We start from the raw sequence: 61752 nt of genomic DNA on the forward strand, positions 1-61752 counted from the left end.
CTCCCAGGGGCCTGCCAGATTTACGCTGTCAAGAACAAGACTCCCACCCTGGGCCTCATATAAGCTCTGCACAGCCTGCTTCCACTATTGGAAGAAAACTTGTGGGTTAAGGCAGATGGCTCCTGCAGGCGCTGTAGTAGCAAGTAGCCTGTTTGAGCCAAATGGTCAGGGGGAGACTCCGATCTTTCAAATTTTAGTGACACCCTGTGCGAGGCCAGAATTCGGTGCCCCCGTCTCTCCCCCATTCTTCTCAATTCACTATGCCATGGTTGTGGTGTCCTGTGGCGCCCCCTAGGCTCAGAGCCCAGTGTGGCAGAACTGGCCACAATGCCCTAAATCTGCTTCTGCAAATGGTGAAATGCCAACTTGCAATGTGAAGCTGAGTCACATTGGCCACATGCACACTGTTACTTTAAAGCACACTTTGAACAGTCTCCCTCGGGAGGTTGTGGACTCTCCTTTCATGGAGGTTTTTAAGCAGATGTTGGATGGCCATCTGTCATGGATGTTTTAGCTGAGATTCCTGCATCGCAAGGGGTTGGACTAGAGGACCCTTGGGGTCCCTTCCATCTCTATGGTTCTATGAAGCACATTCTTTCCCTCAGAGAATTCTGGGTGCGGCAGTTTGTTAATAGTACTAATAATACTAATAATAATTTATTATTTATACCCCGCCCATCTGGCTGGGTTTCCCCAGCCACTCTAGACGGCTTCCAACAGAATATTAAAATACAACAATCTATTAAACATTAAAAGCTTCCCTGAACAGGGCTGTCTTCTATAAGTCTGGTAGTTGTTTTTCTCTTTGACATCTGGTGGGAGGGTGTTCCACAGGGCGGGTGCCACTACTGAAAAGGCCCTCTGCCTAGTTCCCTGTAACTTGACTTCTCACAGCGAGGGAACCGCCAGAAGGCCCTAAGCACTGGACCTCAGTGTCCGGGCAGAACGATGGAGGTGGAGACACTCCTTCAGGTAGGGTTACTGGGAATCGCAACTCTCTAAGGTATAAACTACAGCGCCCAGAATTCTTTGAGCTAGAAAATGTGCTTTGTAGTGTGTGCGTAGCCATAATCTATCTGGAAGAAGGAGCTGCTGCTGGTCTGGCACGTGAGCTAGAAACACCTTATGCAAAACCTCAAATTCTGTTGGTCACAATGCTGCAACTATCCAGCCCCCTGCACCTATTTGCCTGCTTGAGAGGTGATAGGATAAGCCCAAGTTCAAATCCCTACAAGGAAGCTCCCTGGAGAGCCTCGGGCCAGGTACAATCTCTCAGCATAAACCTACTTCGCAGGATTGTTGTGCAGATAAAATGAAGGAGGACCACATCTATCACCTTTTGGGAGGAAAGGTAAGCATTGTCGGCAAGAGGTTGAAATGCTCCTCCTTATTTTTTAGGGCCATTGCGAAATCCACCCAAAAAGCCAGTGAAGCCATCAATTCCTAAGGCCTGTGATCCAAAAATGACATTTGATGCCGTCACTACGATGCGAAGAGAAATCCTTTTCCTACGGGGCAGGTAAGAGCAAGCACCCTTAGTATCTGTTTAAAAACTGAAGTTTGCATTTTCCCCTGCAGCCTGAATATGCAGACAAGGGTATGGATGGACAGCTGTAGAGATTCTTCTAATTAATTAAAATCATCATTATAGAAATGCATGTAATTACGTTAAGTGGAGTGTGTGTGTGTGTATGAAGAAAAAGCACTTATAAATGACACACATACACCCCAGAATATGCAACCCTGCAGGAACCTTGTCAGTGAGGGATGAGCTGGTAGTCTCACTGCAACTATGTCCCCAAGTACTTTACTTTTCCTTTTAGGAGTAAATTGTATCAATTCATTCATAAGAGCTGAGTGCGGACTAGACCTCCTCCCTGCCCTTGATGAGCCCAATCCTGTCTTGGTCACACTAAAGCGTGGACTTGGGATAGGAACTTGGCAGCTAATCTTGACAGCTACTTAGCATTCAAAGAATGCATTTTGGGTGTCTCAAAGGCTTCATGTGGTAGCTGGACTTGCTGAAATAGTTGATAATTCCATGTCCCCCCACCCAACCTCAAAGGACCAGATTCAAAGCGCTGGCACACATTCTAGAATGGACTGCAGGAAAAGGTGCAATGATGAGACACTCCGTTGCTAAGAGGGATCCTTGAAAAGCCAAAAAGCCAATCTAGGAGCCAGCCAGTTGTCCTCCTCATTAAGAAAATTATTATTATTATTATTATTATTATTATTATTATTATTATTTACAAGACAAACACAAAATAATCCTATTCATTTCAGGCACCTCTGGAGAGTGTATCCCAGTCATTCAGAAGTTGATTTTGAATCGATTTCTACCTTTTGGCCTTCTTTACCCTCTAACATCCAAGCTGCTTATGAAAATACGAAAGATCAGCTCCTCTTTTTTAAAGGTAAGCCACCCTCAAATTATCCTTATCTGTCTTGTTGAAAATATTTCCAGCAACTGGTATTCAGAAGTCTCCATGGTGTTGGTAACTGTTTCCCACAATGGCCAACTGTTTCCCACAATGGCCAACAGGGCATGTGGGCAATAGCCCGTTCATTACTTGTGATGCCCATTTGGACATGTGATGCCCTGAACTTGGGAGTGGTATATAGCCATTGTTTGGGAGAACTATTCTACTCTGGAGCACTGGTGGGACTGTAGCTAAGCGGCAAAGCTTCTGTTTTGTATGCAGAAGATTCTAGGTTCAATCTCCAGGTTGAGTTGGGAAAGGATTTTCTGCCTGAAACCTAGAGAGTTATGCCCGTCCCTCTTATTATCACAGTAGCAGGACCAGCAAATCAAGGAGGAAAGCGAGAGATGGAGGTTTTTTTCCTCCTATGCCCCCTCCATCCAGCTTATTAACAATGTGATTGGTGGCGCTCTGGGGGAGAGAGTTCTCCTGAGGTCTCCTGCTCATTTTTGGAGGTGACAGGCAGGAACTTTGCTAGGTAGGTGAAAAAAAGGATTGTGAGCTTTGCATATGCTCATTTTAATGCATCTGAAATATACTCGGAGTCGAGAGTGAATTTCATGCTCTTTATTCAGCTCGTAGTCATCAAGGAGAAGAAGAATGCCCTTTCCCCCAAACCATCTGCTTATATACATTATTTACACAATGGGCTACTTCAGGGCTACACCTGTGGGCCAATCAGTTTGTGGATTGACTTCTGCCAGCAGCCTGATTGGCTGCTCCTGCAGGCCAATCAGGTTGCGGATTCACTTCCACCTGGAGTTGGATTGGGTGGCTCCTGCGGACCAATCAGACTGCTGATTCTGGATCCTATTGTTCTATGATTCAGCTCAGTACATAACAGCATCATTGGCAAATTGAGATGGCAAGTGGCTGAGGTCTCCCTAATGTGTGCCCAACACTCAATATATAAAGACCCAGACCCAGCACAAAACATCTGAGGTTGGGAGAGGAAGTACCCAGCTGGCGAGTTGGGAAGGAGAAGCTGGGAATCTCTCTACAGGCTGGATTTTGATTCAAATTGGAGAAGAATTCTGGGCCTTGTAAATCTCAATTTTCATTTTGAGATGGGCTTTCCCAGCTCCCATGAATGTTCTCCAGGCCGTGCTCAGGAGAACTTTGCTTTTTCCTCAGCAGACCAGCTGGTGTGGAGAACACCCCCAGGAAAAAGAGATAGAATAAGCCTTGCTCTCTAGAAGCTTGAAGCTTCTAGAAGCTCCTACTGGTTTCTCTAGAAACCAGTAGGAGAACACTTCAATCTCCCAGGACATTCTATACAAGATCTCAAAGCAGCTGTTTTATTACAGAAAAAATTCAGGAACAGACTGGAAAGAGAAGTTGCTGAATTGGAACTCATTACCAAGCTTAAAACCATGGAGCCACCTGGGATGAATAAAGACATTGGATTCTTATCTCATTATGCATGATCAAGCTTTCTTTAGCGCCTCAGCCCTTGCTTCCCCCCCCCAGGACCAATTGCAGTCATCAGCAGTCGTTAACAGCCATCAACAAGTTTATCACTCCCATCAGCCCATCACCAACCCTCTGAATATACGTAAGGGTCTGGTGGATTCTGTTTCAGTGTATCTGACGAAGTGTGCATGCACACGAAAGCTCATACCAAAATAAAAATTTAGTTGGTCCTTAAGGTGCTACTGAAGGAATTTTTTTAATTTTGCTTCAACTCAGACCAACACGGCTACCTACCTGTAACTATCTCTAGAAGCTGTTAACCTTCTGGAACTGGTTTACTGTACACTGTTTTGCTATGGAGACATCTACATCTATGTGAGCTTTGTTAAATGAAACCAGAAACTCTTTCACATGACATTTTCCGCCTGTTTGAACAGATAATCACTTCTGGGTCTTTAGCGGATTACAGATGCAGCCTGGCTACCCCCAAACCATTGACCATTTGGGCTTCCCACATCGCGTTAAGAAAATTGATGCAGCTGCTTTGGATAAAAATACAGGGAAAACCTATTTCTTCGTTGGGAGCAAGTACTGGAGGTAAGATCTCTGGGGAATGTATTTTTGCAAAAGTGCACGGACAGATGTTGCATTGGGCTATCAAGGGGAATGTTCTCTGAAGTCCTAATAGAGGATAGTTCAGAATATACCAGTGATCTCACCATGTTTTCTGTGCTTGTGCTAAGAAGGATTTTAGGAAAGGGGAGTGGGGGGGGGATAGCGGCCAAAACAGAAATGATAAAAACGCTATATCTTTACATACTATATGCCTTTCGTTCGAATTTTTTAGGGTGGTGTGCTGAACTCACCTTAGTCAGGTTCCCTGCCTGATGTGAACGAACTCATTTTATCAAATTGTCTTCTTCAGATATGATGAAAACAATCGATCCATGGACAAGGGCTACCCGAGAAAAATAAGAGAAGATTTTCCTGCAATTGGCCAGAAGGTTGATGCTGCCTTTCAGCACAATGGTAAGGGGACTTTTCTGCATAACTTAACACAGGTCCGTGCATATAATCATGGAGCTGGTTGATAATTTCATAGGGAGGGAGAGACGTCATAGGAGCCTGGCTGCTTCTCTGTAGTGACATTCACGTCATCAGTAAAAAGCTAATGACGCCAGGTTTGCTGATTCTGACAATTCGGTGGCATCAAAGCCCATCAGCCTTGAACATTTTCAGATACCTTCATGGGATAATTGCATCGCAAACATCACCACGCAGTGGAGAGGAAACCTGATTTGCTAAATCCATCCACCTTCTCCAGTACTGGGAAATTCTGAAGACAAACAAAGGCTGGATCTAGACACATCAAGAAAGCGTTTCAGGAAAATGCATTGTAAACTTTATTATGGGAAATCGCGTTGGCAAAAGATGGGACTCCACAGCGCCATCTGGTGTCCAGTGATATAAGGCGTATAAAGTGCTTTTTCTTTACTAATGTAGCTGAGTCCACAGTTACAGCCACAGGAGCAATTTGCAAGGAGTTCAAAATTCTGTTTTCTTACATTTGAAATCCTACCTTTCTTCTGCCTTGGTCCCCCAAAGTGTTTTGGAACATGTGTCTGCTCTTTTGACACCAACCCTCCTTAATATAAATCTGCTATAATAATACAATCTCCTTTATCTTCTAGGATCCCTCTATTTGTTCCGTGGGTTGAAGCAGTGGCAGTTCGATCTGAATGCGAAAAGAGTGATTTGTGTCATGAACAGCAACAGCTGGTTTAGCTGTTAGCATTTTTAAAATCCATTTCCTATAAGGGAAGAAGAAAACATTAACATTTCTGCCATCCAGAATTATGCAATCTCGAAGTCTGGCTTCAAAACGAAAATGCCTTTTTCAACAGTCTGTATTTAATCACTATACATATAAAACAGTGTCAAGACTTTAACTGCCTTTTTATAACAGTGCTAATGTATCTTCCTGAGATTTGCTGCGCAATCCTTTACATATCTGCACAGAAGTAAACCCCATTGATTTCAATGAGACTTCCTTTAAGATCAGTGTGTTTAGGCTTGCAACTTTAATGTGTTTACATTCTGAATGGGTTTGCAATAAAACCGGTTCACCCTTACAGTCTACGTTTAATGTTTTTTGAAGAAGGGGAAATCTAAAGTACTAAATTCTGAGGGCTGTTTTTTTTTAAAAAAAAAAAAGATTAGCAATTTACGAAACTGCTCTGACATATTACACAACTTTTCAGATAAAGCACAGAATCCTTGCATTGCATAATGAGAAATGCAATGGTTCAAAGGGAAGAAAGGGAAGGTTATAGGAAATTAGAGCTTGGGGCAGCTTTCGGTCATAAGCGATTCAGTTTGTACTAGGAAAGTTTAGCAGAGAAGACACACAAGGGAAAGATGAAATGACAGTTCAGAACAAACACTGCGTATGTATCCGAAATGTGCATGGTGTAGAACGATCTCTAATCGCTTTCATATGCTTCAAGGGACAATTTTCAGGGGCTTATGGCTGGATCAGATGAACAAGGGTGCGAGCACCTATTCACACTTATTGACTGTGGATCAGTGGCTGCCACAAGCAAAAGCCATTCTAAGTGGCAAATATTGCAAAGCAGTGAGGTGCTTGCATACGTTAGGAAACTTTCATCACCTGAAAATGGGTTGCTATAGTGAAAATTACCTTATCCCCATGGTGAACCAAACATCGTGTGGTTAACAGCTGTGCATTGTGCAACAGTTTGGAACAAGGTCCCAATCCAGCTAAACTTGCAACAACTCATAGGAACATAGGAATGCTGCCTTATCCCTAGTTAGACCATTGCTCCCTCTATCTCTGTCTACTTGGAGATGCCTGGGATTGAACCTGGGACCTCGTGCATCCAAAACAGGGACTCTGCCACTGAGCTATGGCCCTTCTCTTCCTCAGTCCTGCCCACGTCTGGCCAGAACCAATCCCCATTGAGTTCAGTTGGGTATGGGATTAGAGCCTTATTCCCCCTGGAACCAATGGAACAAAACTTAGCTTTCATGCATTGTTCCTATGTTAGAATGGCCCCGAGAGGTTCTCAAAGCAGCTTACAAAAGACTCCCAGACTAAAACTGCACTCAAATCCGGCACAGGAGCAGAAACTGCATGGTGTCCATATGGAACTGGGATTCTTCAGGCGCCTACCAAAATCTTTTGAGTCAGCTGGATCTCGCTCAGCCTGCGATGGAACTGCCTTGCTGGCAATTGATGGTTGCCAATCAACACATCCCTCTGGGGTCCTCTGAGGCAAGGGAATAAGGCTAAGCAGCTGGATCCTGCTCAGCCCATGATGGAAGCAGCTTCTGTTGCTGACAGCTGGCAGGTAATGATTCATCTGGGGTAAGGGAATGTGCCTGAGCAGCTGGATCAAACCCACCCTCCTCCCTCTTTACTTCTCCATCTATTGTTTTCATCATTGTCTGTTTGAGTCTGTAAGCTCCTCAAGGGAAGGACCTCTGCCCTTATGCCTGTGTATTTCTGAAAATGTGCTGAGTAATAATAAATCATAAAATAAGTTTCAAGGGCACTTTGTCGTAACCGATTGTAGCTGGGTTGGGACTGGTAGTTATATGGAAGTTACAATTTTGAGGAATGGTTGGAGGAGCTGGGTAGGATTAGCTTGGAAGAGAGGAGACTGGGAGGAGATACGATAGCCATCTTCAAATATCTCAATAGAAGATGGAGCAAGCTTGTTTTCTTCTGCTTCAGAGACATTAGAGCTCAAACTAATGGCTTCAAGTTACAAGAAAGGTGATTCTGACTTAACTTCAGGAAGAACTTTCTGATGGTAAGAGCTGTTCCACGGTGGAATGGTCTCCCTCAGGAGGTTGTGGACTCACCTTCCTTGGAGGTTTTTAAGCAAGGGTTGGATGGCTATTTGTCATGGGTGCTTTAGCCGAGATTCCTGCATTGCAGGGGGTTGGACTAGAGGACCCCTGAGATCCCTTCCAAGTCTACAATTCTATGATACTGGAGGGTGCTGTGTTTCTTGTCACCTTCACTGAATTATCTTAACAGCATCTGCAGGGCAGAGCTTAGAGAGCTGGGCTAATCTTTAGCCCTCTTCAGTTGTTAGCCTCCCACACCCCCTGCTAGGAATGCCCCACCATTGTAATCTTCCATAAAGTTAAGGTGTAGTTCTACCCACTCCCAGATGAAACATCGTGTTTGATTAGCCAGATGAATCCTCTAAAAAAGAACAATTACCTATACAATTACAGCTCAGTCATGGCCATAGCTGCCAAGTTATCCCTTTTTTTAAGGGATTTTCCCTTATGCTGAATAGGCTTCCTCACGAGAAAGGGGAAAACTTGGCAGCTATGGTCATGGCTTTTTATGAGTCACTGCTGTTGCTATTTTCTAAAGGGAAAAAATGTGTTTAGGAGCAACTTGGAGTGGAATAGTAAATAGCATTGTAAGCAATTGCTATTTTAAACAACCCTCTCACTCTGCACATGGCTCACTCCTATTCATGTAGGTTGATGTCAAAAGAGTGAAGCAACCAGCAAGATGCAGGAGTCAGTCATCGCTTTGACTGCTCCGGGCTAGGAAATATGTGCTTCATGTGCATGTTGAAGCAAACTTTGCGCTCAAGTGGATGAGGAACTTGCACGACAAACTCCGATCCATCTGTTGGGGCCCAACGAAACTGCAAGTGCATGCAGTTCAGCTATGGAACTGCCTTCCACAAGGAGGCAGGGATGGTCACCAGCCTAGATGGCTTTCAAAGAGGAATAGACCTGCCGTAAGAGAAATCAGCATCAGAGAGGGGAATCAAAACTGTATCTTGCCTTATATCCACATTCCCAACATTCTCCATGTGTGTGCCACTGAAGGCTGCTGCTCCGAGAAAGACTTGTGCCTTTGAAATAAAATGCATAAAGAATGTATTTTTTTTTGGTACCCCTTTTTTTGGGTATCTTTGAAATTGTATCTTTCTGCTCGTGCCCCAAAATGTATCTGAATGTATCTCTCTACTCCTTTCTCCAAGAAGAAGAGACGAGTTTGGATTTGATATCCCGCTTTATCACTCAGGTGATTAAACCACTGAGCCTAGGGCTTGCTGATCAGAAGGCTGGTGGTTCGAATCCCTGTGACGGGGTGAGCTCCCGTTGCTCGGTCCCAGCTCCTGCCAACCTAGCAGTTCGAAAGCACGTCAAAATGCAAGTAGATAAATAGGAACCGCTACAGCGGGAAGGTAAACGGCGTTTCCATGTGCTGCTCTGGTTTGCCAGAAGCGGTTTTGTCATGCTGGCCACATGACCTGGAAGCTATATGCCGGCTCCCTCGGCCAATAATGCGAGATGAGCGCGCAACCCCAGAGTCGGTCACGACTGGACCTAATGGTCAGGGGTCCCTTTACCTTTACCTTTAAGGAGTCTCAAAGCGGCTAGCAATCTCCTTTTACTTGTATCAATGTGTGTGTGTATAAAAATGTAACAGATAACTTTGTATTACTTTCTATTGCCTTTAGCTTAAATTCTTTAAATCTTTTTTTATTTGCTGCACCACAATTGTGAATATCATTGCCTTTCCTCCTCATGAACTATCAATTGTCAAAATGCCGCCACCACAGCGCCACCTACTGAGTCTAGAAATAACTCTGTAAATACACACAAAATTACAACATAAAGGCAATTTTGACAATCATGCAAAACAGGCTTTACACCGTACACTGATAACAAGACGGGGCGGCGATACCCCGTCATGTAACGACGCATGTGCAGCATCGCGCTGCGCATGCATCGTTACGTGACGGGGTATCGCCGCCTCCCAGCGACTCCAAAGCCGCGTGTCTCCAACTCCAAACTCCCAAAGCCTGCTTGGCACGGCAGGGGGGTATGCCACTTGGTGCCCCCACCCCCACAACTCCCAAGCTGAGCCTCCAGCCTCCCAGTAAAAAGTCTGCTTGGCATGGTGCGCCGAGCAGACTTTTTACCGGGAGGCTGGAGGCTCGGCTTGGGAGTTGAAATATACTCGGAGTCGAGAGTGAATTTCATGCTCTTTATTCAGCTCATATTCATCAAGGAGAAGAAGAGAAGACGAATGGCTCTTTTCCCAAAACCATCTGCTTATATACATTATTTACACAATGGGCCTTGCGTGATTGGCTACTTCAGGGCTACACCTGTGGGCCAATTATATTGTGGATTGACTTCTGCCTGCAGCCTGATTGGCTGCTCCTACAGGCCAATCAGGTAGCAGATTCACTTCTGCCAGCCGCCTGATTGGCTGCTCCAGCAGGCCAATCAGGTTGCGGATTCACTTCCACCTGGAGTTGGATTGGGTAGCTCCCGCTGATTCTGAATCCTATTGTTCTAGGATTCAGCTCAGTACATAACACCCCTCCCCTCTAAGTTCCAGTCCTGCCCGGGAAGTTGCATTCGTAGTCCCCAAGGTCTGCTGGCCGCCTCCGTGTGCGTTGTGGCCTGGGGTGTTCCTTGGTCAGGGGTTCTGGTTCTGGCTCGTGTTCCGAGGCTGCTGGCTGTGCCGGGGCTGTCTGGTCTGGCGCCACTGAACCACTAGGTTGTGACTCTGGTTCCGGTGTCCTTCCAGCCTCGGGGCGCCCCTCTGTGCCTACTGCTTCTGCTTCCCCTGCCCACCCCTCTCGCTCTACAGGCCTCACTGCCCTGCTGTCCCCTTGGGATCCCTCTGTCCCGCTCTCCTCCCGGGTTCCTCCTGGGAATCGTCGCCGTAGCTGGTCGCAGTGGCGGCGCCAACATTGCCCCCCTTCCGTTAGTACCTCGTACGACACGGGACCGGTCACCTTGGTGACTGTGGCGGGTACCCATGCTGGGCCTGCCCCAAAATTCTTTGCATACACTGCGTCCTGGGCCACAAATGTCCGGGGGTTCCTGCCTTTCCCCACCACTACCTCATCCTGAGCTCTGTCGGGGTGAAGTCGGTCCAGTCTAGTTGCAAGGCGCCGGCCCATGAGTAGTTCAGCTGGGCTCCGGCCCGTCGTTGTGCTTGGGGTGCTGTGCTGTGCTAGAAGAAATGCGGCAAGGCGGTATTCCCAGCCCCCTTGTGTTATGCGGCAGAGGCTGTCCTTGGTGGTCCGCACCATGCGCTCCGCTTGGCCATTGGTGGCAGGGTGGAATGGTGCTGAGCGGATGTGGCGGATGGCGTTCTGCGCTGTGAAGGTCTGGAACTCCTCTGACGTGAATGCGGTTCCATTGTCTGAGACGAGGGTGTCAGGGAGCCCGTGGGTTGCAAACAGCTTACGTAGTACCCGGATGGCTGCCGCCGTAGAAGTGGACGGTACCAGTGCGACCTCCAGCCATTTGGTGTAGGAATCCACCACTATGAAGAATGTTTTTCCCTGGAAGGGGCCAGCGAAGTCCACGTGCAAGCGTGACCATGGATGTCGGGCGGACTCCCAGGGCTGGACTGGGGCCCTTGGGGGATCTGGGCGGGATTCTTGGCAGGTCTGGCAGTGTTGGACCCAGGCCTCTATCTCTCTGTCAATCCCCGGCCACCACACATAACTCCTGGCAAGGGCCTTCATCCTCACTACCCCTGGGTGTGTCTCGTGTAGGGCTGTGAGGACCCTTTTGCGGAGGGGCTGGGGAACAACAACCCTGCTTCCCCATAACAGGCACCCCTTGTGGGCCGACAGTTCATGTTTGCGGTTTGTGTAGCCAGCGAATTCTGGCCCGGGGCTGCTGCTGGGCCATCCTCGCCACACCCAGTCCAGGACCCGGGAGATGACCCTATCTTTTGTGGAATGGTGCGCAACTTCTTGTGCCTGAATGGGTCGGTCGGGAAGCAGCTCCAGGGTCATAACCTCTTGCGCAGGCGCTGGGTCGGGGCCTGTTTCTGGTAGTGGTAGCCTGCTGAGTGCGTCTGCGTGGCCCATCGCCTTCCCAGGGCGGTGGATTAGTGCATACTGGTAGCCGGCAAGGAAAATTGACCACCTGAGGACACGTGGAGACAACACTTGGGGGGTCTGCTTCTCGGGGGCAAACAGGCCAAGCAACGGCTTGTGGTCAGTCACTATGGTAAAGGGCCGCCCGTACAAGAAATCATGGAATTTTTTTACGCCCTTCACGATTGCCAGACCCTCCTTGTCAATCTGTGAGTAGTTTCGTTCGGCTGCAGCAAGCGTCTGGGAGAAGTATGCCACCGGCACCTCTCTTCCATCCGGGAGTTGGTGTCCCAGGACAGCGCCGATGCCATAGGGAGAGGCGTCGCATGCCAGCACCACTGGCAGCCTCTCGTCGAAGTGTGCCAAGACCGAGTTCGAGACGAGCAAGTCCTTGACTGCCTGGAATGCGGCCCTTTGTCGCTGGCCCCACACCCAAGGGGCCCTTTTATCTAGGAGTCTGTGTAAGGGCTCCGCTACCGCTGCCTTATGGGGAAGGAAGGCATGGTAAAAGTTCAATAGTCCCAAGAATGACTGAAGTTCGGGCTTGCTCTTGGGCGCTGGGGCCTCACAAATGGCCCGTACCTTGTCACCGGTTGGATGGACCCCTTCTGCGTCCACCTTAAATCCCAGAAAGTCCACCTGCGGCACTCCCAGTAAACACTTTTCCCGCTTCACCTTGAGGCCCGCCGTCTGGAAACGGTGCAGGACGGAGCGGAGGCGGTCCTCAAATTCCTCTGGTGTGGGCCCGGCGATCAGTACATCATCGAAGAAGGGGGTGACGCCAGGAATCCCTTTAAGGAGGGAGTCCATTAGATTCTGGAATATGCCTGGTGCCACGCTAACGCCAAATTGCAGCCGCTTTACTCTGAATGCCCCTCTGTGCGTCACAATCGTCTGAGCCTCTGCTGTGGCTTCGTCCACAGGCAACTGTTGATACGCTTGGGCCAAGTCCAGTTTGCCAAAGATTTTTGACCCAGCCAGGGTGGCGAGGACATGGCTGACCACTGGCACTGGGTATGCATGGGCCATGAGAGCCTTGTTTATGGTGCATTTGTAGTCTGCACAGATGCGGACCGAACCGTTAGGCTTGACGGGTGTGACAATTGGAGTTTCCCAGGGGGCGTTGGGCACCGGCTCCAGCACTCCTTGCTCCACGAGCCGGTCCAATTCCTCGTCTATGCGGGGTTTCAGGGCGAACGGGACCCGGCGGGCCTTGTGCCTGATGGGTCGTACAGCGGGGTCTAGCTGTAGGGCAATGGGGGGTCCTGTACATCGTCCCAATGCCCCATCAAAAACCCCTGGAAACTCTTCGCATATGGCGTCCACGTCCACTTGTAAGCTAGTGCGGTTCACCCCGGTAACGGCTAGCCCCAGAGGTCCAAACCATGCCAGTCCCAGTAAGCTAACGTAGGGGCCCTTAACTACCAGCAAGTCCAATTGTTGCTTTCGCCCTCGATATTGCACCCAGAAGGTCCCCACCCCCATTGTAGGGACCTTACGTTTCTGGAAGTCCCGGAGGGTGAATGGGGCCGGCCTTAGTTTGGGACCCCCATTAGGGCACAGTTCCCTTAATGTTCGGGCCGAGATTATGGATAGAGTTGAACCCGTGTCCAGCTCCATGCGGCATGGGGCTCCCTCTATCTGTACCTCTATATAAATTTTCTCTGTGCTGGGATGGGGCAACTGGAATACCTGGTAGTCCGTGATCTCCGTCGAGTTGCCTTGGTGCATGGTGCCATGTGACCTGGGGCTCCTGGGTCGGTCACCTGATGCTTGTCGACGGGTGAGTCGAGCCCGACACACCCGGGCGATGTGTCCCAATTTTCTGCACTGCCTGCACTCTGCGTTGCGGAAACGACAGGTCCTCCTCTCGTGGTTCTCCCCGCAGCTTGCACAGTTCCCTCCTTCTCGTCGAGGCTGCTGTGGTGTGTGTGCTGCTTGAGTGCGCCGCTGTACTCGGTGTACTTCCTCCCTGTCAGATTCGGATTCGTCGGTGAGGTCTTCGTGGTAGACCCTCGGTTGGGATGGCGGGGCCGGTCGTGCCTCTTGCGTTGACCTCTCGGCGGCTTCGGTTGCCTGGGCTTCCTCCAGAGCAATCTGGAACGTGAGGTCTTTTTTGGCGTAGAGGCGTCGTTGCAACATCTCGTCCCTCAGGCCACCGACGAGGCGGTCACGAAGCATGTTCTCCAACTCTGAGAAGTTGCATAACCGGGCGGCTTGGCGGAGGGAGGTCACAAACCCAGTTATGGTTTTCCCCGGGGCTTGCCGCTTTGCGTAGAAGGCATTTCGGCAAGCTACCACCGAGGGCTGTGGTGAAAAGTGCTCCTTCAGCCGTTCCATTATTGTTTTGTAAGAGACGGTAGCGACATCTCTAGGTGCAAGGAGAGCCCGGGCGATTTCAAACGTCTCCTCTCCACAGACGCTGAAGAATGTCGCCCTCTTCATGGCATCGTTGGTGACTTCTTTCGCTTGCAGGAGGAAGTTGAAACGGGCGGCGTACCCTTCCCAGTCTCCTGATGCTGGTTTGAATGGCGAGAAGCTGCTGTCGGTTGCCATTCTGGGTTCCTTGGGTCCTGGAGCTGAAGCCTGGATGCACGGTGCGATGCAGCGGTGCAGCAGGTGGCGGTGCTGCGGTGCAGTGCGTGGTGGCAGTCAGCTCAGCAGGATCCCATCCTCGTCGCCAGTGAAATATACTCGGAGTCGAGAGTGAATTTCATGCTCTTTATTCAGCTCATATTCATCAAGGAGAAGAAGAGAAGACGAATGGCTCTTTTCCCAAAACCATCTGCTTATATACATTATTTACACAATGGGCCTTGCGTGATTGGCTACTTCAGGGCTACACCTGTGGGCCAATTACATTGTGGATTGACTTCTGCCTGCAGCCTGATTGGCTGCTCCTACAGGCCAATCAGGTAGCAGATTCACTTCTGCCAGCCGCCTGATTGGCTGCTCCAGCAGGCCAATCAGGTTGCGGATTCACTTCCACCTGGAGTTGGATTGGGTAGCTCCCGCTGATTCTGAATCCTATTGTTCTAGGATTCAGCTCAGTACATAACAGGAGTCATGGGGGGTGCCAAGTGCAAACCCCCCCCCCCCCGAGTGGAACCCGGGGAGGACCACCCCCATCGCCATTGTGACGCCCCTGCCTTTAGCCCTCCATTTGTTGGGGAAAGGCATGTGTTGTGTTGTGTTGTGTTGTGTTTGCAGAAACAGGCAACCCAGCTACTTTGAAGCTTGGGAATTCCATGATCCACCTTGTCACACCTTGTTAATGGTGCAATACAACTCAAGCACAGGAGAGCCAACCCTGATTCACCACACTATTCAAGATAACATGCCAAGCTGATGCATACCCTCCAACATTTCTCCGATGAAAATAGGGGTGTCCCCTTCCATAAAGATAATTTTACTATTTATACCCCACACATCTTGAGGGTTGGATAACTCCATAGCCTCCAACATTTATCCAGTGAAAATAGGGACATCCTAAGGAAAAGTGGGACACTTGGAGGGTCTGCTGATGCACACTCCAAATTCTCGCTGAATGGCCCTGTCCAATGAACTTCATAACGGAGATAAAAGGTGCTTCCATACAGGGCCGGCCCTATGGCCAGGCTGGGTGGCGCAGGGCGCCATGGCGCCTGCCCGCCCGCCCGCCATGCTGGGAAACCGGGCAGGGCGGGGGCGCCGGAGGTTTCTGTCGCACCATGGCGCCAGGGCGCCAAATATACTTAATATGGCCCTGCTTCCATAACAGTGAAGGGGTGCAGCAAGTGGAATTTCAGAATGTGCAAATGGCCATATCACAACACTAGCTAGCATTCCCAGTAGCCAGGAATTGTTGGAAACTAACAGCTTCTGGAAGGTACCAGATTCCCTATCGACCATCTACATGACTAGGGAAAATCTTTAACAACTGCTGCATCAGTTATATGTGGTGTGTTGTTTTCAGTGATGGTGATCACTAGATCAATGATATATGTATCATTGATACACACACACAAGTAGATAAAATAAAGTTTTAAAAGTACAGGAAACCTGTGCAACAAATGTCTTTCTTGATGGAAAGCCATGTTCTTTTTTGGACATAAATGACTGACTAGACATTCCCTGCAAAAATATAGTATGCAAAAATATTAGACGGGGATGGTGTCATCACTGAGCATTTTAGCATGCAAAAGAATAAAAAGATTGATTTTCACAAAGCACTGTGGATGTCCTCAGTGCCAACAAGAATTTCCTCTGCCTCTGTGTGTTATATGAAGATCTTCCTCTGCCACCTAGTGGGCTTGTTTGTTCCAAAATTCCTTCATCATTTGGCCAGTCTAAGCCACTGAAATGTGTTCCCTGCAGAGGCAGGAAGTCTATACTGTACTACTTCTGAATCTCCCCTTTCTCAACCTTTGATTCTTAAAGCCTGCACTCTGTGATCAGAAAAAAGAATGCAGTCTGGGTGTATTTGCAAATATATAATTTTGCTAATGCATTCTGATTGCAAACTTTGAAGTAAGGTTGATCAGACATGTTGTTGCATAGGAATAGAAACAAAGAAATGAAAAATCATAGAACCGTAGAACTGTCCAACCCCCTGCAATTGTATAATGACATTGTTCTCTTCAGATTTCTTGCCCATCCTTTACCATAAGGTCCCAGGGTGAATATCAATCATTTACCTTTATTTATTTTTTATTTGTTTTTGTTTTTAAAAGACTTGCCCACTGCAATTTCATTAAAAAGGGTCAAATTGGTTTACAACTGTTATATCTGTACAATAAAAAACCACATAACAATTTAAGATTACATGTTATCAAACAACTATTACAGATGTTTTCTTATGTGGAAAAAGTCCATATCAAGGGGAATGAAGGTACATGGATCAGCATTCTTTCTAAGTAAACATGCTAACAGGGGAAAAAAGAGAAGAGATAGCAAAAATCCAACACTGTAATTAAGTTTTGGGAATGAGGTTCTCTGCTGTTTTCATGTCAAGTGCTTTTAAGGGAACATAGGCAAGCATTTTCTTTATTTTGCACTTTATTTTACAAACTAAATGACTTTTTGCACATTCAAGAGCAAGTGGCCAGAGAGATGGCATATTGTCGTTGTCGTCGTCTCCATCTTTGCCCCTCTATGCTAAGAATGGGCATCATTTAAATTTCTTGTCCCTGCTCTACATATAGTTTCATGGAGGACAACTATGTAACCCTTGGGTCAGCCCCCAGGTCTGGGGACAGTGTCTTGAACAGGCTTTCTCAACCTTGGGTCCCCGGATGTTGTTGGACTTGTTGTTGTTTTGTTGTTTAGTCGTGTCCGACTCTTCATGACCCCATGGACCAGAGCACTCCAGGCACTCCTGTCTTCCACTGCCTCCCGAGTGTGGTCAAACTCGTGTTGGTAGACCAACCTTTCTCAGCCTTGGGTTCCCAGGTGTTGGACTACAACTCCCACAATCCCTAGCTAGTAGGACCATTGGTCAGGGATGATGGGAGTTGTTGTCCAACACCTGGGAACCCAAGGCTGAGAAAGGTTGGTCTAGAGCAGTGTTTCCCAACCTTGTGCCTCCAGCTGTTTTTGGACTACAATTCCCATCATTCCTGACCACTGGTCTTGCTAGCTAGGGATGATGGGAGTTGTAGCCCCAAAACATCTGGAGGCACAAGGTTGGGAAACACTGGTCTAGAGCAGGCATCCCCAAACTGCGGCCCTCCAGATGTTTTGGCCTACAACTCCCATGATCCCTAGCTAACAGGACCAGTGGTCAGGGATGAGGGGAATTGTAGTCCAAAACATCTGGAGGGCCGAAGTTTGGGGGTGCCTGGTCTAGAGGGCATTCTTATTATATTAATTTCTGGCTCAAGCCCCACCCAGGAAACTTCAGACTCCAATATGGATGTCGGAGGAGCAGCCTTCCCTCAGAGCACACACATTCCTTAAGCTATGTGCAAGCAATGACTTTATTCAGCTAACAAGCAACAGGGGCTCAACAAGAGATTGGCTAAATAGGGAACAGTACAAAAACATATTTTAGTCCCCCAAGGCCCAGCTGTGTCAAAGCAAATCTGTGTTCTTAGGGGGAACTGTCAGTTTGGTGATGCAACCCAGGAGTGGGTGCAAAATTCGAGAGCATTGGAATTTGAGAGGCTGCTGCAGCCACCGGAGTGTGTTGCAATAAGGAACTCCAGGCAGCAGGTGGCAGCAGTGAAGTTTCTGCAGCTCCAAGCCAGGTCCAAGGTCCTAGGGTCCAAAGGACTAGCAAGGCCTGGGAAAGGCCCACGGCAGCTGAAGCAAGGCTTAGTGAGGCCCGTCCCTTCAAGGATGGGGGGGGGGGGCTCAGCCCTGTCCCATTTGGTGGGGGGGGGTTGAGGGTTGGTGCCTATGATGGCTGTGCATCGAATTTCATTTCAATATTTTGTTTTTCTTGTCCATGGGATGAAAACCCGGATTCAAGCATTCAAAGTAAATAAATAAATAATGGCCTTGTGCCAGTGTCGTTTATTCTCTCTAATATAAAGGTATCTTATCCAATGAAAAGCGTGTAGCATAAAGGGGGGGGGAAACACATCACTGAATCTTTTTGATCTATGCCTGCGTTTCTGGAAGCGCACGTGACCGTGATTAAACCTGTGGTTCAGAAACGCAAACACGCCCCAAGGTATAATTACGAGGCCTAAAATGGACCGCTGCAAAGGATAGCCTGCCAATTTGTTTGCTTCTTTAGATGCACCACCTGAAAACAGCTGAGATGGTACATTAAGTGCTAGGATGTGGAATGAAAGAATGACATCCACATCTGGAATGTCAAAATATGCCCTTGGGTGTCATCAAGAGAGTTTCAGGTTATAAGCAACAATTGCATCTTGATGCTGCGGATTCTTCTCTCATAGATCCTAGGCCAGTTGGAATATTCCCAACAGAGGAAAAATGTATTTTTTGGGGGGGGGGGGAGCTGCAGTTTCTGACTTGGATCCAAATAATCTGAGGAGAAAATGCATGCACGCTCCTTTACAAATTCGTGCAGGTGGTGCTAACTACAGCTCTGCACAAATGCCCTCTTGAAATGCTCCACCTATCGCTGCACAGTTGGTGAAAGAAGGGAAATTGATGTCATTCTGGAGTAGGGTTTACCTCTGGAATCTGTCACAGGAGCATGGTACCAACGGGGTGAAAGAGACATGTGTGAGGAGGGCAACCAAAATGGTCAAAGGCCTGGAAACAATGCCTAATGAGGAACAGCTTAGGGAGCTGGGTATGTTTAACCTGGAGAAGAGAAGGTTAAGGGGTGATATGATAGCCACGTTCAAATATATAAAAGGATGTCATATAGAAGAGGGTGAAAGGTTGTTTTCTGCTGCTCCAGAGAAGCGGGAGCAATGGATTCAAGCTACAAGAAAGAAGATTCCACCTAAACATTAGGGAGAACTTCCTGACAGTAAGAGCTGTTCGACAGTGGAACTTGCTGCCAAGGAGTGTGGTGGAGTCTCCTTCTTTGGAGGTCTTGACAGCCATCTGTCAGGAATGCTTTGATGGTGTTTCCTGCTTGGCAGGGGGTTGGACTGGATGGCCCTTGTGGTCTCTTCCAACTCTATGATTCTGTGATTGACCTCTCTTTGGCCTATTTAGTTCAGTTTAGCATAAACTGGCTGATAGTGATTCTCCAGGGTTTGGTGCAGGAACATTCCCAGCCATACCTAGAGTCGCCAGGTATTGAACCTGGGACTTTCCGCATGCAGAGCAAATGTTCTATCACTGAGCTGCAAGCCCATGGGGAGTGAAACTGTGGTTGGAAGAATATTCAGATTCCCTCCCCAGTGGCAATATCATCATTATACAAGTATGCCCGATCCATCGTAGTACTTTTAGGGCACAATTCAGGTTATCCCTTTTCTGCAGTTCTTCCATTGGTGCATCTCTCTCTGTGTGTGAGGTGCCAACAGGAGAACGGGGAAACCTAACAGGACAGAAGTCGATGACTAGAGAGTAACAGGAGAGGGAAGGAATCAGCTAGGCACTGAATTGTGTCCTAAATACTCACAGCATGCTTGACAAACATTAGCTCAGTAATTCTTAAACCCCCCCCCCCCATATGGTGCCCTGGTGTTATTATATTCCTGTAACAGGGTTTCTTTGTTTCTGGGATACTCAGAAGAAAAGTGCTTAAACAACAAACCCCAACCTTCCTCTCCACCCTGAGAGAGTGGGGATTGTAACGGTAGCCATGCAGGGCTTTCGAGACCCCACAAAGAGCTATTGCAAAATAGTTTCTTCCAACATGATGCTTAAACTCAACTGGAGAGATGTCAACTTCCCTTAGAGAAAATGCTGATTTACATGCCAAAGTACCCTATAATTTAGGAGACTGGTAAGGTGCAATGAACTGACAGCTTGCCAATGCATCCAGTATGTGATTTCTTTCACAGCACACCCAAACCCAGCTATAATTGTAATGGTTGTTCATGGGCCTCTTTCAGAATAAACTTACATTTAGGATAATTAACAGTAACGAGAGTTTGACAGACTTCAGATTTCTTAAAGAGCAAACACACTTTACCACCCTTCTCTGCAAAGGCAAGTGCTATTTGGAATATTGTTGAGTAATTGACAGCTGGAAAAAATATATAAAAAATTCCTTCCAGTAGCACCTTAGAGTCCAACTAAGTTTGTCATAGGTATGAGCTTTCATGTGCATGCACACTTCTTCAGATTGTTGTTGTTGTTGTTTAGTCGTTTAGTCGTGTCCGACTCTTCGTGACCCCATGGACCATAGCACGCCAGGCACTCCTGTCTTGCACTGCCTCCCGCAGTTTGGTCAAACTCATGTTCGTAGCTTCGAGAACACTGTCCAACCATCTCGTCCTCTGTCGTCCTCTTCTCCTTGTGCCCTTAATCTTTCCCAACATCAGGGTCTTTTCCAAGGATTCTTCTCTTCTCATGAGGTGGCCAAAGTATTGGAGCCTCAGCTTCAGGATCTGTCCTTCCAGTGAGCACTCAGGGCTGATTTCCTTCGGAATGGATAGGTTTGATCTTCTTGCAGTCCATGGGACTCTCAAGAGTCTTGAAATTCCGACACAGCAGACATGTGAAGATGCAATGTCATGCAGTGAAGGCAACCATTTATTTCACCAATCTTGACTATGTGTTGGGATAGTGAAGCATCCTTCAGCCATGTGTCATGTGCAGATCACTCTGCCCAACACCGATGGCTCCATTATGGGTGAAATGCTTGCAGAATGCCACACACAAGGGTCATCTGTTTACCTATTAGGGATGGGGGAGGGATTTGATTCAGTTCACATTTAAAAGCGGACCTGCCTAATATGCACTTTCCAGAACTATTTGCAAACCAAAAATCATCTTTCAAAATCTACTCTTCTCTGAATCTTTGAAATACAGTTCTGCAGTCATGTAATAGCTACAAAAATGCATGTATTGGGGCAAAGTGTTTAAAGTGCATATACTGTATTAGCAAAAAAATACAGTCATACCTTGGAAGCAGAATGCCTTGGCACTTGTATGTTTTGGCTCCTGAACGCTGCAAACCTGGAAGTGAGTGTTTCGGTTTGCGAACGTTCTTTGGAAGCCGAACGTCCAGTACGTCCATCTGGTACGCAAGCTGAGACCCTACCTGCCTGCAGACTGTCTCGCCGGAGTGGTGCAGGCTCTAGTTATCTCCCGCTTGGACTACTGCAATGCGCTCTACGTGGGGCTACCCTTGAAGGTGACTCGGAAACTACAACTGATCCAGAATGCGGCAGCTAGACTGGTGACTGGGAGCGGCCGCCAAGACCACATAACACCGGTCTTGAAAGATCTACATTGGCTCCCAGTACGTTTCCGAGCACAATTCAAAGTGTTGGTGCTTACCTTTAAAGCCCTAAATGGCCTCGGTCCAGTATACCTGAAGGAGCGTCTCCACCTCCATCATTCTGCCCGGACACTGAGATCCAGCGCCGAGGGCCTTCTGGCGGTTCCCTCGCTACGAGAAGCCAAGTTGCAGGGAACTAGGCAGAGGGCCTTCTCGGTGGTGGTGCCTGCCCTGTGGAACGCCCTCCCAACAGAGGTCAAAGAGGAAAACAACTACCAGACTTTTAGAAGACACCTGAAGGCAGCCCTGTTCAGGGAGGCTTTTAATGTTTAATAGATTATTGTGTTTTATTTTTTCTGTTGGAAGCCGCCCAGAGTGGCTGGGGAAACCCAGCCAGATGGGCGGGGTATAAATAATAAATTATTATTAATTATTATTATTATGGCTTCTATGGCTTCTGATTGCGTGCAGGAAGCTCCTGCAGCCAATCGGAAGCCACGCCTTGGTTGCCGAACATTTTGGAAGTCAAAGAGACTTCCGGAACGGATTCTGTTCTGCTTCCAAGGTATGACTGCACAGAATCTGTTTGGGAGAATTGCTTTGGAAAATGGTGTGCGGTATTTTAGGCAAGACACCTATAACAATGGGTAGTTGCTTCTTCACATTTGGCAGGTGCAATATCTAAAGAATATAGAATACTGCCTTTCCAAAATAGGACCATCTGACTGAATATTACTGACTGGTAGCGGCTTGCCAGAGTTTCACACGGAGCTCTTCACCAGCCTTACCTAGATATACTAGAGGTTGAACCTTCAACCACCTCCCTTTAATTTCATTTGCCTCCATGCAAGCAAGAAAAAGTCAACATCAAAGTTTCTTTTTTAAAAAGTTTTTATTTATACTTTTCAAGACCATGCATTTCATTAGTTCTACAATCAATTTAAGATTTCAAAGTTTGACTTCCTTCCCCCTCTTTTTGCGGCTGCTTAAATTTATTTTTTAATATCTTCTGCATATCCAAATTCATTTAATTAACTACTTTAAATATATACTCTTGCGAAACTGCAGGTTATTACAATAATCCTGCAAATGTCTTTATCTGTTTGCAATTTCTCTGTAAATATTCAATAAAGCATTTCCATTCTTTTATCAAAAGTTTGTTATCTTGATTTCTTATTCTTCCGGTAAGTTTTGCCATTTCTGCATACAGTACTCCATAGGTTTTTGTATCCATCAGAGCTCCAGGGCACATTCTGGGGAAAACATTCACGGAGGGAGTGGCCTACAGAAAGCAGGTGGGACTGGGAAGAATTCAAAAGACCAGAGCCTGTGGTTCACCACACCTGTAGTTCAGGAAGACCCTCAGGAACAGATGTTTGGGTGGGGCCAAAGTGGCTGTTTCAGGAACAGAGAGGTGGAAAAGCCCCATTGTGGAAGCGCTGCTCTTGACTCCAGCATCTCCCTGGCTACTATACAATGTTTCTTTCTTGCTGGTCCTTTTGATAAGTTCCAGAGGAATCCAGCTTCCCCCCCCCTGTTTAAGTGCTATTGCGTTACCCCTTCATCAAAACACTGAGCTGTGTAATTACCTTCTGAGACATGAGTCACCTTGGCTCTGAGCGCCCAGAGCTGCTTCCCCCTATAAAAGGGGCTGCAGGGTCCCTCTGCCTGCTCTTCTCAAGCCACCCGTTGCACATCTAGGAAGAAATGGAGCTCTGTTGGATGATGTGCCCACTTTGGTTTCTCGTGCTTTCGTTGGCGTATTCAGCTGCCGCCCCTGCTCTTTTTGCACTGCCGCGGACAGCCGGTTGGAAAGATTTCTACCTGGCCCAGGTTGGTGGTGCTTTGCACATCTGAATGGCTTGGGGAGTGGTGCTAAGTCCTTCCTAGCATAGCAAGGCTTTGGAGAGCAGCAGCCAGGGTGGAAGATGTTGGGGTGCACAAGCAAACCACTGCATTAGCCTAGATCTGGTGCAGTAGTTAGGTCCAGTTCATGGACCACACTCCTGGAGAGCATCTCCTCATGAGGAAAGGTTGCAACGTCAGATGCTTTTTCATTTCGAGAAAAGGCAAGTAGAATCATAGCAGAATTGGAAGGGACCCTGCGGATTATTTTCTCCAACCTACTGCAACGCAGGAATATGCAGCTGTCCCATACGGGGGGTTGAACCTGCAGCCTTGGCGTGATCAGCACCACACTCTAACCCAGGCATCCCCAAACTTCGGCCCTCCAGATGTTTTGGACTACAATTCCCATCTTCCCTGACCACTGGTCCTGTTAGCTAGGGATCATGGGAGTTGTAGGCCAAAACATCTGGAGGGCCGCAGTTTGGGGGTGCCTGCTCTAACCAACTGAGCTATTCCAGGCAGCGTAGAAATGCGAGAAATGGTGGGATTTTTATTTTCTGCACTACATTGAGTGGAATATCGCCCCTCACTTTTTATGCGTGGGTGGAGAAAGGTGTGCCCATTCCCCAATATCATGGAATTCATGGACACCCAGAGAAAATGCCAAAGATTTAGTACAGAGAGGCAATGGTCCTTCTTCACAAAACACGGTTATACTATGGCTGGGGGTGGGGAGTCCCATCATGCAAGCAGAAGTCAATTCATTTGTGCATTTAGTTAGTTGAATACTGCCCAAAGTTGGTGTTGCTTTCCTTTTAACCTGAGGCAGAGAAGCCAAAATATGGACTTTCCTTCTCAGGAGCCAAAACATCTCAGCCCTGCCATGACTTTTCGTAAGTATAGATATCAAAGCAAAACAAAAACAAAAACGGTGGGGATAAAATGTCTTCCTTACCCCTTTTATTTCTCTCTGTGTGTGCCTATAGGAATACCTGGACAAATATTACACACCGAAAGGAGAACATCACGTTGGAGAAATGACCAGCGGTAGCAATTCCATGGCCAGGAAGGTCCAGCAGATGCAGGCATTCTTTGGCTTGCGTGTCACAGGGAAACTGGACCAAAGCACCATGGGAGTCATGAAGAGGCCTCGGTGTGGCGTCCCTGACGTAGCAAACTATCGCCTTTTCCCAGGGGAACCGAAATGGAAAAAGAGCACATTGACATACAGGTAACAAGCTGACATCAAGCGTACTTGAAATGTTTTAGATTGTCCCCTCTCCCCAGGAGGTTTTGCTCGTCTGGCAATCTTTACAAGATGCCGCAATGGCCACCAACGTGGTCAGCTTTGAAAGACGATGGTGGGCCTTTTTTTGTTGGTTGGTTGGTTTCAACAAAGGAAGAAGCGGGGGAGGAAATGGCATGGCAAACAAATAAGGACAAGGAAGAGGTAAAGAGGCAAAAGGCTAATGATACAACCACAGCAAGTGGTCAAGAAGCCAAAACAGGAGATTTATTTCCTGCAGAGGCAGGGCAGAATGGGAGGGGGGCCAAGGGCAGGATAGCTCCACCTTTGGGTTCTTCTTGGCGTATCCAATTTACGTGCAGTCACCAATGCATGGGTCCTTTGGGACCTGGAAGAAGGCAAAACTGGGGTGAGATAGGACAGGGCATGCTCCACTTACACACGTGTCGGCCGCAAACCGAATCTCCGCGCAAAATGCTTGCCACCTGTATACACCAAGCATTTTCTACTGGCAAAATTATCCGACTGACTCTGGGCTTATCTTATCAGAATTCACCTTGTAGGTTGCCTGTTTGTGCTTTTTGGGGGGCACTATCCAGGTGGCACATCAGTTTCCCTGCAACTAAAACCCACATTTTGCCTAACCACTAGCAGTGCAAAAAGGTTTTCCAGAACAATTACATTCATGCATTTGGCATATTGCGGGTTTTTTTGGATTACATTGGGTTTGTCTGCTTTCAGACCCTGCCTCCTTGTTGGTGCCCATAATCATAACCATGTCATGCAGTCCTCTCTCACACACACCCTCCCACCTTGTTTCACTGTCACTGCAATTCTTTTCTGGGTGCACGTATCCAGAAGAGGGCAACCAAAATGGTCAAAGGCCTGGAAACGATGCCTCATGAGGAACGGCTTAGGGAGCTGGGAATGTTTAGCCTGGAGAAGAGAAGGTTAAGGGGTGATATGATAGCCATGTTCAAATATATAAAAGGATGTCATATAGAGGAGGGAGAAAGGTTGTTTTCTGCTGCTCCAGAGAAGCGGACATGGAGCAATGGATTCAAACTACAAGAAAGAAGATTCCACCTAAACATTAGGAAGAACTTCCTGACAGTAAGAGCTGTTCGGCAGTGGAATTTGCTAGCAAGGAGTGTGGTGGAGTCTCCTTCTTTGGAAGTCTTTAAGCAGAGGCTTGACAGGCATATGCCAAGAATGCTTTGATGGTGTTTCCTGCTTGGCAGGGGGTTGGACTGGATGACCCTTGTGGTTCCTCTCCTTTCTGGGTGCATTTACCTGGGAGGAAGTTCCTTTGCACTGAATAGGGCTCACATCTGAGTAGGAGTGCCTGAGATTGTGCTGTGAGTTGTGTTAGTCAATAGTGAACGCAGGCTGGATTTTCCTTTATTCACCGGATGGCAGCTGTTGTAAGACACTTATCTCCCCCTCCCCCCAAAATAAAAATGAATGCGAGAGCAAATATAGAGCTGATAGCAGGGTGAGATAGCAATTCTGACTGCTGAAACACGATGTTAGGGTGTTGCGGGGATGAAAGTCAGAGCGTAGTAGCAATCTAACAATGTCCCAAAAATATGTGGTGATGGGGGGAGAGAGAGAAGCAAGCAGAGTGCATGTGTTTTCCTTATTTTATCTGCAAATGCAGAAAGAAGGCTGTTTCAACAGTGCTGATGGGCTGCTTGTGAAGGGTCCATGATTGAGGTTTGTTTTAAAAAAAATCATTGACATGACTCTTGATCTGAAATAGAAATTGGCAGAATGTCTAAGGTAAAAAGGTAAAGGACCCCTGGACGGATAAGTGCAGTCCAAGGTGACTATGAGGTGCAGTGCTCATCTTGCTTTTCAGGCCGAGGGAGCCAGAGTTTGTCCACAGACAGCTTTCCCAGTCAATGATGAACTGCTTCTGGCACAACGGGACACCATGATGAGTGCCAGAGCACACAGAAATGCTGTTTACCTTCCCGCCACAGCGGTACCTATTTATCTACTTGCGCTGGTGTACTTTTGAGCTGCTAGGTTGGCAGAAGCTGGGACAGAGCAGCGAGAGCTCACCCTGTAGCTCGGATTTGAACTGCTGACCTTCTGATCGGCAAGCCCAAGAGGCTCAGTGGTTTAGACCACAGCGACACCCGCGTCTCTTCAATGTGGGTAGTCCTAGTACAATGCAATATGAGAACATGGTATGGAACCATGGAGGGCTGCAATCAACAAAACAGATTTAGAAAATGTGGATTTTCAACAGTGGTGCAAAAGAGTCCTCAGCCATGTTTGGAATGAGATAGAGGGCTGACCACAGAGTTACTCTTGGGTCCCTTTTCTTAATAATCAGGTCAGTTCCCCAACACAGCAGCCAGATGTATGGAGGAACGTGACTCATAGAAGTAGAAGGCCCAGGGATTGCTCTGAGTGCTTAGAATTACACAACCATTTTGAAGTGCTCATGGAAGACGAGAAACAGACTCCACCTGAGGATCTCTCCCTCATCACAGTTGATGAGGAATATGAAGACGAGCAACCAAGTCAGTCCTCTGGGAATATGCAGGTAACCTTGGAAGGGACAGCACATGGAAGAATCCCAACCAAGCCTATGAAGAGGCGTGTAGTGGTGATTGGGGATTCCCTACTGAGGGGTACAGAAGCAGTAATCTGTGGGCCTGACAAGATGTCTCGAGAGGTGTGCTGTCTACCTGGGGCCAAGATCAAAGATGTAACAGAACGGCTGCAAGGAATCATAAAACCCACCGACAAATACCCCTTCCTTTTGGTGCATGTGGGAACCAATGACACTGCAAGCCATAGCTTACAGAAGATCAAAAATGATTATGAGGCTCTGGGCAGGAAGTTGAAGCAATTAGATGCACAAATTGTCATGTCTTCTGTCCTCCCAGTTGAACGACATGGCCCAGGGAGAGAGGGAAAAATAGGGGAAGTGAACAACTGGCTTCGCAAATGGTGCAAACAGGAACGGTTTGGATTCCTAGATCACGGTCTGCAGTTTCTTGAAGATGGACTTCTGGCAAGTGATGGACTGCACCTCACAAAAGTTGGGAGGAATGTTTTTGCCACGAAACTCAAAAACCTCATCAGGAGGGCTTTAAACTGACTTATGTGGGGGAGGGAGACAGTGGTCCTGAAGGTAGGAGTCTATCAAATGCTGAAGATGATCATCCGAATGTCAAGGACCAAATGGAGCAAGCAGCATGCAGACCTAGTGGTGGGACGAAAATATCCTTAAATAAGAGACATGGGGGAATGATCAACGGTCTTCAATGTCTGTATACTAATGCACAGAGCATGGGAAATAAACAAGATGAACTTGAGCTCTTGGTACAGCAAACTAAATACGACATAATAGGCATCACTGAAACCTGGTGGGATGAGTCTCATGACTGGAATGTAGTAATAGAGGGATACAATCTATTTAAGAGAAATAGACCAAACAGGAAAGGAGGAGGAGTAGCTTTATATGTTAGGGATATGTATACCTGTGAAGAGATCCAGGATTTAAAACTTCAAAGCCAAATTGAGAGTATCTGGGTCAAAATTAAGGGAGAGAAAAACAACAGTGATCTCATTGTGGGAGTTTACTATAGATCCCCAAGCCAAACTGAGGACACAGATGATGCCTTCCTGGAACAGATGGCCAAGCATTCCAAAGGAAGTGAGATAGTAGTAATGGGGGATTTCAACTATCCTGATATTTGTTGGATGTCAAACTCAGCCAAGAGCATAAGGTCGAACAGATTCCTCACTGGCCTTGCAGACAACTTCATTGTCCAGAAAGTGGGAGAAGCAACAAGAGGATCAGCCATTTTAGATCTGGTCCTAACCAATAGTGATGACTTGGTTAGTGGGGTAGAAGTGGCAGGATCATTAGGTGGGAGTGACCATGCTCTTCTGGAGTTTATTATCCAGCGGAAAGGAGCAACCAAGCATACTAAGGTCCAAATTCTAGACTTTAAGAAAGCCGACTTCAGAAAACTTAGGGAAACGCTGGGTGAAATCCCATGGACAGTAATACTAAAAGGGAAGGGAGTTCATGATGGTTGGGAGTTTGTTAAAAGGGAGATATTAAAAGCACAACTTCAGGCAATACCAATGAGACGGAAACATGGAAGGTGCCTAAAGAAGCCAGGCTGGCTATCTAAAGAACTTTTGACTGAGTTAAGATTTAAAAGGGATATGTACAAAAAATGGAAAAGGGGGGAAATCTCCAGAGAGGAATTCAAACATATAGCCAGCACGTGTAGAGACAAAGTCAGAAAAGCTAAAGCACAGAATGAACTCAGGCTCGCCAGAGAGGTTAAAAGCAACAAAAAGGGCTTTTATGGGTATGTCCGTAGCAAAAGGAAAAACAAGGAAACAGTGGGGTCACTCAGAGGAGAAGATGGTGAAATGCAAACAGGGGACAGAGAAAGGGCAGAACTCCTCAATGCCTTCTTTGCCTCAGTCTTCTCCAAGAAAAAGAGAGGACCCAAACAATTACCGCCCAGTCAGCCTGACATCAATACCAGGAAAGATTCTAGAGCAGATCATTAAGCAAACAGTCTGTGAGCACCTAGAAAGAAACTCTGTGATCACTAAAAGTCAGCATGGGTTCCTGAAAAATAAGTCATGTCAGACTAATCTGATCTCATTTTTTGACAGAATTACAAGCCTGGTAGATGAAGGGAACGCTGTGGATGTAGCCTATCTTGATTTCAGCAAGGCCTTTGACAAGGTGCCCCATGATATTCTTGTAAAGAAGCTGGTAAAATGTGGGCTAGACAATGCTACCATTCAGTGTATTTGTAGCTGGCTTACTGACCGAACCCAAAGGGTGCTCATCAATGGCTCCTCCTCATCCTGGAGAGTAGTGACTAGTGGGGTGCCACAGGGTTCTGTCTTGGGCCCAGTCTTGTTCAACATCTTTATCAATGACTTGGATGATGGGCTTGAGGGAATCCTGAGCAAGTTTGCAGATGACCAAATTGGGAGGGGTGGCTAACACCCCAGAGGACAGGATCACACTTCAGAATGACCTTAACAGATTAGACAACTGGGCCAAAGCAAACAAGATGAATTTTAACAAGGAGAAATGTAAAGTACTACACTTGGGCAAAAAAAATGAAAGGCACAAATACAGGATGGGAGACACCTGGCTTGAGAGCAGTACATATGAAAAGGATCTAGGAGTTTTGGTTGACCACAAACTTGACATGAGTCAGCAGTGTGATGCAGCAGCTAAAAAAGCCAATGCAATTCTGGGCTGCATCAATAGGAGTATAGCATCTAGATCAAGGGAAGTAATAGTACCACTGTATTCTGCTCTGGTCACACCTCACCTGGAGTATTGTGTCCAGTTCTGGGCACCACAGTTCAAGAAGGATACTGATAAGCTGGAACGTGTCCAGAAGAGGGCAACCAAAATGGTCAAAGGCCTGGAAACGATGCCTTATGAGGAACGGCTTAGGGAGCTGGGTATGTTTAGCCTGGAGAAGAGAAGGTTAAGGGGTGATATGATAACCATGTTCAAATATATAAAAGGATGTCATATAAAGGAGGGAGAAAGGTTGTTTTCTGCTGCTCCAGAGAAGCGGACACGGAGCAACGGATTCAAACTACAAGAAAGAAAATTCCACCTAAACATTAGGAAGAACTTCCTGACAGTAAGAGCTGTTCGGCAGTGGAATTTGCTGCCAAGGAGTGTGGTGGAGTCTCCTTCTTTGGAGGTCTTTAAGCAGAGGCTTGACAGCCATCTGTCAGGAATGCTTTGATGGTGTTTCCTGCTTGGCAGGGGTTGGACTGGATGGCCCTTGTGGTCTCTTCCAACTCTATGATTCTATGATTCTATGATAATAATGACAATGGCCCCACTTGGAGGATGCTTGACAGCAAGGCAACATGTCCTCAACATCAGCCAACTCAAGTATGGATCCTGCATAGACTTTCCTTGAGCTCCATGCCCTACCTAACATCCTTGGAAGCAGCCTGCAGTACTATAGGGGGTGGGCAAATTGTATGGTGGGAGACCACTCTGTAGAATGTAGCTGGTACATGGAGGTTGGGGAGAGACAACTTGTTTATCAAGCGTTTATCCTGATTTGCTCACACAAAGTTTCTGTGGCAATTAGACTATGTCCAGTCTTTACAGAGCTTTCATTCTGATTGCTATATGGAGTAGTTACATGACAAAGATGCAGGTTTTGGGGTTGCCTTGTATTCTCAACAAATGTTCTTAAACAGCGATGGATTGAAAATACACCCAAGCACCACAAACCTCGTTGTCCGCTAACATTTTACATGGAAAGTGCCCTTTATCATAGCTGTTTTATGGGAGTGCTCATTTACCTTTCGAAAGATTGCTATCAGGCTAGGAAATTTTGATTGGCTCACATTTTGCATTTTAAAAGTACCTAATTCACACTTCCCAAAACAATACATGAGCTGTAACCCAGCTATCCATAAAAAATCACACTTCTCCAAATTTTGTTCTCCAAACCAAAAAATGCATATATCTTGAGAAAGTGTGCATTTAAGTGCAACATGCGAAAATGAATTACTTTAGGAGGAAATCTGTATATTAGGCAAAATTGCATAAAATCCTGGTGAATTTTCATGAGATTAAAAAAAAATGCAAACTAGTGCAGAAATGTGAGTGAAATTAGAAACTTAAATTGCAGGTTCCTCCATTCCTAGTTCAGATCATTATTCTTTCTTTACTGCAGGCATCCCCAAACTCAGCCCTCCAGATGTTTTGGGACTACAACTTCCATCATCCCTAGCTAACAAGACCAGTGGTCAGGGATGATGAGAACTGTAGTCCCAAAACATCTGGAGGGCTGAGTTTGGGGGTGCCTGTTGTATTCTGGGACTCAATTTACAATGAGTTAAAAGGATGTTAAGGTATACCAAAGAAACCGGAAGCTATACTTCTGGGAATAATGGGAAGAGAAATTTAAAAAGAGGACCAGAGGTTGTTTATGTATGCCACCACGGCCGCTAGAATAATCTTAGCACAAAGGTGGAGAACTCCAGAAATTCCAACTACAGATGAATGGAGGGAAAAGTTGACAGGATACTTAGAATTGGCGAGGTTGACAGGAAGAATAAGAGAACAGAAGGAACAAAGGTATCAGGAAGAATGGGGAAAGTTTGTAGAATATCTAAAGAAATATTGCTAAAACATGAAAACACTAGTAGGAACATTTTGAAAATACAACATAAAAGATATATAGTCGTTGTCAATAATATATGTATGGAAATATTTGAGGTAAATGACAGACAATAAAAGATAAAGCGCGGAACGTGAAGGATGATGAATAAAACCAGGAGAAAAGAAAAGAAGAAGTCCAGTTCGAGAGAACAAGGCTAGACGATAAGAATAAAGAAGAGTTTCAGAAGAGATGTAAATAAGTATTGACACATTGTTATGTTTGTAAAGTAACTATTTTTTATTTTATTTTACTTTTTGTGTAACAAAATGCAAATTGGTATGTAATACAAGATGTATGACAGTTTATTTGCATGTAAATTTAACAAAAACATATGGAATGATGAATGATAAATGAAAACAATAAAAAATGAATTAAAAAAAAAGAGTTTGGGGGTGCCTGCTTTACTGTATGTGTTGGATTTCCCCTTATTTTGATAACCTGGTTTTATCTTTCCCATCATTTAGGGAGCAGTAGGGATCCACAATGTGGACCAAGGCAGCCAGCAGCCACATCGCTGCTAGCAAACCAGGAAGGTTTGGGCTGTGGTCATGCCAGGATGGGAGGTTGGGCTGCCTTGAGGTTGGGCTGTGGTCATGCCAGGATGGTTCAGGCACACTGGCAGGAGTGCCAGGTTGGCTACACCTGAACAACCCCATCACCTTTGCCACCCAGTCTCACCTTGCTCGCAATCCCAGTTCACAGCAACAGGTGGGGGGGGTAGTCTGCTGCATCTCTCTCCCCCACTGGCTGCTCCTGCCATCGTTGCATATCTGCATCCTGAAATGTGTCGCTTTCCTCCTCAGAGTAACAAAATATACATCCAGCCTGAGTCACGCAGATGTTGACAAGGCCGTGGAGATGGGGTTGAAAGCCTGGAGCGCGGCTGCCCCTCTGAATTTTGTAAAGGCCACCTCGGGAGAAGCGGATATCGTGATATCGTTCCAAAGCGGAGGTAACTGTTATCGCTAAAGCCTGTGACACTAGCAGCTCAGCCTTTAGTGCTATTGTGAAGAGGTTAAGCTGGGCAAAATAATAAGGTGATTCATTTATGCTGGTTTAGATGCACGGAACTGTCCCTGGGAAAGTGGGAAGTGTGAAAAACGGCTAGAGGGTGAAAGGGCAGCCATAACAAAAGGGGGACATTTCTGAATTTTTGTAAAAAGCTGGGCTCTGCCCTGAAAAGTCTCATGGGCAAACACATTGCACAGTTCTGCTTCAGGAAGGCTGCCGCAGAGTTCATATGGAAGTGCGGTTTGTGTGACACAGAAGTGCCTCCATGTGGTTTGCCTGCGTACAAACTCCCGAATTCCTGTGGTGGTGCTTCTCCCCACCCTCCACCCCAAGTCTTCACTCAGTGTTAGGGCCAGAGTTCAGTTCTTAGCAGCAGCAGCAGCAGTCACAACAACAGCGGTGTATCCATATAGCATTATCAATGTAAGCTGCATTTTGTAAGGAAAGGGAGGACTACCTGCCCCGAGGAGCTTACAGTCCAAATTTTGACATTAGGGAGAAAATTGAGGCAGGGAAAGAGAGAAAGAAGTACAACAGGAATGGTGTGGGTGTATACTGTACGGCTGACCTTGATTTTGTTGCTGTTGACCTGAGATTTTAACAAGGGAATATTTGAAGGAAGTGCAACCGGTGTGCCGTGGCACCCTGGGCTGCCTTGAACAATGCAGCCGGCAACACTGGCCTCTGTCCCTCTCTCCTTCCCTCCCTCCTCGGATGCCCTCTCGCATCTCTGCCTCCCAAAGGCTAGCACAGCTGTTTGTTGCAGCAGTCCTGGCTACAAGCTCCCCTGGCGAATGGTGCCTCTGGGGCTGGTCAGGGGGTGCTGGTTGCCAGGAGCTGAGGTGGCCTCAGAGGAAACAAGCTATCAGGCGAGGGAGCCCAGCCAGCCAGTCCGCCAGCCCTTGCTGTAGGGAATGGACAGACAAGACCCAGGCCTCTGTGGGGCAGTGTGAAGAGGCACCTCTCTTTGGTGTAGGGGGGCAGCTTAGAGCAGGGCCGTTTTAAGCGGGTCGGGTGCCCTGGCGCCGTGGTGTGCGGATCGTTCCGGCGCCCCCGCCCCGTTTCTTCCCGCGACTGGTGGGCAGGCGCAGCACGCAGCATGGTTTCCGCGCGGCTTCACCGTGCAGTGCCCCCCTGCCGACCTGGCGCCCCACGCCACCCAGCCTACCCCTAGAGCCGGCCCTGGCTTAGAGACCAGGGGCGGCAGCTGCGGCTGCTCAGAGGACTCCCAAGGAGACGGGAGAGAAGGAGGCTGAGGGAACACTCCACAAGGGGGAGGGTGTTTGAAAAAGGGTGAGGGGCTGTCAGCTCTGGAGGCAAGGGGTGACATAACCATATATACTCAAGTATAAGCCTACTTTTTCAGCACCAAAAATGTGCTGAAAAAAGCCGCCCTCGGCTTATATTCGAGTGAGGCGGCCGGCGGCAGAGAAAGGCACAGGACCAGGGGTTCGGAGAAGCACTGCGCTGCGACTCTCTGAACCCCCATCCAATGCTTGCTCTGTGCGAGGTGGCGGGGAGGGAGAAGCAGCGAGGAAGGGATCCTTCCTCGCCGCTTCTCCCCCCACCCCGCCGCCAGCAGCTGGGAAAGGCATAGGATGGTATTTATTTTTCTTTTTGAAATTTACCAGTAGCTGTTGCATTTCCCACCCTCAGCTTATACTCGAGTCAATAGGTTTCCCCAGTTTTTTGAGGTAAAATTAGGTGCCTCGGCTTGTATTTGGGTCAGCTTATACTCAAGTATATACGGTGCCGCAGAAAGAATGTAGTTGGTCAAGGGGACCATGGATTCAAAAAGGTTGAAAACCTCTGCATTAGGGGCATCAAAGCCTTGCAGGTACTGTATATGAAAAACGACCATTTCAGGCAATCACATAATGACTTATGGGAGATCTTTGTACCCAGACACTGGCAGATTTGTAAGGGGTTTTGCAATATGTGTCAGATTCCATTGAAATGCTCTTGTTTGTGGGAGCCGCAGTTGCTGAGACCACAACAGAATGCATTGTGCAACTTATGTCTCTCTGATCTAACCATTACACCACCTGCCATGATTGCAAAGTCACATGATGTTCCCTGTACTCTGTGTTAGATCATGGGGACTCCTATCCATTTGACGGCCCGCGGGGGACTCTAGCCCACGCTTTCGCACCTGGGGAAGGACTGGGCGGAGACACTCATTTCGACAACGCAGAGAAGTGGACGATGGGAATGAATGGTAGGCGCAAAGCCACACAATGACCCGAAAGCACCCAAAAGGAAGCAATTTGTCCCCAGCTAATCAAGTATGGCAGAATGCACAGACACTGAATATGTATCAGAGGGAAACTCACCATTGCTTATATGGAATATATTGTTTTGTATCGTATAGGGTTTAATCTGTTCACTGTTGCGGCTCATGAATTTGGCCACGCCTTGGGCCTTGCCCATTCAGCCGACCCGTCAGCTCTGATGTATCCAACATATAGATACCAACATCCATATGGCTTCCACCTCCCCAAAGATGACGTGAAAGGGATCCAGGCCCTTTACGGTAATAACGTAGATGCTTGCTTTTATTTATTTCAAGAGTTCCTCCTCCAGATTGAACTAGAAGGCAGCGTACAGTATAAACAGCAATCTAAAACCAACAGAGAATAAAATCATATGTCAGTTACAAAAGCAGCAGCACGGAGGCGAAGCTCCAACCTTTGCTTAAAGATCCAGCCACCGAGAGTGAGACGGGGCAGCACAAGCTTCTTGGCAGTGCTGCCACTTGTCAGGACAAGGATGGAGCAGAGCAGTGATGAAGGCCAAATAAGCGAGCAGTGGCAGTGCTCACCTTCCCCTGCCCTTGCTGCCACCCCGCCCCACCCCATTCCAGGAAGCAGCAGAACCACCACAAATCTGCTCACCTTTCCAAGGTCAGGCCATGTTGTGGGACGACACCTCCTCCCAGCTGTATCCGGCACATACCTGCCAAGTCTCCTGCTGAAAAATCCGGGATCAGCAGCAGTGCAGCACCGGAAGTTGCGTAGAAGCAACTTCCGGGGCCGCTCTTCCCATGTGTGGGCACCGGAAATCAGGCAGAGCGGCACCGGAAGTTGCTTCTACGCATGCCCGGCGGCCATCTTGGTGGTAGCCACATGGCGGCAGCCATCTTGGTGGTGGCTGCATGGCGGCAGCCATCTTGGTGGTGGCCGCATGGCGATGGCCATCTTGGTGACAGCCACCATGTGGCCACCACCAAGATGGCCGCAGCCATGCGGCCACCACCAAGATGGCTGCCGGGCATGCGTAGAAGCGACTTCCAGTGCCGCTCTGCCTGATTTCCGGTGTCCACACATGGGAAAAGCGGCACCCAAAATGGAAGCTCTCTGGCAGGTAGGAAATCGGGGGGATTTCTGGGATTTTTCTCCATTCGGGAGAACAGTGGGAAACAGATTAAAATCTGGGGGTTTCCCACGAAAAACGGGATACTTGGCAGCTAAGATCTGGCAAGGGTGCAATTGTTTTGGAGTTTCCCCCGGTTGTCAGGATTCCCTAGAGCAGGCATGGCTAAACTTGGCCCTCCAGATGTTTTGGGACTACAACTCCCATCATCCCTAGCTAACAGGACCAGTGGTCAGGGATGATGGGAATTGTAGTCCCAAAACATCTGGAGGACCAAGTTTGGCAATGCCTGCCCTAGAGGGACCTCACACCAGCCGGGAAGCCAGACTGTAGCCTGCCCACAAATGGGCCAGTTGCAGGCAGGCTGCTAGGCTGGCTCTGCCCTAGGGGCAGGTCCAACCGAGCCAACAGGCTTCTCTTGGGTCTGCTCCTCAGGTATAAATCCCCACAAGCCTGTGCCCTTGCATCAGAACCAGGAAGAGAGCACAGCAGCAGCGGTCAACCTCGTGCATTGCAACTCTTCCCGTAATTATTTACACCCCTTAAGTGCCTTCTTCCTCTGTTCATTTCTATCCTGCAACTAGTCCTTGTCGGCTGGGATTTATTGAATACTTTTCTACCAACAGAACCATATTCAATGGTCCTCATAGGAAGACGTATAATGAATACACTTCCAACACTTAATTGCACAACTCATAATGGCTTTCAGCTAAATGTACGGAATTATCTTCCCTTTAAGAAAAGTGTTGGGCATATGTGAACTAGCCCTCTGCCATGCATTGTTTCATAAAATTCTCAGCCTGACTATTCAAATATCACGATCCACCAGAAGTTCCAGAATGCAGTTTTTTTGTATTGCTACAGATCTGGAGTTAGTGAATGTCAAAAACTAGTTAAATGGTAGAATTTAGATAATACTGGACTACTGAAGGGAAGATCCCAGGCAAGTAAAAAAAAAAACAACTACAGGCTAATCTTCCTTTCCAGGTCAGGGATAGAGGCCTTAACGTGACCAAAGATGCTGATATTGATTAAAGAGGGTCTGTGCCAATAGAAGTTGCCAAACAAAATTTTCTGTGCAACAAAACTGCTATTTTGTACCCAAAAAACCAAAACCGGAGAATAGTTGGTACAGGCCTATATTAAACATACTGCAGAAGATATAAAAATGTGTAGCAAGAACTGCAAATGAGGTGGAGGGTAGAATCAATAGGTTGTATTCAGTTGTGTTTTACTCAGGGTACACCCATTGAAATGAATGGACATGACTAACCTAGGTTCATCAATTGCATTGGGTCTACTCTGAGCGAACTTTAGTTGAATGCAACCCAATATACTGGACAGGGTAAGATGGGACTCACTCAGGATACATGGCCACAGGCAAGTCAATACATGTACTAGCTGCAGTTTTAACTTGGTCTGTGTGTCGTATTCTAGGGCCACGGCAATCTGGATCCGAAGTACCACTAGTGCCGCATCCATCTCTTCCCAAACCACCAACTCCGGCTGATCCAGACCACTGTGACTCCAAGTTTTCATTTGATGCTGTTACTGTGCTAGGGAAAGAACTTCTTTTCTTCAAGGATAGGTGAGATTCCTGCTTGATCCAACCTGTGCTTGTGTTTTCCCAAAACAGCATGCCTTTTGGGGGTTGTAGCTTTTCTAAGGAAACTCCCAACTCTGCTATCCAAATATGGCAATTGAGTTCATAGTCCCTCCTTTGCAAAGAAAAATGAAATAATCCCTTGATTGCAGGACCGGGCATCGGACTTTCCATACCCCAACCTGTATGATAAGAGACCAATAAGACTGGGTTTGGGGTCAAAACAGGCCACAAGTTTATTGAATACAGATGAAAGAGGTTTGGCTTGGGCTTGGGGCAATCTAAATACTTCCGGCCCGCCCACCAGAAGTGAAGCGTGGTCAATCCAGGCAGGAGTTCCTAAGACTTACGTCCAATAGGGTGACCCCCACATGGACCACCATCAGGGGGAGTGCCTTTGGCCCTGGTGCCCCTGGGCATGCGGATATGGCCACTCCCTCTGGATCCCTTTAATGGGATACCCCAGCATTTGGAGGGGCAGGCGGAGACTACAACCTCCCCTCCATCCAAAACAAAGGATTGCCACAATGCCCAACCAGTTGTGATGATTGCTATGAGGTAGGCAAAACCACCGGGTCAGTGCCAATTAGCCGTGTGGGCAAATTCCTACCTGGCCCCTTGAAGGACAGCGAGCACCGTAGCCACAGCAAAGTCATTGACTATTGGCTTAAACCGAGGGTAAGTGGGTGGGGAAACCGGCGCAGGAACAAACAGGCTGAGCTGGCTGCTTAAATGAGCAAGGCACGGATCTGAGGGAAGCCCACCATCGGCTCCATCTGCACCGCCCCGGCACAGCCCAAGTCCCAGCCTGCAGCCCCATTTCCCAAAGCAGGGTGCAGGCTAGGATTCGGTTCGTAGTAGGCAGAGGAGGTTCATGCCCCCTCCACCTATCAGGAAAGGCACAGCAGTTTGAATTCCCATGTTGGGGCCCCAGTGAAGCCTCCTCCACCCCACAATGCCGCCGCATGCAAAAGGGGTGAGCGGGTTTGTTGTTGAAACTACATTGCTTCATATACAGCTCTTGGTTTTGAAGAGTGCATCTCATGTTAGCATTCCCTTCATCTGCTTCCTGTTTTCAAAATAACTAGTCTCTTCTCCCACATTTGTTAGCTCAAGCCTAGAAGTAGGGATGGATGAAATGTTTCAGTTTCTAACAGCAAAAAAAAGCTATCTACTCACCTCAGGTCTCTCGCTTAAAAATCAACAAGAGGAGACTGAGAAGAGATATGGTAGCCATCTTCAAATGGAGGAAGGAGCAAACCTGATTCTCCTGCTCCTTAAGGTACAAGTTACAGTAAGGAGATTCTGACTATACATCAGGAAGAACTTTCTGAAAGTAAAAACTGTTTGACAGTGGAACGGACTTCCTTTAAAGATGGTGGATTCTCCTTGATTTGAGGCTTTTAGCAGAGGTTGGGTGGCCATCTCTCAGGTATGATCTAGTTGAGATTCCTGCATTGCAGGGGGTTGAACTAGATGGCCCTTGGGGTCCCTTCCAACTCTACGATTCTATCATTCTACGAGTAGGACATAATCTGGTCTTGCACTCTTGATTTGTCTGCCAAACAGCCTGAAAGCAAAAGCATTGTCCAAGCTGGTAGCCACGCTTCTCGTTCTGGTTGACAAGCCAGTGAATTCTGACACTGTAAAACATCTTGAGGTGCAAACATTTTCTGTTCAGTTAGTTTTTTCTTCCTTCTTCTCCCCCTAAATAGGCTCTTCTGGAGAAGGCAGGCTCAGCTGACCTCAAGCGTGCAGCCGCTTGCCATCACAAACTCTTTCCCTCAGCTCATGTCGAACGTGGACGCTGCCTACGAAGTAGCTGACAGAGGAGTTGCTTATTTTTTCAAGGGTGAGTGACTCTTGAAAGCTGTTGCCCTTTGGCTCCAGAATATTAAGTATACCAAGGATTATTGTGCATCATTTCCATATTGACAACACTTACTAAGGTTCTTCTTCATCCTGAAAACAGCATTGTGAGAAATATCATTGTTGTCAGTTTGTCAAGTCTGAAATCGCCATGCCTAGCTGGGAGCAACGTTTAGCTTAGCAGGCTGCATGGTGCAGTAGGGAGTAGCCAACAGGGTGCCATACAGATGTTGTTGGACTACAACTTCTATCCTCCATGAACACTGGCCATGCTAGTCGGGGCTGTCAGGAACTTGAGCCCCACAACATCTGGAAGGGGGGCACTATGATGGATAACCTTGACATAACACCATTCTGAGAAGAGGGCTCTGGAGAAACAATGGAGGTCACCACCTCAGGACGCCATTTTGATTTCCCCAAGCCTCCTCAGAATGGGGTCAGCAATGGGGAAGGAAGGAAGGAAGCTTTCAGCAGTGCTCATCCCCTAGCAAATTTAATGGGTGTCTATTGGTTGTGGTTGATTTTCTCCACTTCCAGTGAGTGAACTCAATGGGTTCTTCTGTTCATGGAATTAGGCACAAATCCAAACTCACTTTGTAGAATACTCTTCACATCGACATCAGACATGTGTCAGCAGTTTTGGTCTTTCAACACATATTAAAGCCCTTTAAAAAAAAAACCAACTCCCAAGCATTCCTGGGTTAGCAACCTAGCCACATTTCAATCATATACTAGTTGTCCTGTTGTTCTAATTCAGCTATGGGGAACCACAGGCCTAATTAGGTCTTTCAGGACTCCCCACAAGGCCAGTACAGCCAAACCAAAACTACCTGACATAATATATTAGGCAGAAGGGGATTTGCAGGCTCCACAAATCAGCAAAAGACCTGTGTCCCTATGATTATGATTATTATGATTATAATTATTAGTTGCTGTTGTTTTTATAATATCGCTGACATTGCTGGTTTTGGTATTCTACCGTACACTGCTTTGAAATTTTTGCGTCTATAAGTACTGTACACAAGTAAATAAATCAAAGGTTAGACGTTGGGAGATTCAAGCTATAAATGTCCTCGAAGCAAATATATCGTTGTGTTGTTGTCGTTGTTGTTCTTGCTGTTATTGATTCCTGCTGTTATTGATTCCAGGCCCCCATTACTGGACAACTCGTGGGTTCCAAATGCAGGGCTCTCCGCGGGCCATCGCAGACTTTGGATTTCCTAGGAATGTGCTGCAAATAGATGCAGCTGTCTACCTGAAAGATGAAAAGAAGACGCTCTTCTTTGTAGGAGATGACTATTACAGGTTCCTTTATTATTGCCTCTTAATACAAACATTTTTTAACATATATATATATATATATATATATATATATATATATATATATATATACCGGTATATATATCACTTGTGAAACCAGACATCGTCCCTTGGTGCTGAACAGGAGAGAGGGAGAAGAGGACATGCTTTCCTTTCTCGTAATATTTGAACTTGGAATCACCTAGTTAAGGTGATTGGTTCACAACCAATTAAGTGTAAGCTCTGGTGGGTTCTTCTCAGTTGCCCCTCCGCATAACAGGTCTACGCATGGAGGAGAATGCAATTGTAAACATGCTTTTTTTCAGAAAGAGAGCAAGAGGGAGAAATGCTGAGGACGTTTATCTTTTGCGTGCTCATTCCCTGCCCTGGGGCTGTATTTTTAACAAGTTTACAGCCATGCAAGTCACCTTAAATTGTGTGTGAGTGTGTTTCGCTGCAGCTGAGCAGACATTCAGATTGCAATCTTATACTCGCCTAGGAACAAATCCCACTGAACTCAGTGTGGCTTAGTTCCGAGTGGAAATGCCAGGTACAGATTTCCATACCTTGATCAGGATGGAACTATGAAAGTGGCTTCCCCTTTTCTAGCATTACTAATTACATTATCCAGACAACCTGTTCCCCGCCCCACATCCACCCTTCTCAGTGGAGAATTTGCAATGAGAAGCATGGATTGGAGCTTCTGTTTAACTATTAAACCTTTGATTAGGCAAAATTTGCAAAGCACACTTTTTAATGTGCAGTCACGAGAGAGAGAGAGAGAGAGAGAGAGAGAGAGAGAGAGAGAGAGAGAGAGAGAGAGAGAGAGAGAGAGAGAGAGAGAGAAGTAGACTAGTGGAAGAACTGAACATGGAAAAATTCCTGATTAACCCTAGACATTTTCCAAAAAATAATAATAATCCAAGGGCAGGTGGAATCAAAGGTAGGTTACCAAAGATCTGCTGAAGACTAACAAGATGGAATGTGAGAAATCTGCCCACTGGCCAGAACAATTCTCTACCACAATATACAGTGATGTCCATTGGCACAGATGCTTCTGTCCAAGGGCGTACCCACCACGGGGCAAGTTAGGGCAGCTGCCCTACTCTAGAAGCAGGGCTGGTGGGCAGAGGCGGATAACAGCCCGGCGGAGCGCAAGTTCGCCATTCCCGCCGCGCCGCACCCTCCCTCCAGCTCCCCGGCGCGCCCTCAGGCAAGGCCAAGCGCGGCGGGGAACCAGGGAGCGCGGCGCGGTGGGCGGGAACGCCGAACTCGCGCTCCGCTGGGCTGGGCTCCGCCTCCGCCCACCAGCCCTGCTTCTAGGGAGGGGCACAGCCTGGCGGAGCGCGAGTTCGCCGTTCCCGCCCACTTTGTGGCCCCTCCCCTTCCGTGCCTTGGCCCCTCCCCTTGCCCCCCCCTAGTTTTGATCCTGGGTACGCCCATGCTTCTGTCAGCAACTATTAGTCACGGTACCTAATGGAACTTACATATACAGTGGTGCCTCGCTAGACGAAATTAATTCGTTCCACGGGTCTTTTCTTACAGCGAAAAAATTTGTCTAGCAAATCCCATAGGAATGCATTGAAATTTTTTTGATTTTTTTTTTTACCCATAGGAACGCATTAATTGAATTTCAATGCATTCCTATGGGAAACCGTGATTCGCTAGACGAATTTTTCGTAAAACGCATTCGTCTAGCGAGGCAAGCTCCGCTCGAAAAATCCTTTCATTAAGCGGAAATTTCGTTAAGCAGGACATTCTTTAAACGAGGCACCACTGTACAGGCACAGTATAGCTCTGTATATACCAGGCAACAGAAGGTAGGTATCACTACCTCCATGTTCTGTTTATGAAGACCCAAAGTTATCTGGCTCACTGCTGTTAAAAACAGAATGGCAGGCTTGGGCCTGTTTGTTTGTTTACTGGATTTATTCCATGCCCCTCTACAAAGAAATGTTAACTGTGTGCTAAGATGGACCTTAGAGGACGTGGGTGGCGCTGTGGGTTAAACCACAGAGCCTAGGGCTTGCCGATCAGAAGGTCGGCGGTTCAAATCCCCACGACGGGGTGAGCTCCCATTGCTCGGTCCCAGCTCCTACCAACCTAGCAATTCAAAAGCATGAAGTGCAAGCAGATAAATAGGTACCGCTCCGGCGGGAAGGTAAATGGCATTTCCGTGCACCAGAAGCGGCTTAGTCATGCTGGCGACATGACCCGGAAGCTGTAAGCCGGCCCCATCGGCCAGTAAAGTGAGATGAGCGCCGTAACCCCAGAGACGATCACGACTGGACCTAATGGTCAGGGGTCCCTTTACCTTTACTAAGATGGACCTTAGTCTATTTCAACACACTAAGTGATCAGGCAGTGATAAGCCTCAAGTCACAACTAAACAACAAAGTAGATGAGACCTGGTTACACAATTCTTTCTTGACTCAAAGCTTGCTTGTCCTGTTGCAATCATTACAGCGAAATTGCTTTTCCAAGAACGTCTTGCATATGGTATGAAAATAAGCCTTCTATAACATGGGTCTAGATCTATTTATATCTTGATAGACATAAGCAAAAGGTTTGAATTTCTCCTTTTATGGCATTCCTTTCTCTCAAAAGCTATGATGAAGCCAAAAGAAAAATGGAGAAGGATTTCCCAAAGAGCATCGAGGATGAGTTCTCGGGAATCAGTGGCAGGATTGATGCAGCAGTAGAAGTAAATGGTGAGTAGTTACTGCATCGTGGTGCATCATGGATACAGGGCAGCTAACGTTGCCCTGCAAACTACAACTGGACGGTGTACAACTGGCCAATGGCCAAGTTGGCTTGGGCTGATGGGAACTGGAGCAAAGGGTACCGCATTGCCTGCCCCATCTTAGACAAAAGCAGGACTTCCTAGCAAAAGCAATCACTGCCACTTACCAGGATGCAGTGGGGTAGGACAGAGATACCATCCCAGTAGGTGGCAGGGAGGCATGCCAACTGCTCCTAGGAGTGTAAGACACATGGCCTTGGTGTCCCAGAGGAAACAGCCCACCCATCACATAGTTGGCTGGATTATCACAGTTCAAGGAGGATACTGACAAGCTGGAACGTGTCCAGAGGAGGGCAACCAAAATGGTCAAAGGCCTGGAAACGATGCTTAGGGAGCTGGGTATGTTTAGCCTGGAGAAGAGAAGGTTAAGGGGTGATATGATAGCCATGTTCAAATATATAAAAGGATGTCATAGAAAGGTTGTTTTCTGCTGCTCCAGAGAAGCGGACACGGAACAATGCATTCAAACTACAAGAAAGAAGATTCCACCTAAACATTAGGAAGAACTTCCTGACAGTAAGAACCATTCGACAGTGGAATTTGTTACCAAAGAGTGTGGTGGAGTCTCCTTCTTTGGAGGTCTTTAAGCAGAGGCTTGACAGGCATATGTCAAGAATGCTTTGATGGTGTTTCCTGCTTGGCAGGGGGTTGGACTGGATGGCCCTTGTGGTCTCTTCCAACTCCATGATTCTATGATTCTATCTTTTAGGCTAAAAACCAAGACTCCCTTAGCCTACTAATGCATGGCTGACTTGTCCATCTTACTTCCCCTACAATTCCTTCTCAGGCCCAATTAAATGTGACATTGGGGGCCATGGTTTAGCCATGTAATAATTCCATATGGTTTATATAATTTCAATGCACCTACCCCATTTGGTGACTGGTGTGGGTGCAGGATTAATACCCATGATCTGTGATCCGGGACAGCAGGATCTGCTTCTGAGGTAACATAAATATAAATGTTTGCACTAGATAAGTACATTTGTACCAAGCTGTTCTACAATCAAGTGCTTTTACCTCATACTTTAAATCAGGTCACAGAAGACAGATTTTGCAAGCATATGCAAAGTAAAGGAGAGCAGAACGGAACGCAGTAAAGTGCAGTAATACAAGCCCACTGGAGACACAATCTTTCCTTTACCGCTCGATAAGACAGAGTGGGCTTGGGGGAGGGGAGGAATCAATGCATTTGAATGGTGAATTGGAAATTTTCAGAGAAAAATATATAACACCCGAATATTGCATCTGTTCAAAGAACACACGAATGTGAACATGTGGGCCATTTTCGGATCCAAAAGAGATTGGGGGGGCTTTTGCGCATTGTGCCGATGCATGTGATGACCCCGAATGAAATCCCTGCGCAAATCAGGGGTTGCCTGTAGCTAGATGCATATCATGTTAGGAGATTTGGTACTCTAACCCCTGGAATAAGAAATGCAATCACTCGTGCAACTTTATGATCAATAAAGCCTAAGCCTAAGACTCTGAAGAGCTGCTGCCCATCAAAACAGAGAATGCCGAAAATAGATCAACAAATAGTCTCACCTGGTGTAATGTAGCTTCCTTTGAGAAATTTAGTCACAAGCTGGCATCTCCAACCATCCCTGGTCAATTTCCCAGCTTCCCTCAAAGGCAAAAAGAATTCCCCTAGGCCTAGGAAGGAATCTCGCAACATTTGGGACTTTTTAGTTTAGAGAAGAGGCAAGGAAGAGGAGACCTGATCAGACGTTCATAAAGAGTGTATGGCGAAAAGTCCCTCCCCCCTCTTGTTAACACTAGAATTCATGGGCATCCAATGAAGCTGAATATTGGAAGATTCAGCAGGACTGATCAAAGAAAGATTCATGCAGTACATAGCTAAACTATGGAACTTACCTGACAGAGGGCAGTGATGGCCACCAAATTGGATGGCTCCCAAGGAAGATTAGATGAATTCATGGGGGGGAAGGCTATTTATTGGGGGGACACAGGTGGCGCTGTGGGTTAAACCACTGAGCCTAGGGCTTACCAATCAGAAGGTCGGCGGTTTGAATCCATGCGACGGGGTGAGCTCCCGTTGTTTGGTCCCAGCTCCTGCCAACCTAGCAGTTCGAAAGCACATCAAAATGCAAGTAGATAAATAGGAACCGCTACAGCGGGAAGGTAAATGCCGTTTCCATGTGCTGCTCTGGTTCGCCAGAAGCGGCTTTGTCATGCTGGCCACATGACCTGAAAGCTGTACGCTGGCTCCCTCGGCCAATAATGCGAGATGAGCACCACAACCCCAGAGTCGGTCACGACTGGACCTAATGGTCAGGGGTCCCTTTACCTTTACCTTTATGCAATGCAGAAATGCTACTGAGGCCAGTTAGGGAGCACAATCTCCCATAAAAGCCGTCGGAATTGATGTCATCTCAGGCGACTTTCCTCAGGGAACCTCTGGAAAGTTCTCTGGTGAGCATCTGAAATCCAGTCTTTTCAGTGGTGGCACCAAAAAACTGTGGAACCCCCATCCTCTTGGAGGCTTGTCAAGCCGCACCTCTCCGGTTTGCAAAGCTTGTGACACACTTTTGGCATGAACATTTCCTTGTTGCTGTTGTGTTACTTTGATGGATGTTCTTACATAATTTTCTTTTAAAGGTCGATTTTATCGTTGCCTCTCCTTTTTTGTTATTGTACACTGCTTGGTTATTTTTTTATGAAAAATGGGTACATCAGTTGAGTAAACAAAGAAAAGAAGGAAGTTCGTGAGTGGGGATAGAGAGGTCGTATTTCACAACTGTACCAAGAAGTCTATGGTATTGTTAGGTTTCTCAAATATTAAGCCCCCTGATTAGTAGTTCCTTCTTTTGTTTCCTTTCCTTTTTAGGTCACATTTACTTCTTCTCAGGCCCCAAAGCCTATAAATACGACAAGGAAAAGGAAGATGTGGTTAATATTGTGAAATCCAGCTCCTGGGTGGGCTGCTGAACTGAAGTGGGAAGTGGATTATCACAGCGAGCTAGAAGATAACGGGACACTTTTGGAGCCTGTCAGCCAAAATCACATTCTGTGGATTTGATTCCAGAAGCACAATGGCAAAAGGATGTGCCGTTATTGCTCAAGCCCAGAAAAAAAGAAGAGAACGCATCAAAAACAAAAACGACACAATAGCATTTCAGATAGCTTGGGGAAACCCCCGGGGGGAAAATTCCATGTACAGTGGTACCTCAGTATATGAACACAATTGGTTCTGGAAGTCTGTTCATAAACTGAAGCGTTCATAAACTGAAGCAAACTTTCCCATCGAAAGTAATGGGAAGTAGATTAATCTGTTCCAGACGGTCCACGGAGTACTTAAACTGAAGCGTTCATAAACTGGAGCGAACCTTCCCATCGAAAGTAATGGAAAGTGGATTAATCCGTTCCAGACGGGTCCGCGGAGTACTCAACCTGAAGCGTACTTATCCCGAAGCATGGGTGTAATTGGTTCCGGAAGTCTGTTCATAAACTGAAGCGTTCATAAACTGAAGCGAACTTTCCCATTGAAAGTAATGGAAAGTGAATTAATCCGTTCCAGATGGGTCCGCGGCGTTCGTAAACCGAAAATTCATAAACCGAGGTGTTCATAAACCGAGGTTCCACTGTACTCATCTTTTAAAAGTCTGTTATCTTCAGGGATAGAAAGGGAAGATGGACCCCAATGCTCTACTGACACTTCTACCCCAACAATGTTTCCTCAGAACAACGGCCGCATTATGCCAGGGGATAGGGGATGGCAGCCACCACTGAGGGGGTGCCATTTCCATCCCATAATGCCCCTGGAACCACACGAAGCACCACCTAGCATCACTGAAAGCGTGTGATGATGTGTGGAAGTGCAAATGATGGCAACTGGTTGTGTGTTTCAGTCAAGGATGGGAGAGAAGTTCCATCCAGGCCGCACCTGCACCATACATTTAAAGCATTATTGTGCCACTTTAAACCATCATGGCTCCCCCCCCCCCAAGAATCCTGGGAACTGTATGGGTGCTGAGAGCTGTTAGAAGGTCCCTTTCCCCACATGGTTCTACAATTCTCAGAATTGCCTCTTCTTGGATTTTTTTTTTCCTCTGTGAGGGGGAACTCCAAACAACACACCACAGTTTGCGGGGAAGCCGTGGTTGTTTGAAGCGGTATGATAATACTTTAAATGCATAGTGCAGATGGCACCTCAGTGAATATTTAAAGACAGATTTGCCTAAGTCATGCTTTCTGAAACAATACACAAACTGGTAACTAAAGCCATCCTTGGAACATTGCCCTTCTCCTCCCAAGAAATGTATACATTAATACAAAAGTGTGCAATCAGATGCATATGTAAGGCTGGAATATCCCTCTTAAAATTTTGGAATGCAGTGAGGGAGCTTTTTATTTGCCTTGAAAATGGGGAAGAAAAGTGTCTAGGCCAACGAGATGGGAGAGCAAACCAAACTGTTATCCAGAGGAATGGATGCGAAACAATTCATGAGGGAAAGTCTAGAATTAACGACTTGCCTAATCCTTGGATTTTTATGTTGTGGACCAGCCTGTGGTCTTCAGATGGTATGCAAATTTAATAAATAAATAATAATATATTGATGAAAACAAGCTATAGAAATGCATTATATTGGGGAAATTGCTTTGCAAAAAAATGTGTATATTAGGCAAAATTGCATGGGAAAATGCAGGAGAGTTTTCATGATAAAAGAAATTTGCATGAAACTGATGAGAAAATGTGGAGAACTGGGTTTAGGATGGGGGGGGGATGAGAAAAGGTCAGAGTCACGCATCCCAAGTTGCAGCTGCTGCAACAGAAGTAACAGAAAGGAAAGCCTGCTGCCACCCCATATGCCATGGAGGGGGGGGGAATCTCCCCACTTCCTCCTGCAAAAAGAAAATCAGCACATGATCCACATTCACTGCTTGCCAGGGGTGTAGCAATGGAGGGGCGATGGGGGCGGGTCGCCCTGAGCTCCACTCTGGGGGGGGTGCAGCGCCGCCTCCCCACCTCCACCTCCGATGGCCGCCGTTGCCGCGGCCCGACCGCCATCGCGGAGGCCCCGATGTTCCTTGGCGCGTGCTTTGCTTGTTCCTGGGTGAGGGGCAGGCCAGGGAGGGTTGTCAACGGCCGCCACTGATGCCCCTCCCTGGCCCGCTCCTCACCCAGGAACAAGCAAAGTGCTCACCGAGCAGGTGAGCTGCGGAGAACCGAGGATCCCGCCACGGTTTGCCGCTGCCGACGCTTGAGCGCAGGCATTGCAGAGGGTCACGGCGCTTGAGCACCGGCGGCGGCAACCCACTCCGTACGGTGCATGTGCAGCATCGTGACGCTGTAGATGCGGTGCTGCAGATGCACTGTACGGAGCAAGTTGCTGGCGCTGCGGTGCCGGGGTCCTAGTGCCGGCATCAGCAACCCACTTCAGAGCGCCCTTTACAGGAAGAAGCAAAGCAAGCTCCAGAGTGGGTTCCCGCCGGCGGCGCTAGGATCCCGGCCCCGCAGCGCCGGCCACCCGCTTCAGAGCTTGCTTTGCTTCTTCCTGCAAAGGGCGCTCTGAAGCGGGTTGCCGGACCAGCACTCCAGAGCGGGTTGCCGCCCCCGTTGACCAAGCGGCTCGCTATGCCGCTGCTGCTTGCAAATGGGGTGACATGTCTGTGGTGGCCATTTTCACCCCACTCTAGAAGAGTACCTGAGGCAAGATCACATTGCAGTCTGCACCGGAGTGGAGAACTTATTGTGTTGAGTCTTAGGGTGGCATTCGCTCCTGGGCAACCTTTCAGTGGCAGGTGGGCATGAGTGGTGATTCTTGTACCCAGTGCTTTTTTTTCTAGAAAAACAAGTGTTGGTACTCGCCAGCAAACAGGGGGAGGGGCATGGCCTGATCGAGAAAAGGAAGCATTTCTCCATTAAACATTAGAAAGAACTTCCTGTCAGTAAGAGCTGTTCGGCAGTGAAATTTGCTACCAAGGAGTGTGGTGGAGTCTCCTTTGGAGGTCTTTAAGCAGAGGCTTGACAGACATATGTCAAGAATGCTTTGATGTTGTTTCCTGCTCGGCAGGGGGTTGTACTGGATGGCCCTTGTGGTCTCTTCCAACTCTACGATTCTATGCTTCTATGATTCCATGCTTTCCAGTTTATTATAGCGGGGAAAGTAACCTAACACAATATCTACTCAGAATCACAACACTCAGTACCAACACAACAGTACCAACACTTGAGTATCTGAAGAAGTGTGCATGCATGCAAATGAAAGCTCATACCTAGAACAAACTTAGTTGGTCTCTAAGGTGCTACCAGGGACCCAGGTGGCGCTGTGGTTAAACCACTAAGCCTAGGGCTTGCTGATCAGAAGGTTGGTGGTTCGAATCCCTGTGACGGGGTGAGCTCCCGTTGCTTGGTCCCAGCTCCTGCCAACCTAGCAGTTCGAAAGCACGTCAAAATGCAAGTAGATAAATAGGAACCGCTACAGCGGGAAGGTAAACGCGTTTCCATGTGCTGCTCTGGTTTGCCAGAAGCGGCTTTGTCATGCTGGCCACATGACCTGGAAGCTGTACGCCGGTTCCCACGGCCAATAATGCGAGATGAGCGCGCAACCCCAGAGTCGGTCACGACTGGACCTAATGGTCAGGGGTCCCTTTACCTTTACCTAAGGTGCTACTAAACTTTTTTTTTAAAAAAAATTAAATTAAATTATTTCGACTGCATCAGACCAATACGGCTACCTACCTGAATCAGAATCACAGTGATTATGGCAAGCATGCTCACTGTCTCTGCAGTGATATTGCAACCTCAATTACTGTGCTATTTTTTTTAAGCTCCAGGGATGGCGGAAATTGAGCAATCCTGATAAAGAACCCAAATGCTTGAGGAGGGGAAACCGCAACACTACATTGGATAGCCTTGCCCAAGCCACAGAGATGTGCAAACTTCCCCCGCCTGCAACTTTGCAGCTCTCTAAACCATACCAATGTTTAGGCACAGCAGCCCCGCTCCTAGGCAAGTTTACTCAGAAGCAAGGCTCACTTAGTGACGGCTGGGGGCCCACTGAGAACGGTAGGGCAAAAGGCAGGGAGCCCAAACAGTAGGTGGGTGGCACTGAGAATATAAAGACAAGCAGGCCGAGCTGCCCCCCTCTCTAATCATTGCAAGTATGCAGGCAATGGAGGGCTAGCTGATGGTAGCTGGTGGCATAGGGACCAATTCTAAAGGACTGAGGCATCTTCAGCCCCTGCAAAGTCTGTTGGGATGGGGCTGAGCCCCCTCAATCTTGAGGAGGCTGAGTGCAGAGCTGACCTCCTGATGGTCAGCCTCTTCCACCCAAGCCCCTTTCTTGCGATGGGGCATCCAGGATTGTCCGGAGTGTTCCAGGGGTCTTTCACCAGGGGGTGGGGGCATCACAAGATTGCTTGGAGTGGCAATGAAAGGATGGCTCCCCTTTCCAGCCCTGTCGCTGCTCTGCCTCCCAATGGGTCACCCACTGCCTCTTGGACCCAGTCCAGGGCAGGGAAAGCAGGGACAATGAGTCGCATGATGCCTTGGCCCCATCCTCTTCATCCGCCAAGCTCACTTCCACTACAGGGCCAGGCGTGGCGAGGCCAGCAAGCCAGGAGCTGAGCGCAACGTCACACCGTGCTACCCGGGTCCCCACTCAGCCTCCTCTAGTCATGCACATGATGCTCGTCATCACATGTGCAATGTGTATGATGTCACACACGCACGATGGGCCCCCCAATGTTGGGTGCAACTCGGCGCCTCCGGCTGGTGCAGCAGCACCCCATATTTCCTAATACCTAGCCTCCCCTGGGCTTTCTTGTATGCAAGCATGTTTTGGATTGTAGCCTTAAAGGCCGTTTCTGGTGAGCTTGATGTTTGTAAGATTCTGTTCTTAGGGAAATTGGGTCCTCCCACGTGTTGCGGTGAGACCTGGCAACCAAACCCTTGTGTTGCGTGTGGGTATGATTGGATAGCCACAACACCCGATTGGTAGGTCCCTTGATGCAGGGTTCAATCAGGCCAATGGGACACAGACTAATCGGATCAAGGGACCTACATATACCCATGCATGTGACCCAGAGCTTCCTCTTTCGGCATTTAGCATCGGAACACCCACCCACCTCTCCCTATATTTAGGGCTTGCACCATGCTATGCCGTTGTGTGTCATCTGTTGTTGGGACAGGGGCACAGCAGGAATTTTTCCCACTTGGCTGATTGGCTGGTGCCATTTGGGTTTCGCCTGCCGCATAGCAAATCATCACAACTTGTAAGGTTGCGGATAGGCTCTGGTTCAGGTGATAGGGGTGGGGGAGCCCTCTCACCATCCCTATGTGAAGGGTATTCCATTAAAGGAATCCAGGGACTCAATGGTTTGGTCAACCCTGTGAGGGGCTTGTTCCCGTGCCTGAGTCCAGGGGGACATCTGGGTGGTGGACATAGCATGTTCCTAGCTTTCCGCCTATCCAGGTGTTCACCCTAGGCTGACCTATGCTGGAACCCTGGGTCAGTACTACCTGCAACAGTGCAGGGAGCTAGTCGAACCACTCACTTGCTGTAATCAATAAAGTTGTGGCCTAAATTCTGCCAAACACCAAACCAAAATTTGAGTCTTGTCTGAATTTATTTAAGGGGGAGGTTTAAAGGTCTTCACACACAAATACTGTAGAAGGAAGAACTGGGCATGACTCAACATTTCGTAATGAACAGGTGATGTCTTTTTTTTTAAAAAAAAGTATTTCCTGATCCTGGGGTTTAGTTTGAGCCATTCAGTATGAGCCTCTTATTGGTTAGTCAATTGCTTGGGTTATGGAATGTTAAATTAGTTAATCAGTGGGCGACCTGCGTTTGTGTGCTGATGTGCATGTCGGCAGAGTGAGTGCCAGGAAATGGCCAGGTGTGGAGGAAAGATATTCTCTTCCATGCCATGTCAGTGACTCATTTTTGAAAGCCTCCTACTGCCATTTCCCATGCATGCTCACCACACATTTAAAGCACATTTTAAAGCTACCTTGACAGTCAGGCCCTCCCTCCCCTCACAAGAATCCTGGGAACTGCAGCTTTCCCCCCACAGAGATACGACCTGGAGCGCCTTTAGCATACTACAGTTAAACCATGTCGCTTCGATTGCTGGGAACAGGTGCAATCAGCCAATGCAGGATTTAACCCCACCCTCCTATCGGATGACACCACATGTTATTACAGCTGATGGATTATGGATGACATCACAAGTTATGACAAGCATGGGTTGGGGGAAACAGCCTTGCGAGCAAATTTTGACCCCCTGGTAGACCAAAAGTCTACCATTGAAAGGAAGTTTCCCACTCCTATTTCATAGTATTACTTCCCAGGCCTGTTCTTCAGAATCCCCTTCCTAGAAGGACATGTATAAGTCATTTTTTGCTGGGTTTTTAGCTATCCGTTCTAATTTAGGACAGTTAATGTTAGTTAAAACTCCAGTACACTTCTGTGTTGCTTGGTCCTTATTCCCAGCTTATTTTTCTCCCTTCTAACCTTTTTTTGTTGTTGTTGTTGACAGTGGCCTTGTGCTAATGAATTATTTTGAAGTGTGCTTATTGCATTCTTTAATAAATGAACACATGTACACACACACATTTTCAAGCTGCAATTCTTTCTTTCTTTTTACATAATTTATTTGGCAAGATTTACACTTAGTCAGAACTGCATCTCTAAGCGGTTAACAGAAAATAGTCATGTAGATAAAAGCAAGAGTTTTGAAAGCAAATATACACGATAGAATGGCAGGGGGCAGTACCGGATTTATGTATAAGATAAACAAGCTTTAGCTTAGGGCCCCACTCTCTTGGGGCCCCACAAAAAATGTAAAGGAAAAATAAACTGGTGTAATTTTTGACTTTCTTTATTTGTTATCTTAACCCTTGTCTTGGTGTTTTGTATCCAATTCTGGAATTCCCTTTGTCCGATTATTTATATGTCCATTTCCCTAATTTATGAATTATAATCCTTCTTAAAACGTTTTGTTACGTGCAAATGGTTTTAGATACCTATTAGGTCCACAAATTACCATATAGCATATAGGTAAAGGTAAAGGGGCCCCTGACCGTTAAGTCCAGTCGCAGACGACTCTGAGGTTGCGGTGCTCATCTCGCTTTATTGGCCAAGGGAGCCAGCATTTGTCCGCAGACAGCTGTGGCCAGCATGACAAAGCTGCTTCTGGCGAACCAGAGCAATGCACGGAAACACCGTTTACCTTCCCGCCGGAGTGGTACCTATTTATCTACTTGCACTTTGATCTGCTTTCGAACGGCTAGGTTGGCAGGAGCTTAGACTGAGCAATGGGGGCTCACCCCATCATGGGGATTCGAACCGCCGACCTTCTGCTCGGCATGCCCTAGGCTCTGTGGTTTAGACCACAGCGCCACCCGTGTCCTATTCAACACAAAAAATAGCAACAAAGGACAGCTGGTCATATAAAGGGCCCCATTACCTTCAGTAGTTTAGGGCCTCATCAGACCCAAATCTGGCCCTGCATGGGGGTAATCAAGCTCCTTTGATCTACAGGCCAACCGAATCAAAGGTAGCATACGAATCAAGTGAGATTGCAATCTAGAATCCCTTCTGATGTCACAAAGGCTTACAGAAGCAAGAAGAGCACTGCTGGATCAGCTCAAGGGCCATGCTCTTATAGTGGTCAGTCAGATACTACTGGGAAACCCACAAGCAAGACATGAATGTGATAGCTTCTGCTGCACTGTCTCCATTTCCACCAAGCAGTGCTTTCTTCCACTTACTAGACAGGTGACAGCTTCTCTCCTGATCTCCAGCATATAGATAGTTTATGTGACATTTAAATCCCACTTATCCTCCAAGGAACCATAAGTCACAATCAGCACAGGCGAGGACCACCACCCTTTTGATCCTTAAAACAATTACACATTTCCTTTCTGCTTCTGATGAATGACCCTTCATGACTGTATAGCAGAGGCAAGGAACCTTTTTTTGGATACATGGGCCAGGTGCTTGTCAGGATTAGTCTCAAGGGCCAAATTTGACAGCGACATCAAATGCAAGGTGTTTTGAAGTCTCAAAAATGGGACTTCAAAGCACCTGGCAAGGCGTTGGTAAAACAATAGTTCTCCACCCCCCTTCACTTTGGCAGGGCATTGAAGAGGGACCACAATGGGCATCTAGTTTAACCCCTTGCAGTGCAGGAACCAACCCCCTGCAGTGCCAAATGTGGGGCTTGAACCCATGGCCCTGAAATTAAGAGTCTCATGCTCTGCCAGCTGAGCTATGCAAACCATGTTCATGTTTTGCTTATGAGTATCTTCTTTGGAATTATTATTATTATTATTATTATTATTATTATTATTATTATTATTATTATTTCCCACCTTTTCCCCAGACTAGGACTCAAGGAGGCTTACAAAAATTAAAATTACACAGTTAGCATACAGAAAAAACGTATACAAGATAATAGTTTAAAAGTAATTAAACTAGAAAACGACAGCATTTTACACAGATTGAAGAGAATGTGCAAGTTGGAAATGCACGAGAATCTTCTGCATCACCTGGAAATGAAATATGTGAAATTTCTATCTTGGGCACAATGAAGACGCCAGGGACTGAACCTTTTCAGTGCAATGTGTGTGCCACTCGCTGAGCGAGGGTCTCCCCATATAGCATTATAGCAATAATGCCTTAAGACCACAGAGGCACCAATCTAATCTTTCCCAGCACTCTTGGAATTGTGTCAAAATGGGCTTCTTGATCAGCTCTTCCATGAGCTGTTACTTCTCATATAGTTCTTGGTAGACAAGGAGAACTGAGTGACGTCCTCCTTTAGGCAACTCTGGGTGCCTGAAATGGCTCATCAGTCTCTCTCTTGTGCAAGAGGAATAACACAAATTCCTTCTTTCCCCCCTCTCGTGTAATTTTACAGACTTTGAATCATTTCCACCATCCCTATAGCTTTCAAAATTTACACTGTTCTGACTGGCAGCAGGGTCTGAGGCAAAGGTCTTTCATAACTATGTAAGAAGTGCCTGCTGGATAATAATCACAATCATAATCATAATCACAATCATAATCATTTAATATTTATACCTCACCCATCTGGCTGGTTTCCCCATGATAACATGATAAGACATCAAACATTAAAAACTTCCCTATACAGGGCTGCCTTCAGATGTCTTCTAAAAGTCAGATAGTTGTTTATTTCCTTGACATCTGATGGGAGGGCGTTTCACAGGGCAGGTGCCACTACCGAGAAGCCCCTCTGCCTGGTTCCCTGTAACCTCACTTCTCGCAGTGAAGGAACAGCCAGAAGGCCCTCGGAGCGGGACCTCAGTGTCTGGGCTGAACAATGGGAGTGGAGACGCTCCTTCAGGTATACTGGGCTGAGGTCATTTGGGGCTTTAAAGGTCAGCACCAACACTTTGAATTGTGCTCAGAAACATACTGGGAGCCAATACAGTGCTGCCTCTACTTACGAATTTAATGCGTTCCGAACGCACATTTCTAAGTCGAATCCCATAGGAATGCATTGGGAGAAAAAAATTGTAAGTCGAAGCAACCCTATCTAAAAATTCGTAAGTAGAAAAAAATCCTATCTAAACCACATCCAAGATGGCGGACGGAGCTCCATTCATAAGTAGAAACATTCGTAAGTAGAGTTATTCGTAAGTAGAGGTACCACTGTACTGTATAGGTATTTCAGGACTGCTGTTATATGGTCTCGCTGGCCACTCCCAGTCACCAGTCTAGCTGCCACATTCTGGATTACTTGTAGTTTCCAGGTCACCTTCAAAGGTAGCCCCACGTAGAGTGCATTGCAGTAGTCCAAGCCAATAACCCATCTAGCCCAGCATCATGTTCTCACAGTGGCCAACCAGATGCTTGTGGGAAGCCTGCAAGATGGACAGGCGTGTAGCAGCCTCAGATCATCATCACCAACAACAGCACCTTTTAGTTGGGGGAGTCAAAGCAGTGTCCTCCAAATGATGCAGGTCTACAAGATCCTATAATCCCTGACCATCGACCATGTTGGAGGTCCTTATGGTAGCTATCCCTGATCTGGGACCTTCTGCATGCAAATTTTGATGCACTCTACAGCTGAGCAATGCTCCCTTCATTTCTGAAAATGACAAAATTAACCCACATATAGGTCACTGTGCAAGAATCAGGTCAGATGTGGGGCACCTTTTGCCCTCCAGGTGTTGCTGGATCTATTCCAAACACAGTTCAAAGTGTTGGTGCTGACCTTTAAAGCCCTAAATGGCCTTGGTCCAGTATACCTGAAGGAGCGTCTCCACCTCCATCATTCTGCCTGGACACTGAGGTCCAGCACCGAGGGCCTTCTGGCGGTTCCCTCGTTGCAAGAAGCCAAGCTGCAGGGAACCAGGCAGAGGGTGGTGGCGTCTGCCCTGTGGAATGCCCTCCCAGCAGATGTCAAAGAGAAAAACAGCTACCAGATTTTTAGAAGACATCTGAAGGCAGCCCTGTTTAGGGAGGCTTTTAATGTTTAATTATTTTATTTCATTTTTCTGTTGTAAGCCGCCCAGAGTGGCTGGGGAAACCCAGCCAGATGGGCGGGGTATAAATATATTATTATTATTATTATTATTATTATTATTATTATTCTCCCATTATCTCCGGTCATTGGTTGTTGCTGGCTGGGGCTGATGGGAGCTAGAGTTCAGCAAAATCTGAAAGAACACCAGTTCCCCATCCTTGAATTAGGTGGTTCCTTGGTGCTCATTGTCTTGCATTCATTAGAACTCTCTTCATCTGCTAGTTTCATGGTACTTCAAGTCATCTCTTTTGCCTGTACTGAGTGTTAGAATATCGGGGTGTCAAGCCCTATATTCTCACTCTTGCCACTGGCTTCTGTAAAGAAGACAGCAAACAATCATAGCTTTTTAAACTACGTTTATTAGGGAGTGATGGTTAAGTGTGTACGCCATCACTCTCACTCAATCAGAGGTGAAAGTATAGTAAAGAACAAAGAACATCAAATGACAGGTTACATCCAGGCTCCTGCATGGGAAAGCACAGCAGTCTTATAATGTAAACAATCAGTCACATGCAGCTTTTTCCCCTTGTATAGGATTTATACTAACACTGAGGTCCTTTGAGGCTACTGGCAGTCCCTTCTACCTAAAATCTCTTCATCCTTTTTTTCTTGATCCTTTTTCTCCCTTGTCATTCCCCTAATAGCCAGCTGCTCAGAAATGGATTTCAACATGTCTGAGAGATGCCTGAGTCACTCTTGGCAACAGCACATCAACTGCAGTAAAGCTGTAAGATACAATCACAGAGATAAATTGTCGCCAGAGGATGTGGGGTCTATTTGGGTATGTTTCTTCGGTTTATGAAACTCACTGTTTGCTGTTGCAAAACGGACTGGAATATAGGGCATGGTCTGGTTTCATTTTTGCAGAGGTAGTAAAAATCTATCTAGTTTAGTCGTTTAGTCGTGTCCGACTCTTCGTCACCCCATGGACCATAGCACGCCAGGCACTCCTGTCTTGCACTGCCTGCCGCAGTTTGGTCAAACTCATGTTCGTAGCTTCGAGAACACTGTCCAATGATAACATGATAAAAATCTATCTTGCAGTCTGATAAATGAACAAGTAGCTGCCTGATTTGTCCAAAGACTGCTTTACAAAATTCCATCTTATGTCATCATTGGAACATTATTGAATGTACATATTATTTTAAGTATCCGCAATCCCACCACTGGCTGGAACTCTAGAAAAGTGCAACATTTTGTTTCAGGTCTCCCTTGTTAAGGGACATTTATCATATGAGCCACTCAAGACCTGAAATGTAACTGCTTTACTACACAACTATGATTAATGTGCACTCATTTATCTGAGTATGTGCTTTGATTTAATTTCTGCATTTCGTGACTTTGTGGCTGGGGACTAAATTCTTTCAAAAATAAATTATGGAAGTATGGAAACAATTGACAAAAACCTCAACTGCATGCAAACTGGTTTCTTCTATCTACAGTTTAGGATTTATTTAAGATCTACAGTTTAGGATTGATTTATTTCCAGTTTGAGCTGAGCTGCTGTATATTTCACATGCAGAAGTAATTCAGCAGCAACATTTATTATTATTATTATTATGCTAATCAATAAAGTAAATAAATAAATCATGCAGAATAGCAAAAATTGCAGAATTAGGGGACATGATTGTGCAACTTTCCATGGGCCACAAAATTCAGCTTCTTTTGTTGCAGATTTTTGATTTCTTGGATGCTGACTTTTGAATTCCTGGTGCCCACAGACCATCTTATATTCTAGTCAGGGGCTCTAAAAATCAATAGCAAAAAGAAAGAAAGAAAATCACATGGGCTGCCTCATACTGGGCAGAAGAAAGTGTTTCCTTCCAGAGAATAGCAAAGGACCTATAACCCAAAGCCTGCCTCATGATTTTAACTCATCCACGGTGAAGAATATTTAACCACAAACCTTCTGTAAAATTATTTTCAGTGTGCTCTGTTTTGATGGAGCACTGGAAGACAAAAATTATACGTTCCTAGCTTAAAACCGTTTCAGAGGCAAGTGTTTCAGCTTATTTGCTTAGTGTGCAAATTCCAGAAAAACCGGAGAGCTACCCAACTTCACAGGCCCGTGCTGGGCATGAAAATGCACTGTGTACAGAGAAACGTCCCTCTTGGTTTGATCTTTCAACCTAGGTATTAAAAGCTGCCTTTATGAATGTTTGTGTTCAGTTGAACTCTTATCTCTGGCATTGCCCCTACAGGAATGGCCAGAGTCTCTGGAGCTGGAGACATATAAACAGCAATTTACCAGGCGGAACCTCAAGAAAATGTCTACTGACCTCACTCTGAGTTTTTTTTTTTCTCATTCCTTTGAATTTCAGACAAGCCATGACAAGGTGCTGAAATGAACGAAATTGATGTTTTTCATTGGCAAGAAAAGAAAACATTGCTGGGCTGTTTCTTGGGCCCTTTTAGAAAGGAAACAGCTGCTAGTATTATTATTATTAATTAAATCTGTACACCGCCCTTCATCCAAAAATCACAGGGCGGTTCGCTACATAATAATACAAAAAGAAAACACAAAATACATAATAAAAAACAAGAACAAACCAATAACCCCCCTCCCACAAACATATTTAAAAGGACACATGTAGTTCTGTCTACCGAACTGCACAGCAAAATTTAGATGTGCAAATTTCAAAGGATAGCTGTGTTTTGGTTCATGCGTTGCTTCAGAAATGATAGATCTGGCTTTGGATGAGACCTGAACTGAATTTCTTCCCCATCCCTAATTAAAAGTGAAAGCTGAGATTAATTTTTCTGCACTGTAACATGTTGTGTCCTAACAAGGACATGTCTGCAGGGAAAAAAGGCTTCCTTAATCCCTATCTGAGTACTGTTTTATTGAGCAAGTGGGGACTTCTCAGAAAAATTATGTTAAGGGCTGCTGAGTCACATTATCAGGCAAAACAAATGCAGAAGAGCTTGGCTGCCTGGGAAATTGACAAATTGTGACATATGTAGCTAAGTTCCTTCTGGGTGCTAAAGGCTTAAAGGTAAAGGGACCCCTGACCATTAGGTCCAGTCGTGACCGACCCTGGGGTTGCGCGCTCATCTCGCATTATTGGCCGAGGGAGCCGGCGTATAGCTTCCAGGTCATGTGGCCAGCATGACAAAGCCGCTTCTGGCGAACCAGAGCAGCACACGAAACACCGTTTACCTTCCTGCTGTAGTGGTACCTATTTATCTACTTGCATTTTGACGTGCTTTTGAACTGCTAGGTTGGCAGGAGCAGGGACCGAACAACGGGAGCTCACCCCATCACGGGGATTCAAACCGCCGACCTTCTGATCAGCAAGCCCTAGCCTCTGTGGTTTAACCCACAGCATCACCCGCGTCCCCGCTAAAGGCTTAGTGGTAGCTGATTATTTGTTTTTTTTATATTATTATTTTTTTAAAAAAAGCTTCTTTTTATAGTTCAATGTGGCCAAGGTGGCTTCCAACAATATATCACCACTACAACTTAGTAAATCTAAAACAAAAAATGAAACAAATCCACATTAGCAATGACATGAAAATAATAGCAGCAGTAGCATTAAAACCCCCTTCATGGATCAATGCCTTGTCGTGGCGAAGGGGCTTGAATAACTCAGAGAAGCTATGAGCTATGCCATGCAGGGCCACCCAAGATGGACAGGTCATAGTGGAGAGTTTTGACTAAACGTGATCCACCTGGAGAAGGAACTGGCAAGCCACTCCAGTATCACTGCCAAGAAAACTCCATGGACAAAGACAACAGGCATATAAAAGTTATGACGCTGGAAGATGAGCCCCTCAGGTCGGAAGGCGTCCAACATGCTACTGAGGAAGAGCGGAGGACAAGTACAAGTAGATTCAGAGCTGATGAAGCGGCTGGGCCAAAGCCGAAAGGACGCTCAGTTGCGGATATGCCTGGAAGCGAAAGGAAAGTCCGATGCTGTAAAGAAAAATATTGCATAGGAACCTGGAATGTAAGAACCATGAATAGAGGTAAGCTGGATGTGGTCAAAAATGAGATGACAAGAATAAATATCGACATCCTGGGCATCAGTGAACGAAAATGGAAGGGAATGGGTGAATTCAGTTCGGGTGACTATCATATCTACTACTGTGGGCAAGAATCCTGTAGAAGAAATGGAGTGGCCCTCATAGTCAACAAAAGAGTGGCAAAAGCTGTGATGGGATGCAATCTCAAAAATGACAGAATGATCTCGATACGAATCCAAGGCAGACCTTTTAACATCACAGTAATCCAAGTTTATGCACCAACTACCGGTGCTGAAGAAAGTGAAATTGACCAATTCTATGAAGACCTACAACACCTTCTAGAAATGACACCAAAGAAGGATGTTCTTCTCATTACAGGGGAT

The 61752-nt window shown here is 46.8% G+C and overlaps 2 protein-coding genes and 1 long non-coding RNA gene across 3 annotated transcripts in view; 2 read left to right on the forward strand and 1 right to left on the reverse strand.

Moving 5' to 3' along the window:
* The window catches only part of LOC118085503 (matrix metalloproteinase-27), an 11466-nt gene extending 5437 nt beyond the window's left edge, over window positions 1-6029 (forward strand). The window contains exons 6-10 of the mRNA XM_035116229.3: window positions 1399-1519; window positions 2287-2417; window positions 4334-4493; window positions 4822-4925; window positions 5588-6029. Coding sequence (XP_034972120.3) covers window positions 1399-1519; window positions 2287-2417; window positions 4334-4493; window positions 4822-4925; window positions 5588-5688 — 617 coding nt within the window. The 3' untranslated portion in view covers window positions 5689-6029. The remainder of the gene's footprint in view (window positions 1-1398; window positions 1520-2286; window positions 2418-4333; window positions 4494-4821; window positions 4926-5587) is intronic.
* A 17295-nt stretch (window positions 6030-23324) lies between these two features.
* LOC118085102 (matrix metalloproteinase-20-like) lies at window positions 23325-46864 on the forward strand. Its single transcript, XM_088668357.1, has 10 exons — window positions 23325-23450; window positions 24452-24696; window positions 32726-32874; window positions 35026-35151; window positions 35305-35466; window positions 37776-37893; window positions 39624-39760; window positions 40926-41082; window positions 43684-43787; window positions 46728-46864. The coding sequence occupies exons 1-10, from the start codon at window positions 23325-23327 to the stop codon at window positions 46826-46828; spliced, it is 1425 nt and encodes a 474-aa protein (XP_088524483.1). The 3' UTR covers window positions 46829-46864.
* LOC148686030 (uncharacterized) lies at window positions 35530-47111 on the reverse strand. Its single transcript, XR_015949711.1, has 3 exons — window positions 46194-47111; window positions 45888-45960; window positions 35530-35553 (listed from the first exon to the last, which is right to left on the reverse strand). It is a non-coding gene; the product is annotated as an uncharacterized LOC148686030 (long non-coding RNA).
* Between the last annotated feature and the right edge of the window lie 14641 nt (window positions 47112-61752).

The sequence above is a fragment of the Zootoca vivipara genome, chromosome 4 (genome assembly GCF_965207765.1).
Source record: "Zootoca vivipara chromosome 4, rZooViv2.hap1.1, whole genome shotgun sequence".
NCBI classification, from domain to species: domain Eukaryota; kingdom Metazoa; phylum Chordata; class Lepidosauria; order Squamata; family Lacertidae; genus Zootoca; species Zootoca vivipara.

Bases quoted from the DNA above. Each gene is read 5' to 3' on its own strand.
- LOC118085102 (XM_088668357.1), top strand. From the start codon at position 23,325: ATGGAGCTCTGTTGGATGATGTGCCCACTTTGGTTTCTCGTGCTTTCG. The intron at 35,467-37,775 runs GTAATAACGTAG...AAGTACCACTAG, and splicing joins AGGGATCCAGGCCCTTTACG to TGCCGCATCCATCTCTTCCC. The intron at 43,788-46,727 runs GTGAGTAGTTAC...TTTCCTTTTTAG, and splicing joins TGCAGCAGTAGAAGTAAATG to GTCACATTTACTTCTTCTCA.